The sequence below is a fragment of the Gossypium hirsutum genome, chromosome A13, assembly GCF_007990345.1.
Source record: "Gossypium hirsutum isolate 1008001.06 chromosome A13, Gossypium_hirsutum_v2.1, whole genome shotgun sequence".
Classification (NCBI taxonomy): Eukaryota; Viridiplantae; Streptophyta; class Magnoliopsida; order Malvales; family Malvaceae; genus Gossypium; species Gossypium hirsutum.
In genome coordinates, this window is record NC_053436.1 from 91721306 (window position 1) to 91793394 (window position 72089).

The 72089-nt window shown below is 32.2% G+C and overlaps 3 protein-coding genes and 1 long non-coding RNA gene across 5 annotated transcripts; 3 read left to right on the top strand and 1 right to left on the bottom strand.

Annotated features, from left to right (window-relative positions):
- Positions 1 to 13473: 13473 nt before the first annotated feature.
- Positions 13474 to 14558, top strand: LOC107894747 (uncharacterized). The gene is made up of 2 exons (XM_016819982.2): positions 13474 to 13782; positions 13861 to 14558. The coding sequence occupies exons 1-2, from the start codon at positions 13735 to 13737 to the stop codon at positions 14206 to 14208; spliced, it is 396 nt and encodes a 131-aa protein (XP_016675471.2). The 5' UTR covers positions 13474 to 13734; the 3' UTR covers positions 14209 to 14558.
- A 557-nt stretch (positions 14559 to 15115) lies between these two features.
- On the top strand, positions 15116 to 18246 carry LOC107895167 (heat shock cognate protein 80). The gene is made up of 3 exons (XM_016820425.2): positions 15116 to 15528; positions 16018 to 16159; positions 16252 to 18246. Exons 1-3 carry the CDS (start codon positions 15406 to 15408, stop codon positions 18084 to 18086), a joined length of 2100 nt encoding a protein of 699 aa, XP_016675914.1. The 5' UTR covers positions 15116 to 15405; the 3' UTR covers positions 18087 to 18246.
- Positions 18247 to 27631: 9385 nt separating this feature from the next.
- LOC107895168 (calcineurin B-like protein 3) lies at positions 27632 to 30784 on the bottom strand. Of its 2 annotated transcripts, none has more exons than XM_041085238.1 (10): positions 30651 to 30784; positions 29748 to 29845; positions 29499 to 29653; positions 29235 to 29317; positions 29040 to 29099; positions 28781 to 28889; positions 28514 to 28566; positions 28356 to 28436; positions 28144 to 28256; positions 27632 to 28026 (listed from the first exon to the last, which is right to left on the bottom strand). In XM_041085238.1, the coding sequence occupies exons 3-10, from the start codon at positions 29620 to 29622 to the stop codon at positions 27969 to 27971; spliced, it is 681 nt and encodes a 226-aa protein (XP_040941172.1). In that variant the 5' UTR covers positions 29623 to 29653; positions 29748 to 29845; positions 30651 to 30784; the 3' UTR covers positions 27632 to 27968. The 2 variants fall into 2 exon arrangements, with proteins under 2 accessions (XP_040941172.1, XP_016675915.1); XM_016820426.2 differs by lacking the exon at positions 30651 to 30784 and adding an exon at positions 30341 to 30544.
- Positions 30785 to 40091: 9307 nt separating this feature from the next.
- On the top strand, positions 40092 to 43637 carry LOC107895169 (uncharacterized). The gene is made up of 2 exons (XR_001683434.2): positions 40092 to 43107; positions 43363 to 43637. It is a non-coding gene; the product is annotated as an uncharacterized lncRNA (long non-coding RNA).
- The last annotated feature ends 28452 nt before the right edge of the window (positions 43638 to 72089 follow it).

Consider the following 72089-nt stretch of genomic DNA (forward strand, 5'->3'; position numbering starts at 1 on the left):
ACCTTGTAGGTCTAAAGATGACACCTCAGATAATGCTCCAGATCTAGATCCACGATTCAAGGCATATAAATCTTTACCCTACATGACAAAAATCGACTTATCGACTGATGATGGTTTAGAGTTTTTACAGCTACCGCAAAAAACACCTGGTCATGCAAGCACATCTCATGACTTACGAGTACCTGAAATTGGAATGAAATACCTAAACAAAGATGCTTTAATTGCTACACTAAAATGGTACAGCTTCAAGAATAACGTGAACTACTACGTTATGAAGTCCCATTTTGAAAAAATCAAAGGAAAGTGCGAAATGCATTATGGGATGTGCAAATGGAAAATCATGGTGTCTTTCTGTAAGAAAATCGAGTTGTGGATGGTAAAGAAGTATTTCGATCCACATACATGTGTTGTGTTAGATGCAACTCAATACCATCCGAGGCTAGAATCAGACATGATTTCTAACATTATTCTACTAATGGTGAAGGCAAGTCCTAGGATTCCTGCCTGGTGTTGAATGCGAACATCCATAGCTAGTACAAGTACACTCCAACATACCACAAAAATGTGGGTTGCAAAACATAAGGCTATGGATAAGTTGCACCATGGGTAGGATAGTTCATCCAACTATCTATGGCAAAGGTGTCAGGTATTGGATCGGTATGTACCAGGTTATATAACTGATTCGAAAATGCTCCCAGCATACTTTGGTGATGAATTGGTTCCTGGGAAAAGAGTATTCCATCAAATCTTTTGGATATTTGATCAATGTAAAGAAACTTTTTGGCACTACAAGCCTTTGGTTCAAATTGACGGCACCTGGCTGTATGGAAGGTATCAACATCATCTGTTGATTGTCGTTGCTTAAGACACTAATCAGAGGATTCTACCAATAGTGTTTGTAATAACTACTAGAGAAACGAAAAATGACTGTGATTTCTTCCTGAGCTGATTGCATCGTCGCGTTTTCCCACACCCAGACATGTGTCATATTAGATAGAGGAATCAGAATATTGTTTGCGATTAAACATCATGGTAGCCTATAAGATCGAATCCATCATCGATACTGCTTACGACATGTAGGATCCAAATACGACAAAAAAATATCCTTTGAAAACTAAGCTAGATCTAGTCATTGACATTGGTTTGGAGTTCCAACTATTTAGTCACTGTACATCGAATAATCATACTAGGTTTGTTTATTGAATTAACGGGTAAGTGTTTTTCGACAGGTTACAAGCTTGTCCAACATCGATTTCGTGAAATGTTGAACAATCTATGTAACACCCCTTACCTGTACCCGAGACTGGGACCAAGTACGAAGCGTTACCAGACATGTACTCAAACATTTTCTGGAAATACGGGTTATAAAATTTCGTTCCAATTTGAACCCAATCAAACAACATCTTAGTGTCCCTATTATGGGCCTACGAGGCCCAAACCATACATTGAAAATGGTCTGGAATCAAACCGAGAACTTGAGAAAGTTCCTGGAAAATTTGCTAGGTGAAGCCTCACACGCCCATGTGGAGGCAATACACACGCCCTTGTACTTTGGGACACGCCCGTGTCCCCTACCTGTGTGGAATTAATTGAATTTATTTTCTATTTTGAACCTATAGGGGTTTTCACACGGCCAAACACACGCCCGTAACCTTGGCCCGTGTCCTTCACACGGCCTAGACACACCCGTGTGGTCGTACGTGTCTAAAAACTCGAGCATTCTGTTTATGATGTCAGCATGTATTTAGGGGCACATGGCCAAGACATACGCCCGTGTGCTAGGCCGTGCCCGCCACACGGTTGAGACACATGGTCATGTCTCTACCCGTATGTTTACTACCATGCATTCTGACTTAATATTTTTAGGTGCAGGGGACACACGGCCATTTCACACGCCCATGGGGCGGTCCGTGTAGGCCTTGTTAGACTATTTTCCAAGCCTTTGGTCACCTTTTAATATGCATATCCACTTATAGTTTTCAATAACACTTGACATGGTCTAATTATACTCTTAAATGACCTTAATATACTTTATTGCATGTAAACTTCATCTCATCGGTTTTTATACATGCTAGGTTATCACCTCTATATTAAGGATTTCCAGGACTTGTAACTCAATTAAGCTTGGCTCGTTATCTTAAGTTCTTAACTCATTGCCAAATTGTGGCCTAACCACCCCATGTGATTTGGTCATATTATATATGACAAATTGTATCACACCATATTTAATCATCACAATAACATTGGAACATAACGTGCACAATTTGGTAGGTCATAACCTATACCAAAATGAGCCAATTTCCATGGCCATGTACAAGTGAATATGTATACTTTTATAAGCCTTCATATTGGCTAATCAAATGAAACATATAACAAAATAACAAAAACCCTATAGATGCCATTGAACAAAATAAGAGTATTTATATACCAAAGCTAGACAAGATGATAGTGTGTTGATTCTCCAATTGTCTCCCAATCTTCACGAGTCCACGAGATCTGTAAGACAGGGAAAAGAGAGGGGTAAGCATTTATATGCTTAGTAAGCCTGATCAACTAGAAAGTAAACTTACCGATTAATTAGCATACAACCATATTAGGCAATAAAACCAACAAGCATGGAATAGTTTCCCTATCATATACACTCAATCAACAAGTTAGTCTCATAACAATGCACCATGTAATTTGTCGTAGATGAGCTCATCATTCAACATTTTCATTTTTCTATCTCATGTTAATCCCGTTGAGTTTATCAGAAATCTCGATGGATTATCCATTTACCATCAAGTCATAAGAGCGATCACCTCAAGTACGCACTCCCGCGAACCTCACATCTTAAGGCGAGATTACCAGTCCAAGCTAAATCCCCCGCAATGTAAACTCATAGAGTGATGTAAAGATTACCAGTCCAAGCTAAATCCCTTGTAGCAACAAACACCCGTAATGAGCTCGGATCTGAATTACCAGTCCAGGCTAAATTCAGACCCTAGTCGGATTACCCATCCGGGCTAAATCCACAATGTACACATATTCTTCTAGAGGCTCGATCACTCAAGGAACACCCATCTGGGCAAGATCCTTTCTATAATTGAGATCAACAGATTACCTGTCCGGGCTAAATCCTTTTCTCCAACACATGCATGATCTCAAGTCATGTAAGCAGTGATTTATCCATCGAATTTCCCTTTTTGACTTCAATCGGGACATTTATTATCATTTCATTATTATTAACACATTTCATAGATTTTCATGGCATAATTATAACCAATTATCATAAATTCATAACACATGTAATTAGGCATATTAATAATTTACTTAAATTTATTCAAACTTACCTGGTATTCATTTCGGTTTTGCGTCTCGGTTATTCCGAAACCTTTCGTTTTCCTCGATCGACCTCCAAAATTTGTTTCTTGGGGTCTATAACAATAAAAATAGATCATTAATACCTCACATTATTCTTTTTGAGTCTAAATTTCACCCCAGACAAACTGACCATTTTGCCCCTAACCTTTCACATTATTTACGATTTAGTCCCTAGGCTCGTATGATGAAATGTATGAATTTTCTACATTACCCAAGCTTATCCAAATGTTCTTTCCTCTTATGGTAGCCCACATTTTTCCATTATTTTACATTTCTACCACATATTTTACACTTTTGCAAAAAGGTCATTTTAGGGGTTTTTCATGAAAATCACCTAGAAAAATATGTTTATCACACATCCAACTTTCATATTCCTCCATAAAAAATCAAAGAATAAACATGCTACACATGGGTCACTTTGCAAACATGAACCCTAACTCAAAATATGGGTAGAAATGGAGAGAGTAAGTTACCGGGATTTCAAAAATACGAAGAACATTAAAAACGGGGCTAGGGAGCACTTACTATTGAGCTTGGAAAATGAAAAAACCCTAGCTATGGTGGCTCTCAAATTTCAACAGCTAGGTGGAGAAGACGAGCTGATTTTTGTCTTCATTTTCCCATTTTATTTCATTAATTAGCCAAATGACCAAAATGCCCTTAATCCCTTTCTTTGAAATTTTATCCATACATGCCCATTTTTGTCCAAAAACTTAGAAATTGGGTAAATTTATCTTTAAGGACTTCTAATTAATAATCTAAAGCAATTTCATACAAATTTCTTCTAGAATCCAAGTTTTGCAATTTATTCAATTTGGTCCTTATTTTCCAATTAGACACCTTACTTATAGAATTTCTTCATGAAACTTCAACACATCCATATTCTCATATTCTAGACCTCATAATAATCAAAAAATAAATATTTCAATGTCAGATTTGTGGTCCCGAAATCACTGTTCTGACTAGGCCTTATTTGAAAGTGTGACGATGCTCTAGTGATCTCCAACCCTCGCGAGCTTCCGAGCACTAGAAAACAGAGGAAAATAAAATGGAGTAAGCATTACATGCTTAGTAAGTTCGTATAACGGGAACTAAACTTACCAATCTTGCTTATTAAATCTAGGCATACAATGTTATGTTTCGATCCATCTGGCTAAATTGCCTAATCACATACATTCAATCAAACATGTTAGTCACAAAATCTTCATATCAATCAAGTAACATAGATGAGTTCATCAAGCAATACTCTTTCAGTCATTATCATATCATCTCAATTGAATCATTGAATTTCGATGGATTCTCAAGTAGTACACTCGAAGTGTACGATTCAATAATCCGTCAATTCCTTATTCAAGGTACCCCTTAGGGCATTTAACCAAGAAACACTTTCTCGAGCCACATATCGTATAACAAGATTACCAGTCCAGGCTAAATCCTTTATATAACGTATGCTCAGAAGGGCTCGATTAGGATTACTAGTCCAGGCTAAACCCTAATCATAACGTATGCTCTAGAGGTATTACATTGGGATTACCCATCCGGGCTAAATCCTTTCTATAACAAGGTCAATGGGATTAATCTTTCGAGTTAAATCTCGTTCGTAACGAATGCATGACCTTATTAATTTTGGGGAAGCGCATATAATCATTGGAATTCACATTCAATCGAGACTTAACCCATTTATCACCATTTCAAGCATGTAACAATTTTCCATCATAACATACAAGTAAAGCACATCAACATAAATCACATTACATACAAACACAACATTTAATTAACAAAATTATATACCCGATTAAGTTACAAGAACTTACCTCGACACTTGTTCGCGTAAATGTCTACTAATCTGAAATCTTTTCTTTTTCTCGATCTAACCTTGAATTAGTGTTGTCTGGATCTATATAAATGAATTTAACCATCAATTTCACACATTTCATATTTAAATGGACTCAATTTACATCTTAGGCAAAATTATCATTTTGTCCCTAACTTTTTTATAAATTTTGATTGTCCCTAGGCCCGGAAAATGAAACTTGTGCGAATTACTCCCTATTTACAACTTTTTATTTTAGTCCCTAAATCATATTTTCATCAAAAATCACTTTGTAAAAGTTGTTTATCTATCAATAATCTTTCATTTTCTACCATAAATTTCTAATTTCCAGCATATACATACATGACCCATTTTCATACCTTAATAACTTTTCAAATTAATCCCTCAAATAGAGAGATTAAGCTATCTCAGTTTCAAAAATACCAAAATTACTAAAAACGGGACAAGAAAACTTACCCAATTAGGCCTTGAAAGTTTCTTTTCTCTCTCATAGGGTTTCCATGTGTTTTAGGTTGAAGAGGACATAAAATAAAATGATATTTTCTTTTATCATCTTTTAATTAATTTAATTATTTCAAATTCTAATTTAATCCTTGACCTTTTCTAATTTTTCCATGGATGAGTCACCAAGAATCTACATACTTTTCTTTAATGGTCTAATTTCATATAAGGACCTCTAGATTTTAATTCCATAGCTATTTAATCCTTATAACTACTAGAATTCAACTTTCGCATTTTATGCGATTTAGTACTTCTCGTAATTAAACACTTAATTGATAAAATTTTCATGTCAAAATTTTCACACAACATGCCTATTATAATACAGACCATATAATGAAATTAAAATAAACCTTATTTTTAGATCAGATTTGTGGTCCCGAAACCACTGTTCCAATTTTACTGAAAAATGGGTTGTTACAAGATGACATCATGAAAGAGATTCGACAAAATACAATGAGGGTTAACACTATGTAAGTAGTGTACCATTCGCATTGGAACTTTGATTTTTTAGTCATAGAGCACGCTAGGCCCGACCACGACATGTCAGTGGCATCCTATTATGTGAACCTAACAGTAGGGACTTACGATTATGGGAGATTCTAAGCACTTTGGTTCCTATGCACATATACAATTGTTACATGTGGGAACGTACGAATTGAGTATGCGCCTTACATCAACGACGTCTACCGACTAGAATGCATTCACAATGTATGGAATCTTGAAGTCCCAATCGTCCCAAATGAGAATATGTGGCGTTGATCTAAGAATAGCCTAAAATATTCAAACTCGTCCAACAATCTCACAGAACTCAGCCCATGGTTCCACCTGTACGGATGATATGTTAGTCGAAATATATAATAAATAAAAACATTTACTGTACAAATTACCTATTTATTAATAAATTTAAAATATTTACCTCGTCACCAACGGGAACACATATGTTTCGATCACTTTGGGATGTAGAAACGATAGTCGTCATCAGGCCTACGACTGCAGCAGGAGCAGACAACGACCGATCGACATTACATTCGGTACAGTGGCCCAACACAGCTCTCAGTATAACATGGATAATACAGCAGACCCCAACTTAGTTTTTCGTATTCGTTGAAGTCTATTAGATGTACTAGCCACCTTACATGCACCAAATTTTGAGATTTATCGAGCATTAAAATTCCCCCAATCAACGTCTCGCTATTTGAAATTATCTTCCAACCAGTTGATCAATATCTAACCACCATTAAACCTGTTCGGGACCTTCCCCAACATTGATCTACAGAGGTCCACTTTACCGGGAACAACCGCTGATCCAATGACGATTGGCCCATCCACTAGCAAACCGAGTTGTAATGCTACGTCATGGAGTGTGATTGTACACTCATCAAATGTAATGTGGAAAGTGTGTGTTTCGGGCATCCATCTTTCCACCAACTCGCTGATTAGTGTAGGATTGAGTTTGCAGCCCTTAAGCATGCGAGACTATGCAAGAATCCAGCCTCTTGCAAGTAGCCACAAATTTGAAGGATCGGAGGCTTTCCCATATTATGTTTGAACCCTCCAAAATACGATCATTCGCCTATTTATAACATAAAAAAATTATTTCAAATTATCAAAAAATAATTAATTAAGCTTAACATAATTGAAAATAAAATAATTTAAAATTTCATCTTACCATTGCTGCTTGGGCAGCGGAAATATACTTGTTGTCTAAACAAATTAGAGAGGCAGTCATTCGTGAGAAATTAATTTGAAAGAATAAAATATGAGATAATTTAAAAAATAATATTTTTAAATGAGAATATTGATAAATTTAGAACAAAAAAGATTGAGAGAGTTGAAAGAAGGATGTGAATGAGAAAAATAAAATAAAATTTAGGGGTATTTATAGGGTAAAAAAATTACTGTTGGCCCCATTAAATTTTTTTACCGTTAGCACGCCAACATTCAAAAAGCCATTGGCTTTTTATCATTGAGAGAAAGAACATTCAGCTAAATGTACTTTCACTTTCTCTATCTTAAAAATGATCTATTTCCCTAATTTAAAAAAAATAACCTACTCTAATTAAGAAAAAAATGTCATTTAAGCCTAATTTTGCCAATATAACAATATAAAACATATACATATTATTAAGGAACAAAATTAATAAAAATACCAGTAATTTAATGAAATTAATAAAAATACCAAATTTTTATATAAAATCAATTACAAGCTAAATTATTTCAACTACTAATCTACGAATTAATAAAGCATTCAAATATTTTATCAACAAACAAATTAATATGCATACTAAAAATTATTCTAAAATTGTCTCAAAAATTTCTAAAATGGTAAAAACATAACTACTATTATCAATAAAATAAAATACAGAATGAATATTAACACATTATTAACTCAAACTCATATTCAAAGATGAAAATAGTATATGTTTGGTCTTGGATTTTAAAATTATTTTGGAAGTGATACATGCACAGATGGGATGAGATTTATTAAATTTAGTTCACTAAAGCTGTCAATTTTCACGTTCAAAAGATTAGTTAATTTGAAACAAATTTTTGGATAAAATCCAAGTATTTATGGGCTAAGATATGTACATAGCGTTTGAAGAGCTATCTCTTAGCTTCGAAATGCACTTTGAATCACTCGATTTCGGGTCTGATATTTCAAGTTATGACCGTTTTACTAAAAATTGAGCAAGTAGAATTTTTGACAGAATTATTATGGAAATTTACGAGTTTCGGACTTTAATTTGAATTTAAAACATGTTAGGTTCAAGTTTAAGGCCTAATTTTGATTATATATTAGCCATTTATATAAGCTCGAACTCAATATGATATAAACTCGAATTAAAGTTTAAAACTCGTAATTTCTCATAATAATCTCGTCTAAAAAAATTGCTCGTGCAGTCTTTAGTAAAATGATTATGACTTGAGCTCCCGGACTCGAAATCGAGTGATTCAAAATACATTTTAAAGCTAAGAGATATCTCTTCAAACGATATGTAGACGTCTTAGCCTATAAATGATTAGATCCCATCCAAAAATTCGTCACAAATTAATTGATCTTTTGAGCTTAAAAATTGATAGCTTTAATCAATTGAATTTAATGAATTTCACCTATCCATGCATGGACGAGGCTAAATGTGTGGGAGACTCAATTTTTGCTTTCTCTCCAAAAAAACAAAAAAAAACTCTATATTGGATGAGTTCCTAAAACCCAAATAACATGTGTTTTGGATGGAAGGTTGAGGTGGGGTTGGAAAAAGTAAACAATCACCAATTGGGCAAGGTGTCGCATGTTAGACTAGTAATAATATTTTAAATAGTTTTTTCTCATTTTCCTATTTTTGTTGAATTTTCGATAACTTAAACCCATATTTATTTTTATTGTAATCCTTTCTCAATATGCGACACCATCTTAAAAGTTAATATTTTTAGTTGCCCTCTCTTTTTTCTTGAAAGAAAATTCCTGGCTTTTGGTTTTTTGAACTTATTTATATGGTAATGATGTAGTATTTATTTATTTAGGGTCCGTTTGGAAGCCAGGAAAATATTTTCCGGAAAATGTTTTCCTGGTTTTACCGTGTTTGGATGCTTGAAAACATTTTCCAAAGGGAAAATATTTTACTGGACACGGGTAAAATCCCCTTCAATTTGGGGAAAACGTCTTATCGATTTCAATTGTGTAAGACATTTTCCATCTCCTCTTCATCCAGGTAAGGCTTTGTTTTTCATCCGTTCTGCCTTCTTTTTCTTCCATTCTTCAAATTTTTCCATGTCTTCTTCTTCTTTCGTTCTTCAAATCTCTTCCCTTTTTCCTTAATTCGTCGCATTTCATTTCTGCTCAGGCAAAATTTACACACACTGCTGTTTCGTTTTCTGTCTTCCCCTCTTTTTCAGGATCTCATTCTTCCTTGCAAGGTATGGCATCTTATTATTCTGCTTTTTCATTTTGTTTTGGTGATGGGTTTTGTGATGTGGAGTTGTGGTTTTGGTGATTCTCTTTTTCATATGGGTTTTGATTCCCTTGGATTGAGATTGACGTGTGGTTGTTGTCCCTCTTTTGGTTCTTTTCATTCTTGTTGTTTCGGCTTTTTTTGCCATACTAACAAACCGTGGTCGTTCTCTTGGTAGTCGGTAGTGACTTTGGCTTATACTTTCGGTTGTTGGTGGGATTATCATTTTTCATTTGATGGGTTTTGACTACTGTTCTCATGTGTTGTTTTAGGTTAGTTGTGTCATATACTTTGTGAGCCTATAGAACCAGAAGCTTCACTACTAGTTCTAGCACAAATACTCTTAGGATCCGAACATCTTAATTTTGCCAACACAAGAAGTATATGAATTAGGCTCCACCAACTGGAAATGTTAAAAGCAAATTTGGATTCTTCTTATAAAATAGATTTGAAAATCTGTTTAAAACAAATATATTTTTGTTTCTTTCTGGCTTTTATGTTATATGATTATTTAAAGTGTTTTCCTTTCTGTGTTTTTTGATTTCATTTTGTTTAATATATCAATTAGCGCTTTAAGTTGTACTTGATTCGTTTAATATATATATATTCAATTGATGAAATGATATGATTTTGGAGGAGGTATATTCATTTTGGTTGTCTTTCTTTCTTTTTCTGATTTAAGATGATTTGTGGAATTGGGTATTTACTATCATATTTTTTTGTACAAATTAATCCCTATTAGATAGATGAACCAAGTGAGCTGAACTTTGGGTTTTTGGTATCTAAGTATTTGATGCAAAATGAAGTTGTATGATAGCTTGGTTTGCCTTGTCCTAGCTTTGTTAAGTTGAAATTTGAACTTGATTGAATCAAGTTAAATTTGCAAGCCTGCTTCAGTAAATCTAGTGCCTAGAGCTTTAGAATAGATGTTTTAAAGGACATTTCTTTATGTCAAGTAGTCTTCTCTTTTCTTGGATAAGAACTAAAGCATACTTTGTCGAATTAGGCTTGCTTTCTACTTAGAAGGCAAATGATCATCCCGCCTTGTGTAAAATTTTCACTTTGGTGCTTAATAACCACTGTAGATTTTAGTTTCTTCTTTGTTTGTCATAAAGAATAATTAGTACAAATTTAAATTTGAAATTAGAAAGATAAATAACACTCTCGTAGTGTTCTCCCTTTTGATTTGTACAGTAATATGCATATTAATGGTGGGTTAATTAAAAAAGGATTGTTATGCTGGTAAATTGTTAATTGCTGCATGCTGTTTGAAATAGAAATGCTTACTGAAGTCTTAGGTGCCTAAAGTGCCTATTACTTATTTTGATCTTATCATTTTAATGCATCTGGTTTATGGTTTATAAATATTTTACTATGACATATGCATAATTTCGATTTATGAGAATAAAAGATAGTGACAAGTTCAATTTCTATATTCTAGATTTTGGTGGTGGGCTCTGCCTCTTGATCCATTTTCTTCCCTCCGATTTTTTTAATTTAAACATGGTTGATGTTTTTTTTATATTAAAACATAATTACATCAATCATTATTTCCATTTAAAATTTTAACAAATTTAAGTATAGTTTATACATAATTTATATATTACAAATTTTCAATTTAAAATAGTAAAATCTTAATTTTATAGTTAAATTACAATTTTATTAACTAAGCTTTTATTTTTTAAGTTATTAAATATTAAATATTGTATTAAATAAATTTATCATATTTTCTTATGGTATCCAATTTTACAAATAAATATAAATATATATTTTTGATATGATCATAAAACATTATCCCCCAAATCTTTGAAAATTCCAACCAACTCTCGTATGCAACCTGGCTAAAATCTATACATATTATTACGTGGCAAATTCATACTATTAACTACTTTTCTTTTCATTTTTTTGGATTAAAAATGTTTGATGACTATTTCTATTTCACTAATAAAATATAATCAAAGCTAAGGATTTAATTCAAATTTCTTCATCCAAATAGTTTTTAATTTCAAATTTTAAATTTAATATTGTCTTCTATGTCCAAGAAAAAGAGAATAATATATTTTATTACTTACAGAAAGAATTTTCAATTTCTAAATATGTTTTTTTTATTCTTAAAACATTAAAAAATGATAGAAAGACCAATGGACCACAATGGTTCAATGGGAAATATAAAATCGGCTTTAATTATATATTCTATAATATATATATGCATGTGTGCACTTTAGTCATAGTAATTTTAGTCATATATGTGATCTTATGAAAAGTTTACGTATTTTTTGTAGTGATCAAATATTTATGTGGTATTGTGTAGATGGATCGTAATCAACATCATGCAATTGTCGGAGTCGTGGCTTCAGTTTTAGCTTTTGGGGCTCTCTGAATTAAAAAATTAAAAACTATGAAGGAAATTACTTATCACCCTCATGTGAATAGAGATTATGAAAGAGAAAATTATATTAATAGTATTTTATATAGTGGTGACCAGCATTGTATTGATGTGATAAGGATGAGACCGATTGTTTTTTTAAATTTGTGTGATATTCTTAGTAGAAATAATTTGTTACAATCAACTAAATCGGTGAATATTAGGGAGCAAGTGGTTATATTTTTACATATAATTGGTCATAATGTAAGGTTTCGAGTGATAGGATCTAGATATTATAGATCAACTGAGACAATTCACCGTTATTTTAGGGTTGTATTGAGAGCTATTTTGAAATTGTATAAGCTAGTTATTAGATTACCTGATGAGTCAATTCCTAATGAAATCAGAAACAATCCAAGGTTTTATCCTTATTTTAAATATTGTATTGGAGCATTAGATGGAACTCATGTTCGTGCATCCGTTCCACTTAACATTCAAGGAAGATTTCGTAGCCGTAAAGGGGGGACGACACAAAATGTATTGGCTGTCATTACATTTGATTTGAAATTTTCCTATGTTCTAGCTAGTTGGGAAGGTAGTGCACATGATTCTCGTATTTTAAGTGATGCACTTTCACGCCCAAGAGGATTAAGAATTCTGGAAGGTAAGAATTATACAATATTAAATACCAAATAGTTCTAGTAAGCTCATAATTTATTAGTAATAATTATGTTTTGTTAAATTGTAGGTAAATATTATCTTGTTGATGCTAGATATGGCATCCGTAATGGATTTATTACCCCATATCGTGGTGTTTGATATCATTTAAAAGAGTTTAGTGCTCAGGGGCCTGAAAATACAAAGGAACTCTTTAATCTTCGTCATTCATCATTACGAATCACTATTGAACGTGTTTTCGGGATTTTGAAGAAACGGTTTCATGTATTAGATGCTGAACCATTTTGGAATTTTCAAACTCAAGTAGATATAGTTTTGGCTTGTTGCATCATTCATAATCATATCATGGGAGTTGATCCTAGTGATTTACTTAATCAATGATTATACGAGGAGCCTGAGTTTGATTTGATAATATCAACTCTTACGGAGCGAGAAGAAAGAGAAGAAGCAAGAGAATGGTCTGCTAAGAGAGATGAAATTGCACAAACTATGTGGACTGATTATATGGCTAGAAATATTAGGTAGGTTTAGGGCTTAGGGTTGTTGTTTCTATGTTATGTATGTTTTAGTATTAAAATTGTTTTTTTTTTGTTAATGTTGGATTCTAAAATTTTAGTTTATTATATTTGTTGGATTCTGAAATTATTATGTCTTAATTTTGTTAGATATTGATTATGTTTCAAGCTTGTTAGATATTGAATTTATTATATTTTAAGCTTGTTGGATATTGAAATGATTGACAATGACAATTATTAATGTAGAATGGGTAAGGGCAACAAAGAAGGGACCTTCAAGCAATTCAGGTGGACAAAACCGATAGAAATCTTTTTCTTGAAATTTTAGCAGAGGAGGCCCAGAAAGGAAATAAGCCTTCTAATACTTTCAAAGCAGTTTCTATTAATCGAGTTGTCGAAGCTATTTCTGAAAAATTTCAAGTCCAATGCGATGCAAAACATGTGGAAAATCATTTGAGGACTGTAAAAAAACAGTGGCCGATTATATGCACAATTCGGGGTGAAAGTGGTTTTGGATGGGATGATAACATGAAAATGATCACATGTGATAGAGCGACATATGATGCAGCAGTAATGGTAATATATGTATATATATGGTAAGTATATTTCAATTATTTTTTACTTGTTATTCTAATTTTGTATAATATCCAACAGGCGCACAAGAAGTATGAGCCATTTTTGAATAAAAGCATTGATCATTATAATGAAATGGCTTTGGTTGTTGGCAAAGATATGGCAATAGGGAGTTTTGCCAGAACATTTGCTGACATAGATTTGGATGATGATAACATAGATTCAGTGCCTATAGACTGCGAGAATGAAGCGACTGAAGAGGTAAGAACAAATGTATCTTCATCTGGCACATCCAACGTAAAAGAAAAAAGGCTCAAGAAAGTGTCAATGATGAACAAATTAAATTTGTGGGTGAACAACTTGGCAAAATTGCTAATGCTTTGGAACAATTTACTGCAGATAAGACACCACATCTTTACGAAGAAGTGATGTCAATGGAGGTAGAAGGATTTGATGATGACTTCCTTTGTTCTGTGTTTGATTATTTAGTGAGTCATGAATCTGAGGCAAAAGCTTTTTTAATTAAAAGTAAGGAGCATAGAAAAATTTGGCTTCAAAAATTTTCTCAAGGTTGAAGATATTGATACTTTTAATGTGGTGTAATATTAGTTATGCACTTGGACAATATTGTTGTTATCATGTGGTGTAATATTAGTTATCATATGGTGTAATATTAGTTATGCACTTAGATAATGTTGTTGTTATCATGTGGTGTAATACTAATTATGTATTTGGATAATATTATTAATTTCTAGTATTAATTGTGGTTTGGAAGCTAATTTATAATTATTCAATCCTTATTTTTTAATTTTTTATAACACAATTACAAATAATTTATTTGACTTTGGTTGTTTTCAATTTATGACGTTTAATATTCTAATTTAATAATTGAGTATTATTATATATTTAAAATAATTTATTTATAAATAAATCATTGCAATACATGTAAAAATAATTTAAAATATAAATTTATTAATATATATATAAAGTAAACTCAATCAAACAAAGAAAATTTAAAATATAAATTTATTAATATATATAAAAAGTAAACTCAATCAAATAAAGAAAAGATAATAAATTCTTAAATATATAAATTTTTACTAAAACAGCTTTTCAGGAAAATATTTTCAAGAAATCTGCTAAACAACAGAAAATATTTTACACAGATTCATCCAAATACCAAAAAAATAAATCATTTTTCAGAAATTATTTTTCAAAAAATTATTTTCTAAAAATTATTTTTTAAAAAATATTTTACCTGAAAACAAACAGAGCCTTAATATTATTTGGAATATACTCAGCTTTCAAATAGTACCAATAATCGAACATCTTTTTTATAAGAAAAGAAGGATCTAGAAACATATTAAGTTGAGAAACAGAAAAAAGAAGGATCTAGAAAAACAAAATTGGCAATATACAACTTACCAAACCGCAAAAATTAGATTTAAAAAGGGACGGTCAATAGAAGGATCTAGAAACCCTAATGAAGCATTTTCTATATAATAATGTCGTGACGCGCTACTTATATCTCTGTAACTTCTCTTCAGAACTCTAAACACCTGAATATAATCTTTTGCTTACGGTTTTTCTTGCGTGCTTTGCTTTGGGGTTTTGAGTTATTCATCAATGGCGGACACAGAGACGTTTGCTTTTCAAGCTGAGATTAACCAGCTTCTTAGTTTAATTATCAACACTTTCTACAGCAACAAGGAGATCTTTCTTCGTGAGATCATCAGCAACGCTTCTGATGTAAGTCCTCCTCTACTCTGTTTTAACTTCTTCTTTTTTTTTTGGTTGTTGTCGTTTTCGTCGTCAATATGGAGATGTTTTTTTAATTACTTTATTATAATTTTAAGGTATGGTTAATTGGATCTAATCTCTTTTGCTTTAATGCTTGTTGATTTTGTTTGTTTTTTTGTATGGAAACAAAATTTGGGTTTTTATTTTCTCTTTGTTTTTAATTTATAGGCAGTGCTTTGTTGGTTGTTTATTTCAATTGAAAATTACATTTGTTAATAAAAGCTGTCATTCTGTCATTTGATTTGTTTTTTATAATTTTAGGAATTTATAGTATGAAAGTTTAAGATTGAAATGCAAATGGTAGTCTTTGAATCTATGGTTTTCGAAGTTTGATTAAACCTGCAAATCGTTAGCATAGAAGTGGGTTTTAATTTTAGGTTTTATGATAAATTTAAAGCTAGTATCATTTAAGTTAATTATTAAAAATTGTGGTTTTAGGCATTGGACAAGATTAGATTCGAGAGTTTGACGGACAAGAGCAAACTTGATGCTCAACCCGAGCTGTTTATCCACATTGTCCCCGATAAGACAAACAATACTCTATCGATCATCGATAGCGGTGTTGGCATGACTAAGGCCGGTAAGTTTTGTTATTGCTTCTTGTGCATTCGGTTGTTCACTGAATTTTAATCAAGAGAGAGAGGTTCTAATGAGATTGTCTTTTTTATTCAGATTTGGTGAACAATCTTGGTACCATTGCTAGGTCCGGGACTAAGGAATTCATGGAGGCATTGGCTGCTGGTGCTGATGTTAGCATGATTGGACAATTCGGAGTTGGATTTTACTCGGCTTACTTGGTCGCCGAAAGGGTGGTTGTTACAACAAAACATAATGATGATGAGCAGTATGTGTGGGAGTCTCAAGCTGGTGGATCCTTCACCGTCACGAGGGATACTTCCGGGGAGAAGCTTGGCAGGGGTACTAAAATTACCCTTTTCTTAAAAGAGGATCAACTTGAGTATCTTGAGGAGCGGCGTTTAAAGGACTTGATTAAGAAGCACTCTGAGTTCATTAGCTATCCTATTTCACTTTGGATTGAGAAGACAACCGAGAAGGAGATTTCTGATGATGAGGACGAGGAGGATAAGAAGGATGAGGAAGGGAAAGTTGAGGATGTAGATGAGGAAAAGGAGAAGGAAGAGAAGAAAAAGAAGAAGATTAAGGAGGTCTCGCATGAGTGGTCATTGGTGAATAAGCAAAAGCCGATTTGGATGAGGAAACCAGAGGAGATAACCAAGGAAGAATATGCTGCATTCTACAAGAGCCTTACAAATGATTGGGAAGAGCATTTGGCTGTCAAGCACTTTTCAGTTGAGGGTCAGCTTGAGTTCAAGGCTATCCTCTTCGTTCCTAAGAGGGCACCCTTTGATCTTTTTGACACAAGGAAGAAGCCCAATAACATCAAGCTTTATGTCAGGCGTGTGTTTATCATGGACAATTGTGAGGAGTTGATTCCTGAGTTTCTTAGCTTTGTTAAAGGTATTGTTGACTCAGAGGATCTTCCTCTCAACATCTCAAGAGAAATGTTGCAGCAGAACAAAATCTTGAAGGTTATCCGCAAGAATTTGGTGAAGAAGTGCATTGAGCTCTTTTTTGAAATAGCTGAGAACAAGGAAGATTACAACAAGTTCTATGAGGCTTTCTCCAAGAACCTCAAACTTGGTATCCATGAGGATTCTCAGAACCGAAATAAGATTGCGGAATTGCTTCGATATCACTCTACCAAGAGTGGTGATGAGATGACCAGCTTGAAGGACTATGTGACCCGAATGAAGGAGGGTCAAAATGACATCTATTACATCACTGGTGAGAGTAAAAAAGCTGTTGAGAATTCCCCATTCCTTGAGAAGCTGAAGAAGAAAGGTTATGAGGTGCTCTATATGGTTGATGCCATCGATGAGTATGCCATTGGTCAGCTAAAGGAATTTGAGGGCAAAAAGCTTGTGTCTGCAACAAAGGAAGGTTTGAAGCTTGATGAGAGTGAAGATGAGAAGAAAAAGAAGGAAGCTTTGAAAGAGAAATTTGAAGGTCTTTGCAAGGTCATCAAGGATGTCTTAGGTGACAAGGTGGAGAAAGTTATGGTCTCTGATCGTGTCGTTGATTCCCCTTGCTGTTTGGTGACCGGCGAGTATGGCTGGACTGCCAACATGGAGAGAATCATGAAGGCACAAGCTTTGAGAGATAACAGCATGGCTGGATACATGTCGAGCAAGAAGACAATGGAGATCAATCCTGAGAACCCCATCATGGAAGAGCTGAGAAAGAGGGCTGATGCTGATAAGAATGACAAGTCTGTGAAAGACCTTGTTCTGTTGCTCTTTGAGACTGCCCTCCTCACCTCTGGGTTTAGCCTCGATGACCCAAATACTTTTGGCAACAGAATCCATAGGATGTTGAAACTTGGGTTGAGCATTGACGAGGATGCAGGAGATGCTGATGCCGACTCTGAGATGCCACCATTGGAGGATGCTGATGCCGAGGGCAGCAAGATGGAGGAAGTTGACTAAGCTTTTTAACATGTTTGTGAAGAGTTCATTTGGTAGTCTCATTTTTAGCTTTTAATATAATATTCTGGAAAATTGGTCAATGCTGTGTTTTCTTTGTAATGGTAAATGAATCTTTAGTGCTCGTAAATGGAATCTAGTCCACTGCCGTATGCTTTTATCATCTTTCAGTAAATGGCTATACTTGTAGGGATCCAAACTTCAAGATGGCTATGTATTTTACAACTCACATCACCACCGTGATTTCAAAATCACATAACCAGTACCCACAATCTGCAATAAAACTTTGATGTCCGCCGAAGCTGGAGCTAACTTGAAATGTATTCTGTCTTCAAGGATGTTAATACCTTGTTGAGCAAAATGGGGCGAATTTGACGTTTCGTGTAAACCTAGAGTACCCAACAGACAATACTGGAGCTTGTCCGCCCAAGCTACTGCTTCCTTTTCCTTTTTTAACATTCATAACAAGCTTCACATATGTACTGGCTAACCCTAAATGGGATTCGCCTTCTACGCTGACTCCTTGAGTCTCTAGTACCGCTTGTCTATAGAGTATGTGAACATTTTAATTAAAAAATATTTTCAAAAGAATTAAAAATATTATATAGTTACGAGAATGGGTTAATTTTTTCATTATTTACCGGAAAGGGCTAAAAATGACAAAACGTGTTCACATAGAACGTTTTTGGGTGAATTTTAGCAAAATGCACTTTTGGGGAAACAACTTTGTCATGTCAGCACAAAACGCACTGACATGGGAGTGTTTTACCCCGTGTCAACAAAAACGTGTTAACGTGTTTCACTTTTACCTTTTCTCAAGTTAAATTTTTAAAAAATGTCATTTTTCTAAAAAAATTATAAAAATAGACTTTTTTTTTGAAATTTTACGAGAATAAGTCTTTATAAAGACCCAAAGTGCAACACCATTTTTTATTTATTTTAAGGTGTCATCAATTAATATGAAAATAAAACTTACAAAGCAGATCTTTATATAGACCTAAAATCTCATTTTTCTTGTTTTCTTAAGCAATGTGGGATATGAAATATGCATATTATAGACTTATTAATAGGTTTGCAGCTTGTTCATAAACAATGTGTGATTTCTTCATCTTTTAACTAATAACATAAGATTAAGGGCTACATTATATTTTATATTTTTTTACTTCTAGAGTTTAAATTTTTTTTATAAAAAATTAACATTTGTTACAATATAAATAAAACTTTTAAACTCTATAAGTAAAAAAAATTATAAAATATAAAATGAGTATGGTAAAATATTAAAAAATAAATATTTAAAAAATTACTAATAGTTGAGTGATCATTTTGTAAGTTTTTATAATTCGATAGCCAAAAAATCATAGTTAAGTGACTACTAATGTAATTTAATCTAGATATAAAAATATGAAAAATAATTATTATATTTTAATTATATTATATATTTCTATAAAAAAACTTAAATACATAATTATATACTATGTTTAAATAGATTATCTATCTAGTCAAAATACATCTGAAATAAATTTATCAGCATTCATTAGATGATGAAAATTAAATTAAAATTAGGATTAAAAAAATAATGAGTATAGTAAAATATTAAAAATAAATAAATATTTAAAAAAGATATATCAATTTTTTAAAATTATAAAAAAATATATTATTTGAGTACCAAATACTCACCATTTATTTAATAATCAAACATTCATAATATAAAATAAAATAAATAATAAAAAATTAAAAGTATAACTTCTAAATTTAAATAATGGAATATTATTTTAAAAATTAGAATTACATTGATATTAACTTCAAACATTTAAAACTGAATAGAAGATTATTGCATGTACAAGTTTCATATGTGCAATTTATTCTTATTTTTTATAGTCCTTTTGTATATGCTAACAATTCTAAAATACAACAAGATTAAAGATCTCAAAAGATAATTTTATAATATGAGAAAATCTTAACAAAATATTAAAAAAAATAGAAATTGTTTTGTAAAAAAATTATAAACATATAGTGTAGCATTTAATCTTATATTGTTAGTTAAAAGAGGAAAGAATATTACATTGTTTAGGAACAAGCTGCAAACCTATTCATAAGTCTATATATACACGTCTCATATCACATATTGCTTAAGAAAACAAGGAAAATGAGACTTTAGGTCTATATAAAGATCTACTTTGTAAGTTTTATTTCCTTATTAATTGGTAACACCTTAAAAAAAACGGTGTTGCCACTTTGGGTTTTTATAAAGGCTTATTCTTGTAAATTTTCAAAAAAATTGGTCTATTTTTATATATTTTTTTAAAAATGATCTTTTTTGAAAATTTAATTTGAGAGCAGGCAAAAGTGCGCGCACATTAGCACATTTTGTGCTGACATGGCAAAATCGCTTCCACATCAGCGCGTTTTGCTGAAATTTCACCCAAAAACACTCCTACGTATACACGTTTTATCATTTTTTACCCTTTCCAGTAAATAATAAAAAAATTAGCTCATTTCCGTTAATAAAGTTGAAAATGAGCCTTTATAGGTAAAATAGTCTTTAAATTCTTTTAAAAAATTGAATCTTTTTATTTTTTTTTTCAACTTTTTGTTTGAATATTTATTTTTATTACATTTTAAAATTTCAAGTAATTGTATATTAACGCATTACTATGTTTTTCAGAATTATATAATATATATATTCTTTTGGCCACGTTAGCTTAAATTAATGAAAATAGCTAATATTTCTTCAATTGTTGTTTACTTGCTCAATTTTGGATGCCATAGGGACTAAACAACTTTGTTTATTTTGATAGGTGATCACATCCTAACGTGTGTGTGCTAGGGTTTAAAATTATACAATTAGATATGAAAATATATACGGTGTCTGTAAGTGTACAAATTAAATTATAATATATTTTTGTTATTACAATGAAACACTTTGAAAGTATTCTGAAGATTGTATCTAAGGGAAGTTTGTTTAAACTAAATTCTAAGTACGAGATCACATGCTAACTAAGTCTAAAACTCATGTCCAAATCATATTACGACAGAATAAAAACAAGATGGTTTGCGGAATAAATTAAAGACAGAATATCGAAATTGAAATCAATTAAAGTAGATAGAATGATGACTCACTTACATGTTCATGATTAACTTAAATCTGGGGTTTTTCACTTATTAGCTAACAACTAACCTAATTAATATCTTTCGGCCTATAATTACATTAATTGGTCGGCTTAATTTACTTATCTTTCTACCTGTTAAATTACATCGGATTAGATTAAGTTGATGCCAAGCATATTATCCGTTTGACTTCATCTACCTAAGTACTATCCTAGAGTCGTCAATTTTAAGGTTTAATCTGCTTAATGTAATCCAGCTTACTAGATGTGAAACCCTAACCCAAGCTAATCAATCTTACTTCAAATCATCAACCTTCCTAGGGTTTAGTTTCAGGTCATTCTAGATGCAAGCTCTCTTATCAATTTACCAAACATGGGAATGGATGTAAAGATAAAGAGAAGAGAGAAAAGATTGCTCAGAATTCGAAGATCTGAATTTGCAACTTGGCTTGAACCCTCAATTGATTGTTGATATCAGTGAAGAAGAAAATAATAGAAACGTAATGGAAAAGAAAATAAAATTGAACTGATATTGAAATTGAAAATAAAATTTTACAATTGCAAAAGAAATCGAAAATAAAACTAAACCCTAACTAAGAACAAATAACTAAAGTTTGAATGCTAAACTGACCCTCCCATCAAGTTCTAAGAGCTAATGTTTATAGTGTTTGTATTAGATGACCAAATTAGGTCAATTACAAGCTCTATAACAGGTTAATTATGATTGTGCAAAAAAAAAAACCACCCTTGGCAGCCAAATAGGTCTCGTTGGACTAATGCCATGACACCCTATAGCCGGTGTCATGACATCGATGGCAGTCTACTCCCCTTTTGAACTCAAAGTTTGATGTCGCGATTTTGGCTTGTGGATATTTCGACATCGTCTCTAGTAGCTCACCTCTTGGAGTTATGTTCGAAATTCTAGTAAGTGTTGAGGTTTGCTTTGTTGTAGCGACATTCCTTTCGAAAGTTGCGACATCCAGGGCAAGCCACTGTTTCATCCGTAAAAAAATTATCATGCACACTTAATCAATATGTTAATTTCTCCGTAGGCCCTAATAGGCCTAACAAGTCATAATATAACACTAAAAGCTCATTTTATTAAACTTAAATTCAAAACTAACTAATTCTAGCAATGGACTAAAAATATATATTACTTGAATACAAGCTCATTAAGTATTGAAAAGAGCTTAATTTGTCAAAAGGAATAATGGCAGATCAATAGGGACTAGTTGCTCTTTACCTTATATTTATTAATAGAAATAATTAATGTTAGCATAAATTGTTCTAATTTTTAACTTTTTAATAATACATGAACTGATTTGCTCCATTTATTTTGGGAGAGACTAAATTGCTTATTGTAATACCCTATTACACGACCCGATCGCTAGATCTGAATAACAGGATGTCATATTCGTCACTAGAGAAACTATAGTCAATTAATTCGTACTTATATTCAAAACATACAATTATAAATACTCATTCATTCCAAATCCAGTAAATTGAACATATAAAGGCTTAATTGTGAAGTCCGAGCATGAAATAGAGATGAATTGTAAAATCTCAAATTTTTAGAGTTGGTATCGATACTTAATTGATTGGTATCGATACTGTATCAATACATTATTTGGTATCTATAACAAATGTAGCGATACAAAAATGCGAACATGTTTGTTTTACAAAACAAGGGTATATATTTAATGTCTTGGTATCTATACTTTTTGTAAATCATCAATACCTAATTAAATACCGATATCGTTTTGGCATTTTGTTTGATTTAGAAAATTATTCATATGGTCAAGTATCACTACCTAATGCAAGGGTATCGATACTTTTTTGCAAAAATCGTCAAAATAATCTTTTAAAGTTCCCATTTCATGCTTATATACAAAACATTTTCCAATGATAATCTTAAGCACCTCAAACCTGCTATATAATTCTATATCCAAGCATATAACATAACATCACAATTCACAACTACAAATCCATCAACTCACAACCAAAAATATAAGATTAACTTGGTCAAAATCTTAACAACATATCTCCAAATTTACCTCAAACATCATGGCATATTAGGTACAATTCTCATCCCTATTTCCATCAACCATACATATGCTAGTAACTAGACTCTAATTACCAATTCCATACCTATTCATTTGTAACATTCTATACGAACATATTTATTTCAAGTTTACAACCTACATTCCATTTCAACATTCAAGCTCAATCAAACTATTTCATTCTACTACATCTTAAGCTCAACTCAAATTCAAAGCATATAAAAATTTTAAATTTCAGTATTCCTCAATTCTTCAACCTACCATGATAAATTCATGCCTTAACACTTCAATAGATTTACCTAAAATAGGCCATTCAACATTTCTAAACTATCCATCAAAAGCATACCACTTACCAAATCCACATATCAAGATCATTAAGCATGCACATAATTCAATTCATCACCAAGATTTTTACCAGCATTAACATATATACAATCCACATGAAAATACCAAATCATTCTTAAATCTTAGCTAGACTTAAACTAATAAGAACATCACCACTTGTTGAATTTGGGATTTACTGCTAGATGTTGATAGCAATAAGCGTGCTCAATTGAAACCTAACCTGCGCACAGAAAATAAAACCGCGCACTAAGTATGAATTTAGTGGTATTTCTATAATCCGAATATTAAATCATAATATAAAACATACAAAAAATGATACGAAGATCATAAGGTGGATATATCCTTTAAATATCATTATATTAATACTTTTTATTTCGTAATTGATATTTCAAAAATATAATACCATATTTCTCAATTCAGTTCCGAGCTTTCAATATCAAATAACAAAATTGATTGTCATATAAATTCTTTTCACAATTCATTATCTGTTCCACATTTTTAACCCTCTATTAATCTGACTCGAACTCGGACGGATACGCGGATCTAACCATTACATTAGTTTGGCACCCAGTGTCTACCAGATAAATCTAAAAATAGTGAAATGCGCCCAGCATTAGTCGATATAACCAAAAAATAGTTGTGCCCCACACTAGTCTATATAATCGACAAATGGGCGTGCCTAGAACTTCCCGACATGTAGTCGTATAACCCTAAATCTTCCTATCCTATGACATGCCAATTATACCTGACCCTGTTCGAACAGTTAATAGGGTAACCATTTCTCAATTTCATTTCGTAAGCCAAATTCTCAATTTCATATCATAATCTCATTAACCAATCATTATTCACATGTGCAACAACATAATTAAACACAATATACACTTCATTTCATATTTCTAACAATATTTGATATTTTTAAAACTATTCAATTTAGCCCCACTCGTAAACAATTAATCCATATCAAGTCAATCCAATTCATTTGATCATTTTTAGGTCACCTTATAATCTTACATACAATGCAATTTATGAATGCGGCAATCGAGATGGTTTGGATTATAGAAACACAAATTGTAAACTCTAAGCTATTCATCAACGAGTTTGTATTTTCCTTTCTTTTTTGAGGAATCCAAGTCAATGTCAGCTATGGATTAACGTAAACGCATCAAACCATAAATAGACAAACAAACTCATATTCAATTGTAAATTTAAGCAAATTGTAAATTTAAGCAAATTTTACAATTTATTCAATTTAGTCCTTAAAATCGAGACTAACATAACCTTCAATCTAGAACTCATATTTTCAATCAATTTTCACTATAGTCCTTTTAGGACCTTCAATTTCTCATTTCTATCACAAATTTTGAAATTTGTGCATTTTAATCCCTATTGAACAAAATTACCAATTGACTTCACAATTTAGTCCTTTTTCCTTTATACACTTAAAATCTATCAATTTAGTACCTAAAACTTCAAGAATCCATCAATGGCATCTTTCCAAATCTTTAACAATTTTGAAAATTTACACATGAGTCGGCTAGATTAAGCTCCATTGATTTCAAAAACATAAAAATTACAAGAAAAAGACTAGATTGAACTAACCAATTTTGGAATTGAAATTGAAACCCTAAGAGTCGAACGTTCTTTGTGTTTCTTCTCCACATTCGGTTATGGTTTTAGAAGAAAGAAAGAAAGAAATCTTTCTTTCCACTTACTACCCACTATACCTTTAAGAAGGCATAATTACTTTCTTAATCCCTGCTCTTTGCTTCTAATGAATAATTCTCCAACAATTAAACTTTTATTGGTTTTACGATTTAATCCTTGCACCTTAATTAAACACTAATTCGGTAAAATTACTTATTCAAAATTCAATTTACTTCTAATATAACTTCATAAATATTTAATAAAAATATTTACAGTTTCGGTTTAAGAAAACGAGGTCATGGAACCTGATTTTTCGACATCATTGATCTTCGAATTATTACACTTATAACTTTATAATACAAAAATCTCTTATATGTTTATTTCATTTTTTTCCTAGGCAAAGTTGGATTTAAATTCTAAATCAGTTCATGGGTTAATATACATTATCTATATCTATATATTAGTTTGAATTAATCAAATAGCAACTCAATTAGAAAAATCAAACACCAACTTTAGTAGGTTAAAATATACTATAAGTCCTTGTACTCATTGCAAATTGGAATTTAGTGTCTATTAATTCTAGGAATTTAGTTTCTCTAATTTTCAAATTTCAAAATTTAAATTCAACCGTTAATACTGTTTAAATTTTTTGTTAAATTTGTTGGTGTGACATTTGGAAATAAAAAAATACTCACTTGATAACCATCTAACTAAAAGATTAACGTTGTGATGAACTTAAATTTAATAAAATAATTTTTAGCAATGTTAACAATTACACTTGCATTTTTAAATATGAAAAGTAAAAAGACTAAATTCCTTTAAATAAAAGTGTGACTAAATTCCAAATGTAATAAGAGTAAAAGGACTTAAAACACGTTTAACCAATTTAATAATATATATGAATAAACTTTTTTTAATGAAATTTACTTTTAAACAAAAGTAACATATGTTAACTACCTTATTTATTAAAAACCAGCCGCCCACTTCAAATAATTTCCTTATTATTTTTAAATAAATAATCAAAATCTTATATTATTAAATTAATTATTTTATAAATACTTCTAATTTTATAATTCTTAGAATTTCACTTCCCAGTATATGATATCTAAGTTAATTTTTTTTAAAAAGGAAAAAAACAATATTAATGTATCGTTGGTGCATAAATCTTATCTATATTAACAAATATTAACATGACACACCATCATTAAATTAAAAAATATATACTAATAATTTTATTTAAATAGATTTATTAGTATTTATTTATAATTCCTCCATTATTCTTTTTTTTCTATTCAATGATAATATATCATGTTATTATTCAGTAATGACACATGAAACTTATGAATCTGCATCAAATATTTTCCCAAGAAAGAAACCCCAGAGAAAACATGTTATTTTCTGTTTGCATCCCAGCAAAATTTCAAAACCTTGAGTCATAAAAGCAAATGAAAATTTTACTATTTGCATACTTCATTTTCAGATATCATATGTTTGAATCCATTTTCTTAATCTCAAACATATTTTATTTTAAGATAAATTATAAAAATAGTCATTAAATTAGTAACATGTTTCTATTTCAGTCACCTAAATTTAAAATTTTTATTTTAGTTATTGACATTATCAAAATTTAATATTTTGATCAATTATTCATTAAACCATTACTAAGAGCTTTTTTTTTTTAGTATACCAATAAATTTAACTCTCCAATGTTTAAAAATTCTATCAATTTAACATTAATCCTAAAAAATTCAACAAATTATTTAACTACTAACTTTACAAATTTTATCAATTTAATCTTAATTCCTATAAATTTTAAAAAAAATTAAATATATATTTTTTTACTTTTGATAGTTTTTTAATTTTTAAAATTTTATTGAAAGTTAAATTTATTGAATAAAATTAAAACCAAATCGATGGATAAATAACTAAAACATTAAATTTCGATAAGGACTAAAACCGAAACAAAGATTTGACTATTTTTAGAGTTCAACTTTTATTTTATTATTTCTAAAAAATATGATTACACCTCAAATGACATGTTCAAAGCTGCAATTCAGATTCACTTCTATTTTATAAGACGATTACCAAAAAAAAATGGAACACTAAAGCCCAACATAAGCACATGAATATCTCTAACTACATAAAACGCATCAAATTTTATCAAAATAAAATATCCTAAACAAGATAATAATAATAAAATCATGCATGATAAGATCTACTATTTTGGCACGAGCCCCTTTTTTTCAAGATGCTTATTTTAATACGCAAAACAAAAACACAATAAAACCCAAAATTACATCGGGGAAACTCATTTTGCAGTTCAACAGAAAATAGAACCCAGAAATCCCCATTAGAACAACCCATTTTACAATTGAATAGAAAGATGGGAGTCTCACTGGAACTGCTACTGATTCGTTTATTTGCCACCCATATTCAACTTTACATCCAAATTTCTAGGTTATAATAGAAAAAGAATTTCAAATGGACCCAGATTTTTTTTTTTTTTACATTGTAACACCATCTGAAATTAACCAATAAACAAAAGAACACTAAGAACAAGAAGAAGAATGTTCAACGGTTGAATATTGACGCACACAAGAAAAATAATTTTAACCAATAAACCATAACATCACAGAGACTCACTCTTTGGCCGCCCATTTATATTTGTATCTGCCACCATTGCCTAGAATGAAGTAGGCCATATGAAAGCTTTCATCCATTTGTCGATTTCAGGTATCATCAACTTGCGAGTGGAAAACAAAGCTTGGGAATGTCGTCGTGATATCTCTGCTCAACAAAACAAACAACATTTACAAGTTGAGCACGCATCATAATCGATATGTCCTTTCCAGTGATATTTCAACAGCAATTAGTGTTCCATAGTAGAATCTATTGGCTACTTACTTAAGGTATTGCAGGGTCATATTTTTCAGAAGGGAGGGATGTCGCAAAACAAGGCTTCGCCACTCTTCCTTGTCAATCCTCCCATCATGTTTTGTATCAGCTTCCTCAAAAGTCTGTCGAAAAGCTCCAAAACTTAACATGTAGAAGCTAAACCCAATAAAATAAAATTTTAGAAGCAATACGACTTCAATTAAATCAAATTGAATGATCACCTTGTCAATTATACTTTCTATAACATCATCTGAAAGGTTCATGCCAGATTCAGCAAGTGTAGCCACTACCATTTGCTTAACCTGTGTATGGAAAATATGAATAAAGAAAAGAAAAATAGAAAAAAACACAAACAATCAAATAGAAACTCAAAACAAACCTCCTGCCTCTCAATGAAACCTTGCTGCTTGAGATCATATAGTTGGAAAGAGACTGCAAATGAAAAATTAAAAAAAAAAATAAAAAAGAATCGGGAGAAGAGAAAGTACTTAGCTACTAGAAGCTGACAAAAGATGACTAAAACAAAAAAGATAAAACATTCAGTACATGCTTTTTTATTATGTACATACAACCAGCAAGTTAACGAGATTATATCTGCAGGCTAATAGAAAAATAGATGCAAGCAACTTAAATAGTGGGCACATACAGTCAATCTTATCATCAATAGGAGCGTTTGGATGGAAGACAGAAAGAGCACGAGCAAACTCTTCGAAACCTAGCATTCCATTATGCTTTGTATCAAACAAGTCAAACACCTACAATGAAATCAGAAATACATTGATAGCAGCTCAGGCAAGAAGCTAATGAGTTGAGCTAAAATACTACAAAGAGTTGGCAAGATGAAATTGAGAAGTACTCTTTTATCAAGGATGAAAACAATAGAATTTAACATTAGATAAAATTACCCGATCTGCAAACAAGCTCTCCTTTTTGTTTGTCTTGAATAACGCCAATTGAAACTCCTCCTGCCAAATAGTATGTAAACAAAAGTCAAATACTAAAGGGATAAGATGGATGGAAGAATCCAATTCAATCGGAGCAACAATCAAGTTCAAAAACTTGACAAACATAAAATGTATTAATTCACAACAAAATGTGACCTTGTTAATCAGCCCGTCATCTATCACTGCACTGCTTATCTTCTTGAAGAGTTCATAGAGTGCTTCTATTTCACTTACACTAACTGCATCAAGGTAAGCAAAACAACAAATTCCAATAGAACGTCTCAATAACAAAAATAACATAGGCAAAGTCCAAACAAGATGTTAAATTATGCAAATGCGCTGCCGCTATCCTTCTACCAATACGGTAAGTGCTTAACAGTATTACTTAAAAAAGAGAAGGAAAGGAAATTGATGACATACAAACTGTCTCTCTTGCAAGAAGTTCAGGATCCTCGAGACCTCTGGATTGCTTGCACAAATCAATATCACAACAGTGCAATACAGAAGCAAATAAATGCTTCAATCCGTCTAAGCACTGCAACATGATATTCTCCGCGCATCAAAACACTCCATACCTAATGCCAACAGGAAAAGAGATATAGAACCCCATTCGTTTCATTCTTTCTTTACACGTAATCAAAATCACACAAGGGGAATGACAGAACAAACCTGTTAACCATTTCCTGATTCTGCAGACTGAAGCTGAAATGTCGGAGCCTGAATTGTGAGGAGTCGTATACTTGATGACGTCAACCCCAAAACAATATCTGTTTCACAAATGAAAACAAAATCTCAACCAATGCTTGTTTTATGTTTTTGTCAATCTTAAATGCATTTCATATGTATATGTTTTTGAGAATAAGTACTTAATGTTCGCTTTTCAAACGTTGGATATACTCGAAATACAATCAGGCAAATGCATATAGCGTATTCATGAATCAATCAATTCAAGGCAGACGGAGAAGGAAAAATAAAAAAGAGTAATCCTAGAATCAGATAATATCCCATTACATCCAGGTTGATCGCAAAATCACCAAGCTTTAATTTTCTTGAGAAATTGCAATAGTTGGATATATATAGAACAGAAAATTCCAAAAAGAAAAGTTAAAAAATCAAATATCCATAAAATAGAACATAAGAAAAAGCCCAACTCAAACCTAAAAACTATACCTTTATAACAAATAGAACCTGATCAGGATTCAAACTAATTAAACCTGATCAAGATCTATCGGAGCATAAAAAAATTAAATAAAACTACTTACCTTAAGCTCACACAGATTTCAAAAACCGTTCCTTCTCAATTTTCTCGGAAAACAGAGAAGAATAATGAATTTATGGAAGCATAAACATGTATTGCCTATTTTGGGGGAGATTGAATGAGTGTATTATGGAAAATCTGTAAAACCAGCGGTGAGTTTAAAAAAATGGTGATAAAGATGGAGAGAGCTGGAGATTTCAATAATTTATATGAAGACATGAAAAAATTATATACTTCATAATTTTTTTACTTGATTAATTGAAATATAAAAAATGGTAAATATAAAATAAATTAAATAGTAATTATATAATTACCAAATTTTGACAGTACGTGGCATCTGATGCTGATACTTTGATAGGGAGGTTGCTTTAGGTTTGACAAGGAGCTTCCCAAAGGCAAGGGAGTTCCATACGGCGCCGAATTTTTTTTTTGATGATGTTTAATCGATAATTTAGAATATTTGATAAATTAAAATTTTAAATCCTCAAAAATTAAATTTTGAATTTATATTAAAAAATTTGGTAAATTAATAAATATAACTGTTAAATATTGTTTGATAAAAGTAAATATTTATTTTTTAAAATTATTTAATTTTAATTTTAATTTTATTAATATAATATGTTATATTATTTTATATAGTTTAGATAAAAGATAAATATGACAATTTAAATATCTCGTTTTTAAAAATATTTTTTAATAAAATAAAATAAACTTAATATTTTTTACATTAAGTGATAAGTAGCTAGCTACCTATCTACTTATCTTATTTAACACTATTTTATTGAAAATTTTATATTAAGTAAAAAATTAAAATGATTATCAAACATATTTAAAATATTAAATTTTGAAAATTTTCAATGATTTATAAAATACACTCTTAGTTTTATAATTTTTAATTTAGACCCTCTTTGATAGATTCTTGAAAAAAAATTATCTGAAAATTAATATTTTCAGAAGTTTTATTTTTTAAAATATATTTGATAATCCTTAATACAAATTATTTGATAATTTCTTTTTCATGAAAAATGAGAAGAAGACATGGATGTACTTATACGTAATAGATTTAGTATTTTTATTTTTTTAATTTTTGAAATTATAATAGTTTATATTATTCTTAATACAGATTAAGAAGATGAAAATTTAATATTTAAAATAAACTTATATTAATTATTAACTAACGATATCTATTAAAATATCTATTTATATGTAAGATTTAGTTAAAATTATTTAATTTAGATTTATTCAATTTACTCAAGTTAATGTAAAATTTGACCAAAATTAAAGCATAATGTTTTCTTTCAATAGTTGTTCACCTTGATTTTATTTTAACATTAATTTCAAGAGTCTTATCATATCTGCTCTTTTTGTTACAATATCTAGAATTATCTATGGCCCATTCCCAACCTTTAAAAAGGAAGATAATATACTTCAATACACTTAAACTTACGTTCTCTTACACTGACAATAATATTGATATCAATTAAATTAAGATTCAATAATATCAATTCAAGTTATATGTTGGTACTTGCATTAACGGTCAACGAAAATTTGTTTAAAAAAAATTTAATATGTATAATTATTGCTTGGAATGGTAATAGGAAATTTTGTGTCAACGAAATTACATATAAGTACATGGGTGATGATTTTAAATGAGTAAAACAATGTATTAGTTATTATATAGAGGGACATTAGAATTTAATTATACGAAATAATTTAGTGCTTGTCATAAACCCCTACATATATTATAAAATTCACATTTTCTCTTTCACAGAACTTGTGTTGGTTTTCTTTTCGATATTGTGAAACAGAAACATACATATATAATTTAAAACATACCCATATAGTTCTTCTTCTTCACTTTTTTGAATCCCAATCGATAATATCTCTTTTCTTTGAAGCTTTATCTTCTGACAATTTTTCGCAAAAAAATATTATGACTTAATACAAAATGTTGGAATTATATTATATTATAAAATGTAATTAGAAGTATATTATAACATATAATGAAATGAAAGGTAGATGTACAAACTATGAAATATATATATAGAGAGAGAGAATACCTTAACTTTGTTATCAAGTAATAAGAAAGAATATCATGGGAAAGAAAAGAAATAAAAATAAAAAGATAAAAGTTAACACGAACCATAGGGTATTAATTTTCTTTCTGATGAGTGCAGCGTTGACCATAGCAGACTGTGTGGTTGGGGCTAATCTTAATGTGCCAAACTTAGGCGTTGGTAAGGTCACTAAAAAAGTTAGACGACAATCAAATTTTCCGAGTGACTCTGATGATCCTACTATGGATGGGGGTGGAAAGAAGGTGTCAAAGGGTGTTGTGTAACACCCCTAACCCATATCTGTCGCCAGAATAGGGTTACGGAGCATTACTGTAAAAACGTAACTTAAAAACATTTATTTCCAAACATTACATTAATCACAACATAATCCATTCATATACGTGCATATCATCCCTTATTCGAGCCCTTGAGGCCTTAGAAACACTTTAGAAATGATTCGGGACTAAATCAAAAATATTTAGAACTTTATGGAAAAAGATAGAAATTTTGACACTGCGGGGGTTACACGGCAGTGTGACTCACATAGTTGAGACACACACCCGTGTCTTAGATTGTGTAACATTCAAAATAGGGACACACGACCGTGTCCCTACCCATGTAACTCTTTAACTTGGGTCACACGGCCAAGCCACACGCTCGTATGCCAAGCAGTGTAACTCTCTAAATGGCCTCACACGACCGTGTGCCAGGCCATATGCTAGGCCCTGTAACTGTCTAACTTGCAACCCTTTGAAACCTATAGAGGACACACGGCCATGTGACATGTGACAGCCCTAAATTGACCCTAGTCGGAAAGTGGTTTCGGGACCACTAAACTGAGTCATAAAAAAATAATTAACCGTCCTAGTTGATGCTCATTATATGTACTTATGCATGTGTGAAAATTTCATGTTTGAATTTTGTTAATTGTAAGTGAATTTTAGTAAATAGGACTTATGTGAGAAAATTTAGAAATGTGCTAGGCAAATGTAAAGTGGCCTATTAATGCATGTTATAGAAATGGTGGGTTTGCATGTCAAATTGCCCAATATTTGAGCTAGTGGCCGACCATGCTATGAGTAGAAACATGTCACAAACATGTTATGTTAGTGATGCATGTTAGGAACAATAAAATAAGGAGTATGGGTAATAAAGAAATGGAAAAAGGAAAGAATGTGTGTGATTGTTTCTCCCCCTCCCCATTGCCGTGAATGTAAGAAAGAAAACAAAAAAATGTCCATCTTTTTTCATTTCTCTTGGCCGAATGTTCTAAGGAAGAAAGAAAAACAAGTTGTGTTCTTTGGTTCTTCTTGGCCGAATTGAAAGGAAGAAGAAGGGAGTGAAGCAATCGGTCATCTTAGGTCACTATTAAGGTAAGGAAGTTTGTACTAGCTCTTGAAATTTTAGTTGATATTGAGTGAGATATCAAGTGATTTTTGTAAACCATGTTGAAATTTTGATTTTTGGGGTGAGTATGGTTTTCGGCTATAAAAGATTAATAAGGGTGATGGTTGTGTTTCATGCTAAACTTAGCTGAATAATGGTAGTTTGCTTACATCTTGATATCAATGAGTTCCTTTCTTGGTTCTACCATAGACCCACGAAGTATATGTTTATTTGGTGTTGTTGGAGGTTTATGATAGAAGCTAATGAGTGAGAGTTTGATAGATACTATGAGGTTAAACTTCATGAGATTGTAAGCTTGTAAGTTGGATGATGAAATTCATGCTTTGTGAAGGTAAATGGTGTAGAAGGAGCATTCGGCCATGAAAAAAAAAGAAAATTTATGATGAATTAAGTTGGAAGCTATTATAATGTACTTGTGCATTCGGGTATGGGATGAAAATATATGAGATGGTTATAATCAGCCTTGTGATTCGGCTCTTGCATATATATATATATATTTGCACATGATGTATTGGTATGACATATATATATATCATCTCAAGGTATATGTTTATATATGGTGGTGTTTTAGTTATGGAGTAAATGATGGATGCGTATTGAGTTATAATATGTAATGCATTAGTTAGTAAAATGTATGTCATTTATATGTGGTACTAAGTATATAATTGGCCTCAACGTAGACATGCATATTCGGCCACATGAGATGGATTGGCGTTGCATGTATTCGGTTAGAGGCAAGCATATTGATGCTTTTATCTTGGCTTAGACAATCGGCTAAAAGGAAGTGTGGGATAATATGTCGAGTTGATTCATGATTTCATATGTATGTGACTTTAATGTCTAATGAATATATATGGGCTAAGTACCTTGAGTTCCTCTTTTCGATGCTCAAATGATTAAATCAATTTATTTGTTAAATTAAGCTCAAGAGCAAAGGGGAACTAGATCCGATAAAGGGAAGGAAAAAGTGGTCGAATAGCCATCGAAATCCTTCGACGACATCCGAGGTAAGTTTTTGAGTAATAGAACTTAGATTATGATTTGATTAGATCATGTTTTAAGCAAATCAAAATCATGCTCTTTGTATGTGGCTATTGAGCCGAAATTGCAAGTGTGATAAGTGTCTTGTGTTTGAGCTTTGGTAATGAAAATGAAATACGGATGTGTCATGATTTATTGATATATGTGCTTGGTTATTCGAATGATATCCGGGCTAAGTCTCGAAGGCTTTTGTGCTAAGTGACTATATCCGGACTAAGATCCAAAGGCATTTGTGCGAGTTACTAATTCCGGGCTAAGCCCGAAGGCATTGGTGCGAGTTACTAAATCCGGGTTAAGTCCCGAAGGCATTTGTGTGAGTTACTATAACCGGGCTATGTCCCGAAGGCATTTGAGCGAGTAGCTATATCCGGTTAAATTCCGAAGGTATGTGATTCGGGAATGAGCGATCTTGCTGTAAAATTTCAGTTAATACGCTTGTAAAATCCCAACAATGAGGTATGTTTCGTATGTGCATTGGAATAGTTGATTCCCTTCGAATAATATTCGCTTAGTCGAGTAATGAGCTTCCGGTATTTGGCTAAGATGATCCCTTATGTATGAATATAGGGGTTGGAATGTGAAGTAGGAATGATTTGAGAATATGTATATATGGGATTATCCGCTTAGTTATATAAATGCTATACTTTAGTTGTGCTTAAATTCTTTGCTCAAGACTTACTAAGCATTTAATGCTTACTCCGTTTCTTTAATCCTCTGTTTTATAGATTTTGGTTCGTCAGCTATCGGACTCGGAAATTTTGAAGTCGAAGTCGCCCACACTATCAAAGCCCCTTTCGGTATACTTTTGGTTGAACTTTGAAATTGCATGTATAGGACTACCCTTTTTGTTATTGGTCATGTACCCTTCGGTTTTGTGTAAATTTGGATAGCCATGCGAAAATGGCTTAAATATACTTTGATCATAGCATTATAATCGTTTTGTATGTTGTTCGTCGAGAGGTATGGAAATGTTGGTAACGGTTAGCCATGGGAATGGTCATTCAGGATCACTTTTGGTATATGTATGACAAACTCTAGTTGATCCATGGAGGATCATGAAATAGGTAAAGTTTACCTTAAAATAGATGCTGGCAGCAGCAGTGATGTGGATGTGAAAATCACTAAAAATATTAGGAATGGAATTAAATAGTGAATAAATTATGTAATCGAATCTTGATGAATCTATTTTCATAGGAAAGTAATGAAACATTCATATGAACAGTATATTATGAGATGTTAAAGTTTTCGTGAGACAGGGCCAGAACAGTTTCTGGATCCCCTGATCTGACTTTGGAAATTCTCTACAAATTAACCAGAGACAATTAGAAGTCATACTATATATGTATAGATTCCTTTTTGAGTCTAGTTTCATTAGAAACAAATGGCATAAGTATTGAATCCCTGTACAAGGAGTTATCTAAGTCGTAATGCAAGAAGGTCAGTGTAGTCGAACCCTATAACAGGGGAGACTTTAACTAATAAACTGTACTAATTGGCCTGACCAAAAATTCTAGAAAAAAATCTATAAATGGACATATGAGTCTAGTTTCAGGAAAAAATTACGAAACTGATTTTTGAGTTTTGGAACTCAAGATATGATTTTTAAGGTGACAGTGACGCAGTTAGCCAACTGCCTGGAAAAATTTAAAATGGACTGTGCAAATAAGTGATTTAAGTCTGCGAACCCCTCGTGTCTGACTCCGGCGACGGTCTCGGGTACGGGGTGTTACATGACATGGTCGTGTGTCATACACAGCTGAGACACAAGCCTATACTTAGGCCAAGTGGACAAGAAAATGGCTAAAATCAAGCCATTTCTATCACCCTTCTCAATCATAAGCCTAAGTACTCTTACACACCTGATCAAGGCTTCTAAACATGTTCAAAACTTGCATAAAAAGGTCCACACAATAGGCTAATAATCCATATAACCAATATGTCAATAGGCACTTCAAGCACATGCATCAAACATACTTAAACATGTGCATATTTAAACATTCATCAACTAACTTATTTCCATACCAAAACATATCACAATTGACACATATCAACCATACCATATTAGATTCATGCCATATTAAAATAACTTTACCATTTGGACCATTTCTCATATGCATCAAAACCATCTAAATGACACAAATCTAGCCATTTCCAAATGGTTCCAATACAAACCATATTTCAATCATGCACATTTATTCAAAACCTTTCGAAAGCATACCATAACTTGACCATGTTGAGGTCAATTCATCACCTACCATTTTGGCCATTCACATTGTCAAAATAACTCACATCAATAAGGCATCAAAAGTACTAAGATTACATCAACCAAAATGACATATGCATGCCAAACTCATCAACTAATATAAACCACAAGTCCACCTATACATGCAATTATAACCTTGGTCAAGACATCAAAAACTACTAATATAATGGCTGGATAGTGTGATAGATCTCCGACGAGCTTCCAAACCAATCTAGCTTCCAATAATTTGTAAAGTAAAGGAAAAATAACTACGTAAGCAATGAATGCTTAGTAAGCTCGTATAAACTTTAAACATAACATTTCATTTTAATAATGAACTTTGTGGGGTAATTATAAATCTATACCAATTTCACAAGTTTATCAAACTTTATAACCATCAACTCATAAATGAGTAAGTTCATCAATGTCATATATATTTTTCATTCCTAACATAATAGGATTTTACAAGACTTTGAACCCTTCCATTTACTTACTTTCCATTGCATTTATTTACTTTAGCTTAAATAATAACATCAATTCATTAATTAGTATATTTGTTCATGAACTAGGTATATTCATCCATAGCATACGTAAATTTCTCACATATAAGTACATCATTCAACTTATCATTCCCTTTTCATCATATTACATTTCAACTATGAACTTACCATTTGATTACTTTTCTTCACCCGTTTCATATGCATAACACACAAGACATAAGCATAACGTCATTCATGGCCACAAGCTAGTGCATTTAAACATAACTTTTTTGGAATCAACTACATGATAAACCATTTCATAAGAAATTACATACTTTGATCCTTACCACTCTTTCATGAACATAAGCACATTTCCATTTGGACACTTACTATTTCAATGCATAATTTTAAAATTAACATAATAAAATCCAACCAATAGCTTGGCACAAGCCTAGACATCATCAACAGTACATGTTAGTGCATCAATTCATAATTCACTTGAATTAACATAAGATAAATCATTAAACATGAATAATCTCACTTGAAATCATCAATTTCAGGAACGTAGACATACTTTCATTTAACATTTCCTTCGCATTCCTTTTTATGAAATGAGTCATTTGAATACTTACCATTCTTTCCCTTTTCATACACGTTGAACCACTTAGAATAATATCGGATATGTGGGAAAGCTCACACAAAATGTGCTAAACATATGATCGAAACCATTCCATTTCATCATTGCTCACTCGAGCCATAAATGGGTTTGCTCACACAAGCTGACGATCGGAATGTAGCTACACAATGCTGCTCACACAAGCTGACTAGTATCCGCAACAAATGTCGAAACTCAACCATCGGTAGGACACTCAGGACCAACACCTTGAACATGGTAACTTGGGTTTACTCACACAAGCTGAAGTCGGAATGTAAGCTACCGATACTGCTCACACAAGCTGATAAGTATCCGCAACAAATGCCGAACCTCAACTATCGGTAGAACATTCAGGACCAACACCCGAAACATGAAAACTCTAATGACATGTTATTTGTATCCTATACATTCTTAAGGTTCAAATGAGGCTCGATAGTTGTCGAACATCTTTGGATTTTCATTGTTTCTTTACATGATAAATTTCATAATAACATATATATATATTGATTCATTTAAATTAGAACAACACATTAAACATTAAATTTAATTAACACTTAAGTGATTATAGTTCATACGAACTTACTTGGCTAAATTTGTAGAAATGTCAAAGTACAGGGGCTATTTGGTAATTTTCCATTCTCCTCGATTTTTCACTCAATCTTGATCTAAATTTATATTTTTTTCAATTCATTAATTTAGATAGTAAAAAAAATTATTTTATGCAATTTAGTCATTTTTGAAATTTTTACAAAATTTCCCCTAATATTTTACTTTTATTTAATTTAGTACCTGAGGCTAAAACATGAAAATTAACCATTTTTATTGCAAACCCATGCCAACCGAATGTTAATAGCATCCATTTCAACCCATTTTTGCAACAATTTCACATTAATTCCTTGAACTATTACTATTTCAACAATTTAGTCCCTAATCAGCAAATTCATCAAAAATCACTTAACAAAATACTTTTAAATACCAACCAACACTTCAAATTTATCATTTAACATTTAAAATCAAAAATTTTCATCAATGATAACATTCAAAATCTTTAACAGTTTCAAAAATGAAGACACAAATTAGCTGGACCTAGTTGTAACGATCTCAAAAACATAAAAAATATTAGAAACCGGTGAAAAATGGCTTACCATGCATGAATTGAAGCATGGATGAAGCTTGAATATGCTTCCATGGAAGTTCGGTGACGAACCATGCATGAATTTGAAGCATGGATGAAGCTTGAATATGCTTCCACGGAAGTTCGGATGAAGCTTGAATATGCTTCCACGGAAGTTCGGTGACGAACCATGCATGAATTGAAGCATGGATGAAGCTTGAATATGCTTCCACGGAAGTTCGGTGACGAACCAAACAATTGAAGAAGAAAACATGATGTTTTCTTATTTTATTAACTTTTTTATTCTTTATTTTGTCTTTTATCTTTCATAATAATATTACAACATATAAAACACATACAAAATTAAAAGAAAATAAAGTTTTAACCGTTCATCAACTTAAGAATGGGTAATTTACCCATTAAGGCCATCCAATTATAATTCTTTAATAAATTTAACATCTTTAAATTAATAGCGATTGACTTGTTCAACTTTTATAATTTAATCCTTTTTGCATAATTAACTATCGAAACGTTAAAATTTCTTAACGAAACTTTAATATAACCTTAATAAAATTTCATAAATATTTATAAAAATATTTACTGCTCAGTTTATATGAAAAATGTCTCAATACCTCATTTTCTAAAATCGTTTTACTTTAGGGTCTTACCACTTGAACATGATTGTTCATTCAAATATAAAAAATTATCAATATAAAAATTTATTTTAATACCATATTGGACTTGTAAATATGTCCCCGAAACCACTATTTTTTATATAATAGAAAAACGAGTTGTTACATGTTGTTCCAAAGGCAACTTACAAGAATACACTGACAGGGTCATCACACTCAAATGATTCATTGCAGATGTTGGAGGATTTTGAGATCCAAGAAGGGGATGTGTGGACTGAGTTGGTCAATGGGATCCCGTTGATTACGTTCTCTAACAGATTTAAGGATTTCAATGAGAGAAAAATGGCCAAAACAATCATTATTAAACTATTGGGAAGAAAAAAATCGCTTTCAATACCCTACTGAATAAGGTCACGATGTTATAGAAAACTAAGTGCCCGTTCCAACTCATGGACTTGGAGAACGATTACTACCTAGTTCACTTTAATGATGAAGAATACTATAACAAGGTGTTGACCAATGGACCATGGGTGATTTTTGGGCAAGTACCTGATGGTGAGGCCTTGGACATCGGATTTTTCAACGGCATAGGAGGATGAGGTGGGTATCCAAGTTATGTGGGTTCGTTTTTCTAGACTTTCTAAAAGATATTATTCGAGTTGTCTCCTCAAAGCTATTGGGCAGGCTATTGGTTCGGTAGTCAGAATTGATAAGATTACTGATATTGCGAAAGGGGGAAGGTTCGCAAGAATGGCCATTTGTGTAGATCTTTGAAGACCACTGGTTTTTAAAGTTAGAATTAATTGACATATACAAAGGGTAGAGTATTAATCTTTACCAAACGTTTGTTTCAAATGTGGGCTTTATGGTCATGGGGTTGATTTATGCTAGAAGGATCGATCCCCATCATTGATGGAAGAGACTTCTGTTAAGATGCCCATGCCAAAAAAACAAGCTCCTCAGGATTTGCAAAGAAGGGTAGAAAAAGAGGATTATAAACCGTGGATGATAGTAAACGCCGACAATAGCGGAAGATGAGAAGTTTGGGGGATAAATCAAGAGATAATCAAGGCGACTTGGGTGAAGGATCTAGATTTGATGTTCTTGGCAAGAATCAAGAGTTGACTGAAGTTGAAGAGGCCAATATGGTAAGGGAGTTATCTATTGAGAAAGGTATGATAAAGGGACTGGAAATGGGAGAACTCCAAAAGTGGCGACAGCTTATACAATGAATGACTCTAAAGTTAAAGCTGAGGGGGTTTTAGTTGCCTCTGGGCCTAAAGTGGGTGTCAGTGTGCTTAAGCCTGTGAACAAGAGTATTGAACAGGGCACTATAGACTTTAATGATGGAGCAGGCCTTAAAGTTGGGAAGGCTGATGCAAGCCCATTCCATTTACAGACTGTACAAGTTTTAGGTGGATTGGATAGCAACAGGAATAGGGTTGTGAAATTGAGTAAAATTGTCCAGATCATGACAAAAGGAAGCACGAGTTTCACCTTTAGCGAGAAAAGTGCGAGCTTGACTGGTGAGATTACTAGCCAGTGGCCGACAGCCATGAAGGATTTGGAATCAGAAAGACCTCCGGGGTTTGAAATCGCACGCCTAGACTAGAATATTGTAGGAATAGAGGCATCGATAAAGGGTATTGCTGAGGGTATCCAACGAGAATCTGAATTCGGTACTTTTACCTGTAGGGATTCTGTGGCGATGGAAGGTGTTGACGTTGCGGAAGCCTGCAATATTCAGGTAGATTGCTAAGTTGGAGCTCCTAGTTTGCTTTCTATCTCCTTGTATTATTTATTTATGAATGTAAAGATGTTTTTTCTTGGAATTGCCAAGGAGTTGGCTACCCAAGGTTCCATAATTTCGTGAAGGGGTATAGAAAAGAATTTTCTCCTAATTTATTTAGTCTTGTTGAAACTCGTGTTAGTGGGTATAAAGCTGATGTAATTATTGGGAAATTAGGCTTTCAAAATTCTTTCAGAATAAAAGCAGCAGGTTTTGCTAGGGTATTTGGCTTTTTTGTAATGACAATATTAATGTAGAGATTATTCAAGTTCATCCTTAAGTGGTTCATATGCGAATTGGTAATAAGCAAGGGACATAAGTATTTCTATGTTTTTCCGTTTACACAAGCCCTTAGTTAAATAAAAGACTTGATTCATGGAGAGCGTTGGATGCTTTTGCAAGTATTATGAGTAAACCTTGGATTTTAACAAGTTATTTCAATTCAATATTGGATTGCTCAGACAGGCAAGGAAAGGCAGCTCGTGGGGGTTTCGACTGTGGCTCTTTTAAAAAATTCATCTTTCAATATGGTCTCTGAGACATGGGTTTTTTAGGTCCCCGATTTGCTTGGAGTAGATGAAATCTATCTTAGGGAATAGATCGTGCTATTTTTAACTTAATGTGGGAAGTAGCTACACCAAGCTATTCTGTTCGACATCTTCACAGGTTGAAATCGGATCACCGTCCAATTTTGATTGCGCCCAATTTCAATAGCCTTAATGTAAACTGACAGCTATTTCATTTTTTAGCAAGCTGGTTACTTTATTCAAAATTCAGGGACCTAGTTCATAAGCACTGGAAAAAGGGACCTTGAGGTGGTCTCAAATTTGGAACAGTTTAAGATGGTGGTATAAAAATGGAATAAAGATGTGTATGGGAATATTTTTGCTAGAAAGAAAGAACTTATTATGGAACTAAGTCGAGTCCAGAGAATTTTGGAACTTTGATTTTCACCACATTTGATCTCACAAGAAGCTGAAATTCTAAAAGAAATTGATGACATGAAAAGCTTTTATGGTTTCAGAAGTCCCAATTTGTTTGGCTGACAAATGGTGATAGAAATACTAAATATTTCCCCAATCGCGCGAGAACTAGAAGGAAGTCTAACGAAATTGAAGGGTTAATAATTGGCAATGGAGTTTGGTGTTTTGATGATGATAAGTTAAAACAGCATGCAGTGGGTTACTTTCAGGAACTTTATACGGCTAGGCTTAGGGTTGCGGGAACCTTTTCATGTCACGGCATGTTTCTTTTACTTTCACTGAATGATCGTGATCTTCTGTCAATGGAAGCTACAAGTGAAAAAATTTATAAGGCGGCTTCTAGTATGGCACCTCCGAAGGCACCCGGAATAGGTGAGTTTCATGTGAACTTTTACTAGTCCTAATGGAAAATGATTGGTGAATCTGTGTGTGCTCTAATTCAGAAAGTATTTAGGGGGCATTGTTTTTATCCTAATCTTAATAAGACTTTGCTTGTGTTGATACTAAAAATTCAAGGTCCTCAGTATATATCCCAGTTTCGTCTAATTAGTTTATGTACCGTGTTGTATAAATTATAACCAAGACTATTGTAAACTGACTTAGACCGATCATGGCTAACATTGTCAGTCCAAATCAGACAAGTTTCATTAGAGGGAGAAGCATTTCTGACAAAATTATCATTGCATAGGAGGCGATCCTATACTATGAAGACCAGGAAAGTGAAAAGTCGTTGAATGGCTCTGAAGCTTAATTTGGAGAAAGTGTATGATAGAATTCGTTGGGACATTTTGGAAAATACCATGATTAATGCAGGTTTTCCATTTGTTCTTGTACGAGTAATTATGAATTATGTAACTTCATCATCTATGCAGATTCTTTGGAATGGGTCAGTTTTAGAACAATTCTATCCCACGCGAGGACTACGACAAGGGGATCCCCTATCACTGTATTTATTTGTATTGTGTATGGAACGAATTGGTCATCTAGTTAAGAATGCGATTAAGACAAAGAAGTGAACCCTTTACCTTTCTCAACACAAAGATCGAAGCTTTCACATCTCTTCTTTGCTGATGATTTAATCTTATTCTGTAAAGCGGATAGAGTTGAGGCTGCACATGTTAATGTTGTTATCAATACGTTTCGTGGGTTTTCTGATCAAATGGTTAACAGAAATAAAACGTAGGTTTTCTTTCCATAAACACCTCGGGGAAATCACTAGCGTAATATGTGAGGATATTGGAGTTTCAAGGGTAGATGATTTAGGGAAATATCTCGGCATGCCTATTTTCAATCAAAGAGTCACAAAGGGTACCTTTAGTTTTGTAGTTGATAAGTTTCGTAGTAAGTTCAGTGGCTAGGAGGTAAGAAACATTTCGATGGTAGGAAGAATCATTTTGGTCAAATTAGTGTTTTTAGCTATACCAAGTTATTTTATGAGTTTTGTTTGGCTTCCTATATCGGTTTGTTTGAAAATTAAGAAAATAGCAAGAGAATTTATTTGGGGATCTGATGCGGAGATAAAGAAACCTTCTTAGCTGAATTGGTCAGATTGTTGTAAGCCATTGGACATTGGTGGACTTGGAATCAAAAACTTAGTGAATCAGAATAAAGCCTCCCTACTAAAATTGAGATTTGACATTGTTGCTAATTTGAGAAAATTGTGGGTGCACGTCTTAAGAAACAAGTATAATGTTCAAGGGATATTACTACAAACAATTTGGTAAGTGGTTGTTCATTCATTTGGAGATCAATTATGAAAATTTGGCCAGAAACCATTACTAATACTTTCTAATTGATAGATGATGGCCAAGTGGTAAATTTTTTGAATGATACATGGCTTAGGCACATTGGTCTTCCTAAGGATCTGTTTCAGGGACCTGGTGTACTGGATGAAACATTGAGAGCCTGCGATATGACGGATGTTTCAGGTAAATGGGATTGGGCTTGTATTATCTCGTTTTTTCCTAACCATGTGATCAAGCATATTACAATTGTGCTTCCGCCTTGTACGAATGTAGATTTAGACTGCATTTAGTGGAAGTGGTTGACAAGTGGCCTTTTCTCTTCAACTGAAACATATAAGAATTTGACTGATTTTGGTAATGTTAACCTATCTATTAAGTGGAAATTTATTTGGAAGTGTAAGGCTCTACAAAGAGTTCGTGTATTTCTATGCTTGTTGTGGCAAGATAGGATTCTGATTAATGAGAAGCGAGCTCAACAACATATGCCTATTGAAGACTATTGTGTTTGTTGTGGATTTCCCATTGAGACTAGCCTACATGCCATATGAGATTGTGAGTTCTCAAAAGTCGTTTGGAAGACGATAATTTCTAATTCAGTCAGTAATATGTGGTTAACCAAGAACTTGTTATCTCAAGAGGAGTTGACGGTGAAGGAGGAAAATTGGTCGACTTTGTTTGCAATAATGTGTTGGCTATTATGAAAATGCCGAAATAATTTCATTTTCAATAATAGCCATAGTAATATTAATGGTGTTGTAGGTATGGGTTTAGCTTGGACTACGAGCTTTGTAAACTCAAAATCATGTAAGCTACATCGCATTCAGAAGGTCTCGATTGATCATTGGAGTTTACCAGAAAAAAGGCGGGTTAAGTTGAATACAGATGGTGCATTGTTTGAAAGCAATAATATTGTTGCTATTGGATGAGTGTTTAGAGACCATGATGCCAATTGGATGTGCAGATTTACTACGCAGATTGGGAAAGATTCAGTATTCAAAACTGAGGTAAAAGCTATTTTTGAAGGCCTCAATTTAGCATGGGCATTTGGTTTTAGGCAATTGGAGTTGGAGTGTGATAATGATTTAGTTGTGGAAACTATTTTAGCTAGTGGTGCAAGTACTAGTATGTTTTCAAAGTTACGTTTGATTAGTCAACTTTTATGCTAAAATTGGAAGGTTCATCTTCGACACATCCCTAGAGAACATAACAGAGTAGCTGATTGGATGGCTAAATTGGGAAACAGGAACTATGATTAGATGCAAGTATTTGAGGAGTGTTGAAAAATCGGGTTTGAAAATTGCATCGAAAAATAAATTTTGGGAAAAACCAGAGTTTTAATTTTTTTTTCAAAACAAAAACTTGGTTGTGATATCTAAAATAATAAACATTTAATCAAAATTGTACCTTTTCGATTCATCTAGGATGAATGCTTCGACTGTGTAGTCTTCTCCGTTTTCTTCAAGCTCACGCTTGTTGAGTGTGGGCTCGTTTTGAATCAAAAAATTTTCACAAAAATTATCAGTAGGTAATTTTGTAATTTCTCTAAACTTTTGGGTTAAGTTGTAAATATAAAAATATCTTTAAAAATTTTCTGAAATAATTTCTTCGGAGAATTTTCTCTCTACAACTTTCTCTTAAATTCAGGTGTGCATAAAATAATGACTAAGACTCTCTTTATTTAGGGAAAGTTTAGAGAGTTCAACTATGATTAAATTTAATCACTTTAATATTAAATTAATAAAATAATATTAAGATAAATATTAAATTTAATTTAATACAAAGTCTATTAAAATAATATTATTTTTTGAATAGTTAGTCTGAAATCAAATTCTCTAGTAGAGTCTTAATAAGAGTGCAATTCTTCCACTGCTCAACCACGGAAGGCCTACCGCCATCGACCATTTTTCGGCCACCGAAATGTCACCTTCGCAACCGCCAACACCTCGAGCTGGTTCGGTTTCTGCCAGTTTGGTCTGGGCCAGTAACAACCCAATCGGTCCGATCCAGCCACTAGTTGGACCATTAGTCTGGTTTCACATACCAAGCTCGATTCAACCAGTTTTTGGGTCTTGATCATATTTTTGGGCTCTCAAGCCCAATTTATGGTTTCAGGTCCAAATTTGAAGTTTAATTACCCATTGGTCCAATTGTCTGACTTAAAAATTAATTTTTAAAAATATCATATTAATTTTAATTAATTTGATTAATTTAATTTTACTTGATCAAAATTAATTTTCTTAATAATCACTTAGATTTTCCAAATTAAGTTTTTAAGAAAATTCTTTAATCAAATTGTAACAGCCCGTTTTCTAGTGTTGTCCGAAACTGTGGTTACGGAACCAAAATTTCGACATGTCAGTCCATAAATATTAATTATTTAATATTTACAAAGTCACTAGTGCCATATTAAATTTTGGCCTAGTAATTTTAATGTTTAATTAGTTAATTAAAGAAAAAGGATTAAATCGTAAAGGTGGTAAAAGTTAATTAATATTGATTATTATTAGCTAAAATATTTGAATAGTTAAAATGAGGGGACATTCAATTAGACCATAATTGGTGATAGTCAACGGCATTAGGTGAATGTTATAATGAAATTTCAATTAAAATAAAGTTAAAATAAAATAAATAAAACATAAATAATAAACATCGGCTTCTTCCTTTATCTCTTGTGACCGAAACCATGGAAATGAAAGCTTGAAGCATTTGGTTTGTTTGTCCATTTCATGTAAGTGTTATGTTATCGGTTTTTTATAAATTTTATGTTTTTGAAATCGTTGTAACTTAAATTATCTTGCCCAGGGGCTAATTTGTGAAGTTGTCTAATTTTGGAAAATTCACCATTGTTGTTTTTGAAGCTTTTAAATTGATAATGTTTTGATTGGAAGTTTGATAGTGAATTTGAGCTAGTTTGTAAAATAATTTGTATAGATTTTAAGTTAAAGGATTTAAGTAAAAGCATTTGAAATTTGGAAGTGTTTTATTGAAAATTTTCAGAATTTAAGGAATGCTTTTATATAGTTAAAGCTTCGGTAAAAATCGAGTTTATGAATTAATTGTAAAAATAGACTAGTTTTAACATTAAGGACTAAATTGAATAAAGTGTAAAAGTTTGGGACAATTGTGAAAAATTCTAAATAGGAAGAAATATGAATTAAATTGAAAATTATATGAAGTTGAAGCTAATAAATTGAAATAAACTATTTTATAGATCAAGACCAAGCAAATAACTAAGGAAAAAGGGAAAGTTGTTGAATAGTCTTTGAACTTTCACCGTCTCTGTAGTTTACCCTTAGTAAGTTCTTACAGTTCAGTTAATATAAATTGAAATGTTATTTTGATATTTTGTTGTGGTTGTTGGTTAATTTAGACACGATTGAATTATTATCATTTGATATGAGTCGAGAAAGTAAATAATTTAAATATTATTAATCCAATGATATATCAAGCCCGAATAAACGTATGACAGGATACAAGTGACATGTCAATAGGTTATATTGCATGCGGTATGGGTTGACTTGCGATTAGATGATGACTTTTGATTTGTTACTTTCCACTAAATATATCGGTGTCCAACATTTGTTGTGAACTATAGTATTATATTTACAATGATTCTGGTGTGTTTTTGGGGGCGGATATAAAGCCTACAAGCTTGGCACTAGGTGCCCAGGTGTGTTCTGAAGGGATGTTAGCCTACGAGCTTGGCACTTGGTGCCCAGGTGTGTTTTCGGTTGGCTTGGCTCATTTGAGAGTTCTGGTGTATTCTGGATGGTTAACCGCATATCCGAATCAATTTATACTGTTAATCGAGCAAGTTTCTAATGGTTATATGACATGTTATTAAATCTTATAAGTGTCTATATGGTCTTCTGAATGTTTATTAAATCTTATAAGTGTCTATATAGTCTTCTGAATGTATATCGTGACTTGGTATTGAACGACCTCATATGATTTAATATATTTTGCAACTTGTATATATACGTGTATAAACTCACCTATTGAGTGGATGTGATTGAAATGATTTATTATTTGTTAATCTTATTAATGAAATAGCTATGTTTATACGGTAAGTTTTCTTGTTTCAACTGTTGAACTTACTAAGCTTTATTGAAGCTTACTCGTGTCATTTTTTATGTTCCTTGTAAATAACTTTTTGTGGAGTCGGACGATAGAATCAACTTGAAGATCACACTATCCAGATACATTTTGGTAAATTTTGATACGTTTATTTTATGTCATATGGCATGTAATAGGTGTGTTTTATATATGATTTAAATATTTACTACATGTGTTACATATGAGATTGATGCAAATGCTTAAGTTTGTTATTCGCTTGCTTGTGTATGTGTCTTTAATCTTGGTGTGAATATGTTCATATAAAGTTGTTTTGATCATTTGATTTAAACTGTAACACCCCTAACCCGTATCCATCGCCGGACTAGGGTTACGAGGCATTACTGAACAAAAACAAACATTCTAAACATTCAGATATTCATACAAGTCATACTCATAAATATATTAAACACATGGCTAATTAAATATTAAACATATTTTATTTATCAAATTGCATTTACAAATCATACCTCAAAATTCAACCGAATCTATACCTTTCGAATAATCACATTTTCATTAACAAATATAAACATATGCATATACTTTCATTATATACCCAAACCATCATTTGAATTATCAATCAAAGTATATGTATATACGTACACATAATTATTAATTTTGCAAAAATGCATGTAATGCTTATGGTGTACTATTACATAAAATTACTATTCAAATGGTCATTTATCAATGTCTCACTTACAAGCATTATTAAACAATATAATCTCAATAATTCATCATTAATAAACTTATAACTAATTATAGTGCTTATATATTTTTCCATGCAAACCAAACTAAACTAATCTTTGCATATTCGAATATAGGCATGCCTCATATCATGCATTTCTAATATACATAAAACATGCTAACACTTGAGCTCATGTTTATAAATGAATAAACATACATCAAAATTAAATCATTAAACCATATTTATTTATATTTATACATATCAAAACCGAGTGACCAACCACAACCAATTCCACTTATCATCATTTTCCTTTCAATTTTAATTCATCACAAATAAATATATATTCGCACATGAAAACACGTATAAACATCTTATAAGTTACATTTTCTAGACTCATTATCCAAATATATTTTACCCCAACCAAAAAACTAAACCGAAACAAATAATTATATCATAAAATTTATATATATATATAATGATCATTACATCAATCCACTTTCAAATTTACTAACATCAATGAACCATTATCAAACATACCATATATATGTCATATACTTCATTAACTTATAATTTATTACACATCAACTAAAAGTAAGCTCAAACCATATCCAAGTATGAACAAATCTATCATGGAAATTAAGCCATTTTCTCATGGCTAAAGTTATACATATTCAAGGTCGAATAAAAAACGTATTAGCCTATACATGCCAAAAGTTTGAAAATAAACTTTTAAAAGTACCGAAAGTTGACAATAGTGTGGATGACTTTGATCACGATCCCCGAGCTCGTAACTTACAACCAAAATCTAAAATAGAATAAAAAAACATATAGAGTAAGCTAACTTAGCTTAGTAAGCTTTAAGTAATTTAAATAGCTTAAATGAATGATCAAAACATTCTATACAAGCTGAAATGTACCATCAAAGATATACTTTACTCAAATAATTTACCTTGGCCGAATATTCAAGATCAAATGTAATACCACATAAATACTTACCTATATATCCAAATTCGAAAGATACATTATATTATCTCATAAGGCCGAATATATATAACTTCAAGATATATTATCATAATAACCTAATATTCCAACTCAATAAATCAACACATATGACCGAATTTTTGAATTCAATATAACCTCACATGTATCGAATGTATATAAATATAAGTTCAATATAAACTCACATGTAACCAAATACACATGTTCAATATAAATTCACATGTAATCGAATGCTCAAGTTTGATATAAGCTTACTTGTACTTACCTGTTTGGCCGATCATATACAATGTTTTATAGTTTAATTTCACTTGTTCAATATCCACAATATCTTAAACCCTTGTAATCATAAACTTGAGAATAATTCACCGGTATAAAACTTGCTAGGCATAAGCCTGATTCAACACCGGCACAAGGCCTGCTAGACCCAAGGTCTGAAATTCATTCACTGGCACTAGGCCTGCTAGGCACGAAGCCCGAACAAAGTCACCAGCACAAGGCTTGCTAGGCTCAAAGCCCAAACATCACAAACATATAATCATTCTACAATGTTTCACATATATCGAATCATATAATATTCCATGCAACACATACACATTTTCTAAAGCTTTGATATCATTCAAATACAACTTAATCACATTAATTCATTGACATATCTCATTCGGCTATCAAACTAATACATTATAAAATTCGAATCATCATAGTAAATCATTCTATTTTGAAAATAAACCATGCTTAATTACTTAAAGACTTACCTCGGATATCGATGGACGTTACGAATCGACTATTCAACTATTTTTGTTTTTCCCCGATCCAAGTCCGATTTCTTTTCTTCTTGATCTATATAATTTCAAATTAACCTCATTTAAACACAATATCATTCAATTTAATCCAACAACACATAAATGAGCACATTACCATTTTACCCCTGATATTTCATATTTTTACTATTTAGTCCTAATTGCACAAAACACAAAATACACCAAATCTCACAACAACATAGTTGGGATGAATTTTCAACATAATCATACTAGTCCATATATTTCATTTATTTTGCATTTTAGCCCTTCAATTTATTATTTTTGCAATTTAGTCCTAATAACTCAAAATCATCAAAAACTCCAATACAATACATGTTAATCTAAAACATATTTTTCATATTTCATCATCAAACAACAAAAATCACAAGCTCTTATCAATGACATAACTCAAAATATTCATCAAAATAAAAAAATTAAACATGAGTCGGATAGTACTCGAAGCAACGATCTCAAAAACGTAAAAATTATCAAAAACCGAAACCAAACTAACCTTGAATTTGGATCAACAATGGCCGAATGTCATGTGCTTTCTCTTTTTCTTTTCTTTTGCTAGTTTCGGTCAAATAAAAATGAATACATGCATGTTTTCTTTTTATGTTTTATTATATTATAATATATTATTCCATTTAAAATTTTTTTAACCTTTTAATTTTAATATACAATCATTATAATCTAAAGCCATTACCGCCCACTACTCATAACTTTGGTCTAATTGCATTATAAATGCCTCCACTTATAAAGACAACAACAACTAAGCACTTTCACATTTAACCACCAACTTTTCCTTTTACACGATTAAGTCCTTTTATTTAATCGGACACTCAAACAATAAAATTAAATCACGAAAATTTCAAAGATATTAATTCACACGTAATGAACACAGAAAATATTTTTTAAATATTTTTCTGACTCGGATTCGTGGTCCTGAAACTACTATTTTGATTAGGGTTTAAATCGGACTGTTACATAAACATTATGTAAGTGTTTGAATTATGGTATGAATGAATGTGAATGAATAAGAAGAAATGGTAAGTTTAGCATGAGGTTTATGTATGAACTTGAATTCAAATTAATTTGGTGTTACATGTGAATTGAGGTTGATAATTGAATTGTGGTGTCAATGAGGACACATTGATTAGTCACTTAGGCTGAATGTTTTGGCATGTTTTAGTTGTGTTTAAATGTGTTTTTAAAGTATAGAAATGGTTGACTTTGATTTTGTTTGGTACCTAAGTTTTAAATGAAAGTTTGCCTTATTTTGAAAGCTTTTTAACACGACCTGGGACACGAGCTGTCACACGACCGTGTGCCACACATGGCCTACTCACACGATCGTGTTCCTTATTGATACATGATTTTTCACATGGTTACAGTTAGTTACACGGTCTGAGCACACGGGCGTGTGGAGTAGCCACACGGCCATGTCCCTGAGCAACGCGGTCTGGGCTCTGTCACACGGCCGTATGACCCTTGTTTCCAAAATTTTCAGAATTTTTCATGTTTTTCCGTTTTGATTCAAATCATTCCCTGATTGTTCCCAAACTATTTTTAAGGCCTCGTAAGCTCGTTTTAAGGCCCATAAATGTTATTTTGTTATGAATGAAATGCCTATTCAAATGTTGTTATTTAAATTAATAAATGAATACTTTAATTATGAAATTGTTTTGATATGTGTCGCAATACTCCGTAACCTTAATCCGTTGATGAAGACAGGATAGGGGTGTTACACAAATTCTCTAGTTGAACAATTCCTATGGCCACCCAATTTAATTCCACATCAAATAAATTGACCCAATTAAATTATTTCCGAAGTTGTAGAATTTTCTTCTGATTCAAATGCAGTTCGATCGAGCTTTTGTTGAGCTAACAGAAAGACCAATTAGACATATACAATTAGGCTCTAATATTTACAATTATGTCCAAAAGCATCGTTCAGATAATTCACAATTACTTAATTATAGAGTTAGCCCAAAAGAAGTATCATGATTGAAAACTCCTTATTGTATATTTTTTACGAAAGCAATTCATCCAACTACTTTATCTAATGACCTTGTCATGTGTGTGTTACCTTCATATGATATCCTTGATTCCTTTGAGTTAAATCCATTCACTCAATACAATCCTATTTTATCTCATTGTCATTATTGTATCTTCTTAATGATTAATATGATTACTATCAACAAATGACTGTGATAAATTGCTCGTTTGAAAACTAGCAACCAGTAACCACGTTCCATATTTATCAATCAGCACAATGCCAGTGAGAGGATATCATTAACTCTTTAATTGAGCTATAAACTCCACTGTTGCTAGTAAATTTATGCCATACACAAGTCATGTAAACAACATACCGGCTATCGACTCAATCAGCTTTAGAGCATAAGCCTCCACTTATATCAAAACACATGAGTTACATACGTATGGTCAGTGACTAACTCAAGATTTAGGTAAACCACAACATGAATGCCACAAGTGAATTAATTCACAAATGAATTCAAAACTAATTCATTTTGAGTCTAGCCCAATGTATCATTCTGCCAATGAATACATCTATGTTTCTACCCATGGAGTCAATTGTTCTGCCAATGAATACATCTATGTCTCTTAGAGTCAATTGTGAAATTTGCGCATTTATTCTGGACTGTTTTAATCATATTACTGATACAAGATCTGTCTTCTCTTGTAGCAGTTACCTCTTTAATTACAGTCAATGTGTCACCTTTTACGTAGATCTCTCTAAAACCGAATTCCTCTCCAAAAGTGACCGCATGCAAGCACGCCTAGGCTTCTGCTAGTTCTAGTGTCGAGATGTTTAAGAACGGGTAAATGCATGCAACCATTATCAGTCCATTTTTATTTCTTGCAATTATACCTGCCTTAGAAATGTTATGACTCTGTTGAAAGGAAGCATCAAAATTAATTTTGATTATATTCCTATCAGGTGGTTCCCTTTTGATATTTTTAGGTAGTTCTTGTCATAAAAACGCCTTCAATAAAATCATTCTCCAATAAGTATGCGTTAATAAAGGAAATCACCTCTTGTTCATTTGGGGTATGTACCTCGTGATATACTCTGTTTCTATTGAATCATATTGCCCAGAAAGAAATCATAAGAGTTTTACATTTTTTGTTTTCATTTTCATAGAAGAAATCCACTAACCAATTTTGCCATTCTTGATTTCTGTCTGAGGCTGAGTCTTCAATTTTCAGATCTTGTAGGATTTTTCTTGTGAATTTATAATCTCAGAATGGATGTACCATAATTTCCTCATCCTCCTTGCAAACTGGGCAACAAGCGTTTCTCACCAAGCCTTTATTTTTTAAATTGTAAAGGGTAGGAAAAAAAACCCCTTCAAAAGTTTCCACACGTGTATTCAGATTTTAGCTGCTACTTTAATCTTTCATATCTTTGTAAAGAAAGTATGCATTCGAGAATTCTGTGAAGAGGTGTTGTCTTCTGTATTATGTAAATTTTCTGCAATAAGCCATCTGTAACTGTTTTAGACTGTGTAATTTCCTGATTTATCACCCTACCATATCAAGATATTCAGCTGGCTTGGACATGCCAATGGAATCACAAGAATCCAGTTTATTGTCTCTTCATCGAATAGAATTCTAAGGGATTCAATATTCCAGGTAAATTCTTCCATCTCAATTAAATCCTTTACTTTTGTAAAGTTAATGTTGATAGTTTGACAATGTACTCGACCCTCCCCAGGTCCTGATAGCCAATTATTGTTCCATATATTAATAGAGGCATCATTCCCTACTTTCCATCCCAATCTTTCTTCTAGCAAGGAGCGGGCATTCCAGATACTTCGCCAGGTAAATGATAGATAAGCTCCCAGAATTGCACTTAAAAAATCACCTCTTGGATAATATTTAGCTTTTATTACCTATGCAAGCAAATCCGTGGGGTTCTTAATTAGATTCCATCCTTGTTTGGCTAACAAGGCAACATTAAACTTTGATAAGTCCCTAAACCCCATCCTTCCTTGCGATTTCGTATTACACATGGTTGACCAATGAATGCCTTTATTTGTAACTGTATTACGCCACCAGAATCTATTAAACGTGTTTTCTAATTCCCTGCAAAAAGAATTTGGTAACATAAAACATTGCATTATGTAAATTGAACTGTCTACAACACCGATTTTGTCAACACTTCTTTTCTATCAATAGATAAAAACCTCATGCTCCAAATCTCTAATTTTTTTAATAATTTTTTCTTTGATATCATTAAAAGCATGCCTTTTGCATCTCCCTACACTATTGTTGGTAATCCCAAATATTTCTCCGGATTATTTGCAATTCGAACGCTAAAGATTCTCCCTACTCTTTCCCTATTGCTAAAACTTGTATTTTTCCTGAAGTAAATTAACGATTTATCAAAATTAACAACTAGGCCTGATATATTTTCATAATCAATTACCACGGTTTTTATCGCTCTTGTACATTCCTCTGTCGCTTCTCCAAACAGTATGTTATCATCCGCAAAAAATAAATGCCTGATTGCTAGACTACTTCCCATCTTGGCTCTTTTAATAAAACCCGCACTTTTCGCCCTGTGATCAGATTGGAGAAACCTTGTGCGCATATAATAAATAAATAGGGGCTTAGGGGACCCCTTATCTTAATCCCCGACTAGGTTTAAATTCTTTTCCTTGTACTCCATTCAAAACCATTGAGTATGTCTCCATAGAAACACACTTCATAATTAAAGTATCCAACCATCGCAGAGGCATATTTTTGCATCATTTTTCCAATGAAATTCCATTCAACCCTGTCGTACGCCTTATTCATATTAAGTTTTAAGGCAAAGGATTCTGTCGATCCTTCTTTTTTCTTTTTAAACGAATGCAGAATTTCATATGCCACAAGAGTATTGTCTGTAATCTGTCTTCCTAGAATGAAGGCTCCTTTGTACACATCAATACATATATTCAGTACCTTCCTAAATTTGTTGACCAATATCTTTGATATTATTTTGTAGAGCATATTACACAAACTGATCGGTCTGAATTGATTCATGTTGCTTGGTGAGTTTGTTTTAGGACTTAAAACAATATTTGTTCTATTAATTTCTTGTAGATCTTTCCTTCCTTTTATCATATCTAAACAATAGTTGTAAATATCGTCCTCTATAATATGCCAAAATTTTTTATAAAAAAGAGCGGGAAAGCCATCTTTACCTAATGCTTTTAACGGTGACATTGATTTCACAGCTTCAACAACTTCTTCCTTTTGAAAATCTGCCATTAAATCTTCAATCAGAAAATCAGATATGCAAGGTTGACTACTTTTGAAGATCTTATCACCTTCGCCTACTGCCTTAGATGTGAAAAGATCTTGAAAAAAATGAGAAGCAATGTTAATAAGTTCAGATTCTTCATCCACCCATCTCCCATTAATGTCATTGAGGCCTCTAATTGTGTTTTTCTTTCTCCCGTTTACAGTCTTGTGAAAAAAAGAAGTATTTCGATCGCCTAATTTAAGCCAATTGACTCTTGCCCTTTGTTCCCAAAAAATTTCTTCTTTATCATCTTCTAAATTTAGTCCAATTTTTAAATTCGTAATTGTGCTAAGACTTCATCGGTGGGATCATCTTCGTACAGCTCCTTCAATTTAGAGAATAACCCTTGTTTTCTTCCTTCTCTCCATGCCTTGTTCTTGCTAGCCCATCTACTTAAATTAGTCCCAAGCATAGATAATTTCTCAGGAACATCTCCTATGCAGGCCTCCAACACTCAATCACTTATTCTTCAAAATTCTCATCCAATACCCAATCAACATTGAATCTGAAATAAAACGGTCTGGTAAGATTTCTGTTGGAATAATGGCAGCAGCAAACATCAAACAAAGTTGCAACTCAGTGTTTGCAAGACTGAAGTAAGAAGAATCGAAGCAAAGCAAAGCAAAAATTTTGATCAAAATTGAATACTCAGCAATGTTGTGACTGAACATTCATCATTTTTCATTCAAACTTGAAATATATAAAAGAGTTACAATGTACATTGACAGTTACCTAATGTATTTAACTGCCCCAACTAATACAAACCTAATCACTAGCCAAAAATAATCAAATATAGCTGACCAATCAGCCATTACATCAAAAGATCTTATCACTAACTTAAGTTTAACTAGAATTACAAACAAACTAAAGTTGAACTGAACCAAATTATATCAAAACAAAACAGCAAAGTTGGTTGCTTCATTCGGTTCAAAAAACATTCGTGCGCACCAAGCAAAATGAGCTGAGCTCGATAGCTGCTGGTCTCGACAGTAGCAAGCTTTTGGCTCCATGTTGCATTGCAGTCCAGCTTTCAACACTCCTCCTTGGACTGTATGCAACACATTCCAATTGCACTTCTCAAAGATTCAAATCGAGCAGCCCCTAAGGGCTTGGTCATTATGTCAGCCAATTGTGCTCCTGAGCTGCAATGCACAAGGCTGACTTCCTTTGCTTGTTCAGCCTCTCTAACAAAATGCAGTTTGATCTTAAAATGCTTAGTCTTGCCATGGAACACAGGGTTCTTGGCTATTGCAACTGCAGACTGATTGTCTACCCAAATTTCAGTTGCTTCATCTTGAGTTTCATTAAGGTCATAAAGCAGCTTTCTTAGCCAAATGGCCTGATTAACTGCTCCTGCTGCAGTAATGTACTCTGCTTCAGCTGTGGACTGAGCAACAGTTTGTTGCTTCTTTGAACTCCAGCAAAACATGCCCGATCCAAGTGTGAAGAAGTATCCAGAGGTACTCTTCATGTCATCGAGAGATCCTGCCCAGTCACTGTCAGAGTAGCCTTCTAGTTTCAGTTGGTTCCGACTTTCAAACATTACACCAAAACTAGCAGTGCCCTTGATGTATCTAAGGATCCTCTTTGCTGCCTTCAAATGTGCCTCATTGCAACAATGCATAAATCTTGATAACAGGCTGACACCAAACATGATATCTGGCATGGTTGCTGTTAGATACAACAGACAACCAACTAGGCTTCGATAGTGCCTCTCATCAACCCTCTGCTGATCACCACTGCTAGTCAGCTTTTCTCCTTGAGCCATAGGTGTGCTGACTGCTTTACAGTTATGCATGCAAAATTTATCTAGGATCTTCAAAGCAAATGAGTGTTGGCTGATGAAGATACCTCGATCAGACTGGTGCACTTCCATGCCAAGGAAATAAGTCATGATCCCCAAATCTGTCATCTCAAACACTTGCTGCATTTGGACCTTGAACTGATCAATGAGCTCGATTTTGCTCCCTGTCACAAGCAAATCATCCACATACAAGGGGACTATCAGCAAGGTTTCATGTTCTGACCTTTTAACATATAGAGTAGGCTCACTAAGGCTCTTTACAAATCCAAGTTTGGTTAGGTAGGCATCAACTCTGTCATACCAGGCCCTTGGTGCCTGTTTCAGGCCATAGAGGGCCTTTCTCAACTTATACACTTTGTCTTCATGTCCAACAACTTCAAAACCTTCAGGTTGCTCGATGAAGATCTCCTCCTTGAGAAAACCATTCAGGAATGCTGATTTGACATCCAATTGGTGAACTCTCCACTGCTTCTGAGCTGCTAAAGCAAACAGCAGCTTAATTGTATCCAGTCTTGCCACTGGAGCAAAAGTTTCTAGGTAGTCAACACCATACTGCTGACTGTAGCCCTTCACCACAAGCCTGGCCTTGTGCTTGTTCAGTGAGCCATCAGAATTGTACTTGGCCCGATACACCCATTTAACTCCTATGACCCTCTTGTGTTCTGGTCTGCTCACCAACTCCCAAGTCTGATTTTTGTTAATCATTTACAACTCAGCTTCCATAGCTTTCATCCAGCTTCTGTTCTTAGCAGCCTCTTCAAAGTCTGAGGGCTCAATCACAGCAACATTGCACCTCTGATAGACATCAGCCAAAGTTCTGGTGCCCTTCACTGGTATATCATCGATAGCATCATTACTTGGTCCTTCTTCTGCAGGTTCAGCAACCAAGTCTAACTGGTCCAATTCAGACAAGTCAGTCTCAACACCATTCCAATTCCACAACTTTTCCTCATCAAACTTTACATCCCTGCTGACTAAAACTTTCTTTGCTGTAGGATCATACACTCTATAGCCCTTCTTGTTGCTGCTGTAGCCAACAAAGATTCCTGGAGTTGCTCTGCTCTCAAGCTTGGTCCTTTTCTCTACTGGAATAAGTGCATAACATACACAGCCAAACACTTTTAAGTGTGTTACCACAGGTTTGACTCCATGCCAAGCCTCAAAAGGAGTCTTATCCTTGACTACTCTAGTTGGCAGTCTGTTGAGCAGATACATTGAGGTGTTGACTGCCTCAGCCCAAAACTGACTTGGAAGCTTACCTTGAAACAAGAGGCACCTGGCCATGTTCAGTACAGTCCTATTCTTTCTCTCACAGACTCCATTCTGTTGAGAAGTATAGACTGTTGTGAGCTGATGGTGAATCCCAGCACTGTCACAAAGCTTTTGAAATCTCTCAGACACATATTCAGATCCATTATCAGTCCTCAAGGCTCTAATTTTGCAGCCTGACTGATTTTCAGCATAAGCCTTGAATTTGCAGAAGGCTTCAAACACTTCTGACTTTTGCTTCAAGAAGTAGACCCAGCACAACCTTGTTAAATCATCTATAAACAGGGCAAAGTACTTGTTCTCACTGATTGAAGGTGTTCTCATAGGGCCACAAACATCAGAGTGCACCAATTCAAGCTTGTCTTGAGCTCTCCAAGCACTGTCAGCAGGAAAAAGCAGTCTAGCCTGCTTACCAAGCTGACAAACCTCACAAACATTCCCACTAGCTTCAATTTTTGAAATGTCATCAACCAGATTCAGCCTATGTAACAGATCGATGGATCTAAAATTTGCATGGCCTAGTCTCCTATGCCACAAGTCAGTGCTTTCAACAAGGCTGGTGTATGCCTTTCTTTCTATTTGGCTAACATCCAGCATGAAGCACCTATCAGTCATAGAGACTGTGACTAACTCCAGACCATTCATGTCTTGAACAATACAACAACCATCCTTAAAAACCAATGTATAGCCCTTTTCAACTAATTGGCCTACACTAAGCAAATTCTGGTCTAAGTCAGGTACAAAAAATACATCTGAGATCAGCTTGTTACCTGAACCAGTGCTAATCAACACACTGCCCTTGCCTTCAGCCTCAATCAGCCTACCATCTCCAATTCTAATCCTCGAGTGGAAGCTTCTGTCTAGGCTTTTGAACAGCTTCTCATCTGCTGCCATATGGTGTGAGCAGCCACTGTCTAGTAGCCAATCATTGCTGGCCTTGGTTGTGCCAACAAAACAAGTTGCTGTGAACACTTGCTCCTCCTGAGCTTGAATGTCCTCAGCAGGTCTAGCTTGTTGCAGAGTAGCTTCTCTTGGTTTGCTCTTGCACACCTTCTCCACATGGCCAAACTGCTTGCATTTTCTACACTGAATATCTGGCCTAAACCAGCAATACTTTTCTGAATGTGTTGTCTTCTTGCAATGAACACATGGTGGGAACACCCTTTTTGCTTCATCTCTTCCTGACTTGACCCTTCTATTGTGCCAAGGCTTCTTGCCTTTTGCACTCACACTCGAGCCTTCACTGGCTTTAGCCTGGAAAGCAGCTTCAGGATTCTCCTCCTGCCTATTTGCCCTCCTTTGCTCAAGTGCATACAGGGAATTTATCAGCTCAGACAATGAAATGGCTGATAAGTCCCTCGAGTCCTCAAGTGAAGAGATTTTAGACTCAAATTTCTCAGGGAGAGTTGTAATAACCTTTTCAACAACTCTACTCTCTGTGAAGTCCACTCCTAGGAGCCTAATGCTGTTGACAATGGCCATTATCCTGTCTGAGTACTGCTTGATGGTCTCAGACTCCTTCATCCTCAAATTTTCAAAGTCTCTCCTGAGGTTGATCACTTGCTGTTGCCTTGTCTTATCAGTCCCCATGAACTCCTCCTTCAGCTTCTCCCAAGCCTGCTTAGGTGAGTCACAGGCCATGATGCGAGTAAATATCACATCAGAGACTCCATTTTGCAAGCAGGCCATAGCCTTATGCTTCTTGGCTCGCTCCTCAGTATGTTGCCTCATCTGTGCAATGGTGGGATTGGCTCTCAATGGAGGTGGTTCAGCATCATTCTCGATCACACTCCAAAGATCATGTGCCTGGAGATAAGTCTTCATTTTAACTATCCAAATGTGATAGTTTTCTCCAGTGAACACTGTGGAGGTGGTGGAGTGAAACTCATTCTGCTAAACTGATTTTAAATGCTTCAATCTTACCAAATTTTGAACTTGCTGCTGGTTTTGATTCGAACACAACAGATTGCATACAAAGGCCCCTCAAAGACTCGGGCTCATGATACCATTTGTTGGAACAATGGCAGCAGCAAACATCAAACAAAGTTGCAACTCAGTGTTTGCAAGACTGAAGTAAGAAGAATCGAAGCAAAGCAAAGCAAAAATTTTGATCAAAATTGAATACTCAGCAATGTTGTGACTGAACATTCATCATTTTTCATTCAAACTTGAAATATATAAAAGAGTTACAATGTACATTGACAGTTACCTAATGTATTTAACTGCCCCAACTAATACAAACCTAATCACTAGCCAAAAATAATCAAATATAGCTGACCAATCAGCCATTACATCAAAAGATCTTATCACTAACTTAAGTTTAACTAGAATTACAAACAAACTAAAGTTGAACTGAACCAAATTACATCAAAACAAAACAGCAAAGTTGGTTGCTTCATTCGGTTCAAAAAACATTTGTGCGCACCAAGCAAAATGAGCTGAGCTCGATAGCTGCTGGTCTCGACAGTAGCAAGCTTTTGGCTCCATGTTGCATTGCAGTCCAGCTTTCAACAATTTCGTCCTTCAACTTTTCCTGTTGTATTAAGCATAATTGGACAATGATCAGAAAAACTATGTGGCCTATGCTCGATATAGTATCCTGGAAAAAAGTCCCACCATTCGATATTTTCCATGCCCTTGTCGAGTCTCTCTCTAATATTATTACTCGACAACCTTCCTTTCTCCCATGTAAACTATTGTCCTAAAAAACCTAAATCGCTTAAATCACATTTTTGTAAAACTCTCAAAAGGCGCTAATTTGTCTCTCTTCTCGTACATGTCCCCCTTTCTTTTCAAATGAAAACATTATGTCGTTGAAATCTCCCATCATGACCTATGACAAATCACATTTCTTTTCAAGATGTCTTATTAAATTCCATGAATTTTTTCTTATTCCTTCCACAGGTGCTCCATAAAATCTAGTAAATCTTTATATTTTCTCTTCCAATTCTTCTATTTCCACATTAATGTGTGAATTAGAAAAACTCCTTAAAGTTATGGCCACTTCCTCCTTCCAACCTAACGATAAGCCTCCTTTTGAACCATCTGCTCCTATATCAATTCCATTGCTAAAACCACAGCTTTTCCTTATTCTCTCTATTTTTCTTGCGTTTGCTTTTGTTTCAATAAGAAATAAAATTTGGGGCCTACTTTGTCTCAAACTATATCTGAGATGACGGACTACTCGCAATTGCCCCAACCTGCGAACATTCCAACTTAAGATTTTCATTGAGACTAGCCGGTCTGCTTACTAGCAGTCGACACTATTTCATTATCTTTCTTGGAACTCACCAATTCATTTGAGTTGACTTCTTTTTGAGCTTCACAATGTAATCTTTGTCTTTTTTTGCATTCCTTTATCGCAAGCGGTCTGTCCTCTTCTTCTTACACTACTTCTTTGCCTTTGATAGATACTCTTTCATTAATTAATGAATTAGAGAATTTTGTCCTAGATTGAACATATCCCTTTCCAGTCATTTCATGATTTCCCAGCTTGCTACCCTTATTTTCCCCTAGATATTCATTTGATTGATTTCCTCTGTGTTGTTTGCAATTTGTTCTTTCCTCTACTTTGACCCCCTCTCTTGGTTCCTCTCGTAGCCATTGGCTCATCATCTGTATCACTCTCTTTGATTGCGCCCTTAGCGAACTATCCCACCCGAACTCCACATCCTGTTCTTCCATTGTTAATCGAACTGGACAGAAGCCTTTCCCGTGCTCTAATCTTCTGCAAAGGAAACAAAACATTGTAATTTTCTCATATTGAAATTGTGCGTAAATTGAATTATTCTTATGAAAAATTACTTTTTTCTTTCGTTTTAAGGGAACACGAACATCAAGTTTCACTCTAATACGCATGAATTTTCTCCTCCCTCTAGGAATCAAATCCGTATCATATTCTAAAAATTGAATGATAAAGTTCCCAAATTGATTTCTAAAAATTGAACGATGAAGTTCCCGAATTGATTTGCCATTCTTTCAGTCAAAAACCCTAATGGTAGGTTATAAACTTGCACCCAAAAGATAGCATGGTTCAATGGAATTTGTAATGGATCCTCCCCCTCTTCATCTTATTAAAAATAATTAGGTGCCTATTGAAAAACCAAGGCATTCATTCCACCACCCTTTTAAAATCAATCTGATTGTAAAACCTAAATAAAATCCTATTTTCTTCAATGTCTGTAATTGTGATCCCTCCTAATGGGTGCCACAATTTTGCCATCATATTCTCCTAAGATGTGAAGTGCACCACGCTTTCAGTAAAAACTCGTCCCACCAAACACCAACTACTATAATCTTCAATTACATCTTCATCTTCTTCTGCAAAACGAAATGGAACCTCTTTGCTGTCATCAATATTGAGGCTTCCAAAATTTTGTTCTATATAAATTTACCTTTAAAATCATGTGATCACCAATTGAGATTGTCGCCGACAATGGTCAAGATCAAAAGAAATGCAAAAAACTGAAAGAAAGTTTAAAGAAAGACTAGACGCGCTATTATAGCAGACTAGGTAAACGTGCTATGGTAGCAGACTAGATTTTTAATGCCACCAAGACATTTTTTTTTCTTTTTTTTTTTTGAATTGCTATATATATAGTTGTTATAAATGTATTAAATTCATATAACATCAATCAAAGCTACTATATGTTTTCTATAAAATTGACATATTATAAATAATGTTTAGGTGTCAACCAAATATTGATCCAGTGATCTACAACTCAAACTTTTCATATTAAAAATCTCAATCTCTTTTTTTTTTTTTAAATTATATTATTTTTTAAACACTTTACGTTTACCTTTAATTATTTTCTTAATTTTCTATGAAGATTGAAACATGAACTTTCAATTCTTTTTAATTCTCGATATAATATTTTTATAGTGTTTTAATATTTTATATTTAGTAATATAATTTATTACAAATATAATTATCACTCGAAATATAATTTTATCGCTGGAATCATTTTGTTTGGTTAACAATAATTAATTTTTTAGAAAAGTATTTGAAAAGCATTGTATCTAATAAAGATGAAAATTATTTCAACTGAATCATTCGCAATGTTTTTATAACAGATTGATTAGATTACCCATTCTTGATTTAATCAATTTGATTAAATAAATTATTAAAAATAAAAAATTAAAATATAAAAAAGAAACATAATTCAATCGGTTTTTATCTAATTTAATTAGTTTATATCAATTTACAAATCAATCAACTCAACTTTCTCCATACCATACTAGTATATTGTCTGATTTATTTCGGTTAATTCGATTCGACTCCATCTATCATTGTCGATGGAGTGATAGATGATATGTATACTTAAATTTTTAATTGACACTAATTTCAAATCCAATCATCATACAAATTTCTATTTTTCATAAAAAAAATACTAAGAATTAATATTTATTTATTAAAAATTTAGTGTAAGTGTGAAAAGATGTACGTTGATTTCAAGCCTTGATTAACATCAATAATTCTAGGATTCACAAGCAGCGTTGGTCCCTTTAATTTGGCGACATTACTTTCTAAGCTCTTCAAATTTATAATGTTATAATTTATAAAATAATAAAATTTATCTTTTAGCCCCAAAAATTTTATAATTTAATTTTGATTCGTTATAAAATGATTGGTTTCACCCTTAGTCTTGATTAATATTAATAAGTATAGGGTTCAAATTTTAGGCACCAGTTGGTGGGACACTAAGATTAATTCCAATAAGATTAAAAATAATAACGATGATGAGATTAGTTATTATAGTAGTGAGATTAAAATCACTGATAAGGTATGTACTTGAATACAAATAAATGTGATAATGAAATAAAAATAAAAATGACCATTAAGAATATTAATTTACAAAGTTAGTACTCCACTATTATATATATTAGTAATATCTAAAAGTTTAATAACTTTTGTCTATTGAGTTTTAGCTCGATTGGCATCGACATTGTTGCCAATGTAGGAAAATGTGGGTTCGAGTGCACTGAAGCGTATTATCCTCTTATTTAATGGTTGGGAAGGGCTATTGATAGTTCTAAGCATTCTATCAATAAGAACAAATATGATAAAAAACCTATTGAGATTAATGTTGAAAAAAAAATATTTTATAATTTATTTAAATATTTCAAATAATTAATTATATAATTTATAAATCTATTTGTTATTTCCAATTAAAAACTTAAACACTTCTTAAAAATAAACTAATCAAATGAAAAATTAAACATAATGAGTTTAAAACATATTAAAAAAAGACTAATGAGTCTCTGCATAAAATGTAAACAAATTATTACAGGGTTAAAAAGTAAAAAGCCCTTCGACTGGATGTTGTTTTTACCCATTGGATCATAATGCTTTCAATGAAAATGAGAAGCTTGTGGTGCGATTAAAGCAATTTCACTGCAGTTATCCAAAGGATGTTTTTGAGTCAGTGAAAAAAATAAGGGTAAATTCTAAAAATAGTCACCCAAATATTAGTGTGTTTCTATTTTAGTCATCTAGGTTTAAAAACTTCTATTTTAGTTACCAACATTATCGAAATTTAATATTTTAATCATTCCTCCATTATATCACTAACAGTGTCCTCTCTTTTTTACTGGCATAATAACAAATTTAGCTCTCCAATGCTTGTAGACTCTATCAATTTAGCCCTAAATCTAAAAAGTTCAACAAATTTAGCCCTCAAACTTTATACATTCTGTCAATTTAATCTTGGTTCTTAAAAAATTTAATAAATAAAATTCATGTAAAAAAAGAGAAAAATGAGTTTTCATTTATTTATAATTTTGCATGTATTTTTTTTATCGAAAAATGAACTTTTAATTTTTTTTAGTTTTTTTTTATTTTGAATTTTGAATTTTAAGAAGTAAGACTAAATTGATAGAATAGTTAAAGTTTAGGGCTAAATTTATTGAAGTTTTTCAAAATTAGGATCTATATTGATAGAATTTATAAATATTAGAGAGTTAAATTTATTATTATTCCAATAAAAAAAAAGAGAGCAAAACAGAAACAGAGTAATTGAGGAGGCACAAAAATAAAAGAGAATGGGAAAGGCGTGAAACGCAGATCCTATTGCATCTAGCGGAAGGCTTGGACAACCCCATTCCTAAGATTCTTTGTTATTACAAGATTGGGTATGTTGATAAATGTAATAAAGTAGATTAATCAAAATCATGAATATAAACCAGTATTAGAAAAAGGAAACTTGAAAATGAAAAAGAGAGGATCCTAGTGATTTTAGAATCGTATTTCAGCTGAAGCTGTTTCAAGTTTTAGGAAATTTCCAATACCTTATGCATTGAGGACCATCAATGATTGTGCCAACATTTTTAACTCAAATGATGGTTGTGAAGGGAGTTTTTTGAGAGTTAAATTAAGGTGGTCACATGGGTTGAATGGGTAAATCGCAATTGAGATTATATATAAAATTGTAAATATTTTTATATTTTTTATTACTTTTTGAAATTCTTATTATTTTATAGTTTTTAATACTTTTTTATTTTATTTTATTTTTTGCTCTTCTAAAGATTCTAATTCTTTTTACAATTATTTAAATATTTTTATAATTTATATAATTTTTATGATTTTTTTATAATTTTTAATTATCAATTGTTACTACATAGTACAATGTTAGTGTGACATGCGGTGAAAATAACTCAAAAAAAAAAGACAACAATCGTGCTTCAATACTCAATTGTTGAAGTTAATAGTCAAAGAGCTTAATTGATGGAAACTTTAATATTAAAATAAGCGTCTAAGCAAATGATGATCTAAATTCTCACTTTCATTGCCTACGGCAAGGATTGTGTTAAGTTACGCCATATGTGAAGGCAATGGAGCATGTACTGCAATCGGAAGAGCTTGTGAGAAATCGGGAACACCGGACAAAAGCTCAAACCTGAGCCTGCTAAAACCATAACTTCGAGATTCAAGTCAAGGACTGCACTATAATGCATCATCCTCACGTTTCTTTTATATATATATATATAAAATAGAAAAGTAAAAGAGTAGAAAAATAAAAGGAAAAAAAATATTTTTTCCCTTCCCATAGTTGTGTTTAATAAAAATGATGTAAATAGTAAGGTTATGTTTGGTGTTCGGAAATATTTTCTATTTTTAGATAATAATTTTTATTTTTTATTTTTAAAAATTTAAAAACATATTTGATAAATAAAAAAAGGTATTTTCTGTAGTGATATGATTTTCATCGATGTCGAAAAAGTCAATTACGAGATTGAATTTGATAAGTCGAGATGTTCATAAAGTTAAAATGAGAAAGTTACTTACATAGTTTGAAAATTAAAATTAACTAATAATTAAATACATATTGTAAAGGTGAGAGAATGAGAATTAATTGAAGCATGGATGTAGGTCCTTATTAAATAAATTAACATGTCCTTAACAATAATTACTCCACATTAAGTAAAGTACTAGTGGCTAAGAGTGATCCAAGCCGTTGATTTCCATTAACGTGAATTAGGAAGCATGATACCATTGATTGTGTTCGTCTTCATTGTTGTAACTAACATCATAGAATTTGTAAGTTTTCTCTCTTTATTAAGAACCCAAAAGTAAAATATGAAATTAATAAGATTTGATCTACTTTCCATGGTTAGAAAGCTTCGGGGAAAACTTTGAGATTATGAATTTAGGGTCTGTTTCAGATGACTTACTTTTTTAAAAAAGTTAATATTTTTTTATGTTTAGATGAATATGTGTAAAATATTTTTTATTTTTTGATAAATTTCTTGAAAATATTTTATAAAAATTGTTTTCAATGAAACAAACATACATTTGAGATTTTCTTATCTTTTCATTGTTTAATTGAGTTTATTTTATATCTATAAATTTATGTTTTATATTTTTTTACATATATTAAAAATATTTTGTTAAATTCAAATTCATTACAATGTTATTTTTTAGTTATATGACTATAAGTGAGTATTTTTTATTAAAAAATGTGATATTAACAAAATTGATAAAAAAAATTAACAATGTTAACAATTGGATTTGATTTTCAAATCTGAAAAATAAAGGAACTAAAATTTTAAAAATAAAAGTACATAGATTGAATTGCAAATTTGTGAAGAGTATATATACTTATGACATATTTTAACCTTTATACTACAAAATATTTATTATTAATATATTTATAATTTTAATAAATATTTATTATTAAAATATTAATATTGAATATTTTCAATAATATGTGAAGAATATTATTTAAAATTATTATTTTTAAAAGTCATTATTAAAATAAAATTGAAAAATTAAATAATTTATTAAAATAATAAATCATATTCATTGTATTAGTAATTTATTATATGACTAAATATAAATAATTGAATATGTAAGTTTAATTTTAAATAATTTAAATCTTTTAAAAAATAAAAATAAAATTTATTATCGATATAATAATATTAAGCTTGATTTAAGTTAATTTTTATATAAAAATAAAATTACATATAGAAGAGCTCTTTTCCATAAAATGACTTACATTTTTTAAAAAATGATAAGTCATTTTACAGGAAAAAAGGACTTATTTTATGTTTACCTATAAGTCATTTTATGTTAACCCAGCTATTTTTTGTGAAACAAACATAGGAAAATACAAAAAATATTTTCAGTAAAACCTTTTACACGTAAACAAATGGACCCTTAAGCTCATGCATGAGTGTTTTAATTGGCAAATAGGAAAACCATGTTAGAAAAGTGGTATAAAGTATTCAATTAAGCTTGAATTAGACTTGAGGAAATATATGTCATTTAGGACCTAATTGTAAGAGATAAAAATTTTATGGATTAATAATGACTAATGATTTTATGAGGTCCCTGTACTATATGAAGTTGTTTTTAATTCGATCGGATAAATCAAATGATACGAGCATTTCAAATATTAGGGTTTATAGGAACTAAAATAAATAAAATGCATTTATATTTAATTATTGTTAATATGTGTATTTGATTGCGAAATTGATATTGCTTTGAATCTGTATTATCAAACGTAATGGAAGACGATGTCAAAATGTCAAAGGCGAGGGGAAAAGAAAAGGTGAACGTCGAATACTTATTGCGATTTGTGCTTTTATAATTCAATTTCAATAATTTATTAGAAGTCTAATAAATTGTTATATTTGAATATAAAGTGCTATTGTATTGAGGTAATCCTATCTTTTCCCAAACTATGAAATAATGAATTTGATGTTGTGATTTTTGAAAGCAACTTTGAATGTCTGAATTTTGATATATATATATAAGTGTATAAATATCCTTAAAATATTTCAATTGAGATATTGATGTTATGTTGAATTGTGTTATAATGGTGATAATATTGATAATGCCCTATTAAACGATGGTAGATGTAGTTTGAGTATAATTGGCATGCCATAAGGTCACTGATATAGTGATTTACTAGCCATTATTGCTGAGCAATTCGAGATGGCAGAATATACAACGAAAATAATTACTAAAATTATCATTGTCAGGCAACTCAAGATGGTAGAATAAAACAATTTGGATAAATACTAAGCCACCATAAGCCACCATTTTTGGGCAACTTGGGGTGGCTGAATAAAACAATCCCAAATTTCTAGAGAGTTGTGGACTCATTTGTTGTACAAATCTGAGTATCAGTCCTAATGTATGTCGTCGAGTAATAGGGGCCGGAATGAATAAGTAATAAAAAGACATTGAGTATGTGATGACATGAAATTTATGATTTATTGAGATAAGTATTGAATGACAAAGTTTGGGAATAATATGATGCTTGATTTGATAATAAAGTAAAATAAATTAGTTAATGTTATATTTATATATATGCTTTAATTTTGTTTTGATATATTTGAATTTGAATTATATTAGCACGATTGAGTATTAAATATTTAGCTACAATTATGTTTATTTCCATGTACAAGTCTCTGGCAAAGATTTTTGTAGATTGAAAGTGTTCAAGCATCCATTCTCAACAACTCAACTCAAGAATCATTTTGCTATCTCTTTTGTATGTATATATGTATTGATGTTAAAATGGTATGTACCTAGGTTGTTTTGGGCATGATGTTATGTTAACATTTTGGTATATTTACTACTTGGCATACTAGCTTTATAAAAGTGAATTTCATATCTAAATTAGTAGATACTTATGCTAGATTATATGTGTTTGAATATGTGGATTAGTTGGTTAGGCAATGTTACATTGATGGTTATGAACTGGCGAAATTTATTTGTGTTTGTATGTGTTAAATTGATGATCTTATGTTGAGGTAAAGTTTAGATATATTTAAGGTATATTTGATAGGTTTTAAACACTTGAATAAGTGCATTTAGGCTCATTTGACCAATAAGTCTCGAGACAGCATGAACATGTTTTGAGACCATAAGAACAAATTTAGCTTATATTTTTAACCAATATGTTTAGTGCCTCGAGACTTGTCAAGCTAGTCTAGGGATAACCCACTTAAGTCTCGGGACAACTGGTATATGTCTCGAGACAAGGAAACATCGAGACTAAATTAGATTTTCTCATTGAAGCTAAAATAAGAAAACATGCGAAGTTGGTCTTGAGACTCAATCTCAAGACATAAAAGACCATGCTTGGAGACACGGTTTCTAACGTCTTGAGACAAATTAACTTCGAAGCAAAAATACCTAAAATAAAATAAGGTCTGTCTCGATCGAGACTAGGAGTGAGTATTCGATCGAGTCGAGTCGAGTCAGATCGAGTCAAAAAATTTCGAGTTAGTCGAGTTGACGAATCCTATTTTAGCAACCGAACTCAATTTGAATTTTTTTCGAATTGGATCAAATCGAGTCAAAAAATTTCAGGTCAAGTTGAGTCGAGTTAACGAATCCTATTATTTGTACTCAATGTTGCGCTTATATGAACTAATTATTTAACTAGTAAATGAAGTATAAAATTATTTAACAACATAAACAATATAATGATTTTGCCTTTTAACTTAATTAGTAAACATTTATCAAAACAATGTAGTTTTACCTTTTAACTTAATGGTTTTGACTTTTAACTTTAGAAAAGGTAAATATTTATTAAAATGACGTAGTTTTGCCTTTTCTTATTTGGATTTTCGGATAACTCAAATTGTGTAATTCACATTCGAGTTAAACCGAAAAACTTATTTTTTATTCGAGTTGATCCAAATAACTTGATTAACTCAAATAACTCGAACTATTTAATTCAAAATTTAAAAATTTGATCGAGTTTTTCGAATCGAATCGGATTTTGCTCACCCCTAATCGAGACACAACATTGAAACTTCATAGTCGAGTTTGGATTCGAGCCTTAACTCTAAATTTGACCTTTTATGACTCCGCACAATGATGAATTTGTAACTTAGACATTATGAATGTATAATTATGTATATAATTGATTGATTAAATTGGTTTGGATGATAATTGTGATTTGAAGTTTATGATTATGTAATGAGATAGCTTGAGTTGCTTCAACTACATAGTGTACCACCATACATTCAGATCCGATGATTGAGTTGGGTGTGAAGTGTTACATTTTCAATAATGAAAACATGTTTAGTAACTATTTTTCCTATAATAGAAACATGATAAAAAAAAATTATATTCATATGGATTCAAACTAGGACACTAGATATAATATTT

Coding starts and splice junctions, on each gene's coding strand:
- LOC107895168 (XM_041085238.1), bottom strand. CDS start 29,622: ATGTTGCAGTGCTTAGACGGATTGAAGCATTTATTTGCTTCTGTATTG. Junction 29,318..29,498: donor TCTTGCAAGAGAGACAGTTT/GTATGTCATCAA, acceptor ACCTTGATGCAG/TTAGTGTAAGTGAAATAGAA. Junction 28,437..28,513: donor GTTTCATTGAGAGGCAGGAG/GTTTGTTTTGAG, acceptor TTCCATACACAG/GTTAAGCAAATGGTAGTGGC.
- LOC107895167 (XM_016820425.2), top strand. CDS start 15,406: ATGGCGGACACAGAGACGTTTGCTTTTCAAGCTGAGATTAACCAGCTT. Junction 15,529..16,017: donor TCATCAGCAACGCTTCTGAT/GTAAGTCCTCCT, acceptor TTGTGGTTTTAG/GCATTGGACAAGATTAGATT. Junction 16,160..16,251: donor TGTTGGCATGACTAAGGCCG/GTAAGTTTTGTT, acceptor TTTTTTATTCAG/ATTTGGTGAACAATCTTGGT.
- LOC107894747 (XM_016819982.2), top strand. CDS start 13,735: ATGAAAATGATCACATGTGATAGAGCGACATATGATGCAGCAGTAATG. Junction 13,783..13,860: donor CATATGATGCAGCAGTAATG/GTAATATATGTA, acceptor AATATCCAACAG/GCGCACAAGAAGTATGAGCC.